Genomic DNA, 72,089 nt, shown 5'->3' with positions numbered 1-72,089 from the left:
CTTCGGAAAGTCTCTAAATGTAGAAAGGCCAGTTTGGGAAGAGAAGAGGTTTTTCAGCATGCTCCCGCTCAGCTCTCCTTTGCCATAAAGTCCCGTGGGAGAGGATCTTAGATCTTGTGATATTTAAGACTTACAAACATACAGTTCACAAAATTCAATCCATATGGGTGATCTTGGGTTTTGGGGTTGAGTAATGTTGAAGACAGATCTGGGGATGCAGCTGTGATTGGTGCATCTCTGGCAAAAGAGGCTGCAGAAGCCAAGCCCTCACCTACAAATTCCAGGCCCTACAACATTACAATGAGTGACACACTACATACCATCTCTCCCCTTCACTCTCTTCTTCTCTTTTTCCCTTTCTTCTTCTCCTTCCCCACCTCCTGTTTCTCCTCTTCTCTTTCTTCTATCCTCTTCCCACAAAATATTAAGGGCAATTTAACATCATTTTAAAATGATGGTGAAAAAGCATAAGCGACAAATTAAATATAGAACCCAGAGGTCTTGACCAAGTTTCAGACCCAGGAACTCTTTTTCATACTGACGGTTGTGGGTTGAATTGTGTCCTCCCCAAAACTCACATGCTGAAGTCCAAAACCCTAGCACCTCAGAATGTGACCTTATTGGGAAATAGGGTCATTGCTGATATAATTAGTTAGGATCAGGTCATACTGGAGTAGGGTAGCCCCTAATGCAATGTGACTGGTGTCCTTATAAAAAGGGGGATTTTGGACCCACACACACACAGAGAACACCCTGTGAACGTGTGAAGGCAGAGATTGGAGCCATGTGTCCACAAACCAAGGAATGCAAAAGGTTGCCAGCAAACCCCCAGAAGCTAGGAGAGCGGCCTGGAATGGATCCTCCCCTGGAGCCCTCAGGCCCTGCTAACACCTTTGGACTTCTGGCCCCCAGGACAGTGAAATAGTAAATGTATGTTATTTTAAACTGTTAAGTTTGCCCTAATTTGTTATGCAGCAATGGAGTATTAATTCCTGCCGCAAATCCCTGCTCCAGATGACCAGTCATATTCCAGCAGGCACGTGGGAGCAGGGCTGTGCAGGGGGATGAGGGGCTGGGGCCGGAGGTGGCCTACACCACTGATAATTGGGAGCATCACCATGTGAAAAAGGGGGCTACCTCCTTTGATGATCTCGTCTGGATTATCATAATTTGCTTTCGTATGGCTCCTTTTACAGCTGTTCATCGTAGTCTTAACCATCCTGATAACGTATTACCTTAAAAAAAGTTGTTGGAAAGATGTGCTCAGAAATAGCAACTATGGGCTTCCCTGGTGGCACAGTGGTTGAGAATCTGCCTGCCAATGCAGGGACACGGGTTCGAGCCCTGGTCTGGGAAGATCCCACATGCCACGGAGCAACTGGGCCCGTGAGCCACAATTACTGAGCCTGCGCGTCTGGAGCCTGTGCTCCGCAACAAGAGAGGCCGCGATGGTGAGAGGCCCGCGCACTGCGATGAAGAGTGGTCCCCACTTGCCGCAACTAGAGAAAGCCCTCGCACAGAAACGAAGACTCAACACAGTCATAAATAAATAAATAAATAAATAAATAAATAATAAAAGAACGAAAAGAAATAGCAACTATTTCCCAGCTTTCTCCCGACCTTCAGCCTGCACACCATGTTCATACACGGTCCCCGCGCCCAACCCAGGCTGAAGTTCGCTGTGCTCTTCTCTTTTGGGGGGAAGGCTCACACCATGGCTCTGTCTCCCACGTCTTGCAGCTCACATCGTAGATATTTACAGAGAATAGAGCCTCTTAATTTTCTATTTCTGATCTTCGAGAGTCCTATCCAGCTGTTTGGGGGAAGAGGGTAGAAACCGAGTCTTACTATGTCACAATATCTCAGTCTCTTGCTGTTGAAACAATCTGTTTTAGGAAAGAGCTGAATCTTGTAGACTTCCTCCCCTTTCCTTCCTCCTCCTCCAAGTGAGCGTCTAGCATTTTCATGGGAGGGGAGAGTGAAGGGGAAGAAGGCCTATAAGTGGGTGTCGTAGGTTAGGTTCCCTGGGAGGCAGATCCCAAGATCCACACACAGGAGGTTTATTGGGAAGTGCTCTTGGGAGCAACCCCTGTGAGGGGGGAGGAGAGCAGGACTGAACAGAGGGAAACGTTGGCCTGCAGTCTCGGGGGTAAGTTCAACTCAGGAGGATTATATTAGGAAGCGCCTTTGGTCACAAATCCAATCCAACTTCTCCAATTCAGCTCTACCAATAAAACAGATTAAAAAATTTTAATGTGTAATTATTGTGTCTTATTTCTTAGTTAGTTCTGAACTCAAAGGGGAAGACAGGAGAGTTATTTATTGGTCTCCTGAAAATCCAGCCAGAGTGCTGAAGGTGAAGGTAATAATGACAATAACATGATAATGATGATATCAAGGACCACATAAAGCTCAAATGAGGTTACTCAAAAATAATCCTGTTAGGAGATGTATTTGTAGCCACTGGTTCATACCAACACCAGCTACTTTCTTTGTGGTTTCAATTTTGCAGCTCTTAGTATCCTTTAAAAATTCATTTTTGTGGGCACTTTGAGTACCCACAGCCAACAGTGAGATCTTACCTGCACTTCTATATACTTCTCTGTGGTCTGGGAAGTCCCAAATCATTGCTTGTCAGCTCCATGGAGTTCCATGCACATGTCCTGGATGGAGTTCCCCAAGGGCGAAAGGAAGACTTGGAGCCGTGAGCAAATTCTGAGCCATAACCTACAGCGTCCCAGCTGCGAACACATCTGGTGGAGATGCTGGAGGGACATTTGAACGGTTTGTCTTCGCTTCCACCCACCTGTACTGCTTAGTGATCAGGACTTCCTGTTGGAAGAACCCAGGAGTAGGAGTCCCAGCTGTGACCACTAGTCTAAGCTCTGCCATCAACCCAAGGAAACTCTACACAAATAAGAGCTTAGCCCTGGAGTCAGGCTGCCTCGTGCGTGACCTGCAGCAAGTTACACAATCTCTCAACACCTGTTTTCATCTGTAATGTGGAGATAATTCTAGTACCTGCCTCATACAGTAGTTGGTAGAACAAGATGAGATAAACCACACACATGGTAAATATCCATCCATGTGAGCTGTTATTATTAGGTGACTATGAAACCCTTCACACTTAATTATTCCATGGGAATAATAATACCTGCACTCCTGGTTGCAGGAAAAATGAGATGAATAAATAAAGGAATAGAAAAGTAGTTTTTAAATGCCAGTGTAAAGTGGCATTATTTATATTGAAATTAACACATGCTCTCTGATCATTTCTAACGTAGGATGTGGATAAAGCCTGAACTGCTGTTGTAATGACCGTGACTTACTGTAACAGGCCAGAGCACGGAGAGTGTGGCGGAATGTGTGTGCCGGTTTGTTCAAGCTTCGATCTGGGGGAAGTAAGTTGTCCTCATCAAGGGTGTGCAGCCCTGGGTGGTCAGGGAACATCGTTTCTGAAGGGTCTCACTCCGGGGCAGACACCGCTCACACCAGTGCTTCAGCCATCTACGTCTCAGTCAACGCCAGGCTCTGCTAATTAGCACACTGACTACCAGAAGTGGCATCTTAATGGTGAAAATAGTAGCCTATCAATTATCATGAGAAATGTGACCAATGGACTTTGGTGACGGTAAGACGAAAGGTGTTAAGATAGGTGGGTTGGAGAGAGAATACCTCCTGCACTCCCTTGTCTGCGCAGAATGTAAGAATCTCTGAAACCTTTTGCCAGAACCCCTGGGGAATGCAAGGAAGGTCTGATCCCTAAAGGATCCTGTGTTCCATCTTTGGTTTAGGAGGTTGCCTGTTGTCTGATGCTCATACGGAATCTGTATAGGGATAAGGTTAGGATGGGTTATATCTCTAAAGTTTTAATGGTTTAGGAATAAGGTAATCTTTACAGGGGCATCCCTAAGCTTTTGTAACCGATGGCATGGATGACAGATAAGGTGATGATACAATGTGCCTTGCATCCTGTCAGAGGTAAGAAGTTGCAGTCTTACCAAGCAGAGCAACTTTACTGTTCTTTATGAAACCACAATGGGATGCAGTAGGGAGAAGGATGCTTAATCCTTTCCATGGAAAGAGAAAGAAGCCAGCTGAGACATGGTCAATGAATGAAAGCAGTTTATTTGACATTAATTGCAGAATTTACAGCACTACCATTTAATGAGAGGAATAAAAATAGAAAGAATCCAGTGTAAGCAATGTTGCAGACAAAACATCAGGGTGGGAAATGAGCGAAATTGAAAATGCAATTAACATTGAAAGAAATCTTCCAAAGCACTGGGAGCCTGTCAAGGGGTGAGCAGCCCCCTGCGAATGGTGTGCGATCCTCCTCCTCACCAGGGTTTCAGGGCAGCCACTGAGCACTTACCCTGTTGACCATCCCTGGAAAATCTTTCAGCACAGTCTGACTTCACATGTCTGAGATGGGGTAAAATCTGGGTTATATGTTTGGAAATATAGCTTAGGGTGAAAAGAAAATAAGAATGTGAATTAACTAGTGTGTGGGTTTTTTCTTTTTCAAAACAGACGGGAGTACAAATTTTAGGGGTGTGTTTTCCTGATTTTAAGTAGGAGAGGTGATGTCAAAGGGATTGACTAAAAATAAAAGTTTAAAGTTTTCCCCTGTGATTTTCTTGGAGATAATATCTGCAAAAGCAAGGAAATAGAACAAGAGCTATGCATGTGACTCTTTGGTGTCTTATCTTGGAATCTGGATAGAGACCTATGAAAGGTACCTGGACTTCTACTAAAGGGCTGGGTTTCTGGAAAAGCTTACTGAGAAGCCCCATGGTTGAGCACGGGCTCCGACAGGGATGGTTAACCATGGTATGGCCATTTCCCCGTGGCTTATTCTTTTCTTTCCCTTTTAAAGCTTTAAATAGAGCTGGGGCAAATTCTTCTCACTTTCCATCTTCTTCCTTCCCTCATTTTAGCCACTTTCAAAACCATAAAGCAACCAACAGGTTGGAAAGGATTCAAGCCCCACAGGCCAGCATGTGAAATTAAAAGGTGTTTTTAATACCCCAAATTAATACATCTGAGGTCATCAGGGTCTAAAGTGAGAAAATAGCCCAAACTGACTCAATCCTGAGAACAAAAACCAATGAAAGAAAAGATATTGGAACTTGTTCTCACTCACTTTTGGTGGGAAGATGATAGTTTCTCTAGTAAGAATTCATTGACCAAGAAAGAATCTACAGCACCTGTACCAGTAAAATATTAATTTGGGTAGAAGTATTAGAATAGGAAGGATGCAAAAATTGGCCAGGCTCTTTCCCTGCAGTCCAGGAAAACACCTTCTTGGAGAAAAGCAAAGGGTGAAGAAGAGAACTAATGGGAATGCTGGTCAATCCCGAATCATCTTTGCCCATGAAATTCTTTGGCATCTGAGACCAGGAGAGGAGAGATTGAATGGTTCTAGGATTGAGGGGGAAAAAATAAGAGTTGGTGATTGGAAATATGGATTAAAAGAGAAACCAGCACCAAGATTATGTCTGTATCACCTCAGCCCCTGCCTGCCAAACTCAGATGTCCTTTATCATTCTGTCAGTGTGAAGGTCGTCTTCTTGCTTCCGGAATTCCAACTTGCCAGGTGTCTTATAACCTTTCGTGGTAAGAAGTTTGCTGGCCCCGTTTAGACTTGTGTAAACACAAAATGACGTAGTAAAGAAAGGAAGTAATATTCTAGCTTCAAGGAAGTATCTGTTAATGGTATGACCAGGTAGTCATTGAAGAGTTAACCCTGCTTCCCAGGTAGCAGGTTTCCTGTCATAATTTGAAAATAACTTTCCTAGACAGCAACCAGACTCTGAAGCTAAATGCCAAACTGGGTCAAAGTAAGGGAGACAGGGGAAACCCCCAAGTTGTATAGCTTTTAGACTAGGACTTCCAAGCAGAGATGAAGGAGGCATTGATGGGCCATGTTCTTGATTGGCTCAATAGCTACGGTTCAGCCTGTCCTCTAAGAAAGACCAGTAACATGGGCAGTGTGCACGGCCCCCTGAGAGAGGAGCCAGGCACAGAGAGGCACTGGGGTCTCCTTTTCTCTTGTCTATTTTCCAGATCAGAGAACTAGGAATAGCCAAAATATAAACTAGAAACAAAAGGACAGAAAAACCCATTCACACCTTTCTTGGTTTTCCAAATACTTATTTGCCAAAGCTGTAGATGGACTCACTAAACCAGGGTGCAGAGGAAGAGTGATGAGGGGGATTCTGATTTAGAAGAGCCCCACTGCATTGTGGGGACCTGGAGCCTTTGCAGTAAAGTGATGGCGCAGGTAAAGCCAACCAGATGGACCGCCCGCAACTTTGACTGGTGGAGCCCAGCTTGAGGATAGGTGAGTGCCTGGTGGGCGACAGAAGATTCAGGATGGCTATTTTCTCTTCCTTGTCTTTCCTGTAAGAATCGGGGTCTGCCTTCATGCTGGCATGTGCTTAAGGCCAAGGTATCTCAGAGAAGTGCTGGGGTCAAGAAAGTGAGGTTAGAAAGTTTGGACTCAGCTGTCTTCAAAGCTGATAGTTATGGAGATCTCCTCCTACAGCCAAACTCTACCTTCTAGCCCATGACCTTTCATTTCCCAGGCCAGGCCCATGTGTCCCCATGAGAGCTGGAGTGAAATCCAGGCCAAGCTGAGGTAATTCCATAGTTCTGTGTCTCCAAGGAAAAGGACATCCACCGGCACAAAGCATTGAGTAAAAACCCTTTAATAACAAAATAACATTCACGATGTAGCTACTTCAGTTGTCTGGAAAACTCAGCTTACACTTGATTCAACATCACTTTCCACAAAGTTTGAAAAAAAAAAGGACATAAAATGGCATAACAAAATATACCTCGAGTTTCATAAGACAAGTCTTCTTGGCAAACCTAGTGAGCCAGACTCATGCATCTCTCGTAATAAAAATTGTTGGGCACACTCACGTCTCAGACACTCCTCTGTTTACTTTGGATCGAAAATACATTTGAACTTCATAGATTCTACAACATCTGCATTGTGTGTAGGTTTGTGAGTGTGAGGAGAACTTGACTGAAACAAACATCGATTTGGTTTATTGCAGAAGAACACGTAAAGCTTTCTGGAAGATTAAGCACTACTACAATCATTAACTGTCTTACAAAAGCCAACTTAAAATTCTTGTATCCATTCCCATCTTTGGCAGATTAATAAGGGGAGAAACAAAAAAGACTGTATCTTACAAAGCTTTCATTATCACAATCTACTTTATAAGTCCAAATAAAATGTTTCTTTGTATTATTAATGAAAGCGCATTCTCAATATATTCTCATTGACAGGTCATATGAACGCTCTACCGTTGGTGATTTCCAATATTTTGCAGAGCAGTCTGCTGCTTTCCCACCACTCTTTCCTAAGCTGCACTCCTATGCAAAATAAAGTGTGCTTGGCAATTGATTTGGCTTTATGTCAAGCATATTGATTTGGGGAATAGGTATGAAACTTGAGAATGGGTCTCAGAACCCAAATATAAGAAAGAATGAGTTTGCCCAATCCACTGCAAGTGAAAGATACTTTTTGAGATATAGGGGCCTCAGATAATTAGGGAGTTGAAACAAAGACGGTTTTCCTAAACTAGATTTCAAACCTTCTTATACCCCCTTTAGGATAGATGTAACATTGTTGGGCAGAAAAGAGTAAATTAGAATCATCTCTCACTCTAGGGCGGAAAAATCACGATACGGCTGCACAGGTTATGTTTTGGGGAATGGCCATCTATTTTTGCCCAAAAGACTGGAACAGCTTGTGGAGTTGTCCAGGAGAATGCACAAAAAGCCAGAGAATCATCATTGATATTGATGCCATTTGAATTGACCTGACAGCAAAATACTCTTGTATTCTTCCAAGAAACCAAGCACAAAGTGGCCATTCCCAAGCAAAGATCCAGGAGAGGCTACAGCCGGATGAATTTGCATCTCCATACACATAGCCAGTTACGTCTGAGGTCATGAACATAAAGCCAAAATGACTCCTTTTCGTGGAAACTTAAAATGCAGGGTTGTTTTTCAATGCTTGTTTCCAAACCCCTCTCGCATGGAAGTGAGACGGCTGGGTTCTGAGGATCTAACTGCAGAATGTGAGTCGGCGAACTCAAACTTGGAATGACCCTTCTCATAGCATTTGAACTCGATTTAATCTGACTCATTTTGAAATCCCAACAGAGGTCAAGGTATTTTCGAGGTGAGACATCTCCCAATAAAACCAATATTACCACTGTCTGAGGCTGAACTGTGTACATTTTCACAGTTTAATGTATACACAACTGTTCCACAACCGCTAACGAACAATTGGCGCCCATGCATAAATAAAGTCCATTGAACCAAAGGGGAAGATCTAGTTCAAAATGAAATATGTTGCTATTAAGACCACAATGCATCACACTGCTAAATTTTTAGCCTCATGCATAAAATTATAGCACTGATTGGCAGTTGCTAATTATAATACTACACTGTTAACACAGGACAATTAATTGTTCAGACCAAGTAGCACAAATGTAGAAAATAATAATTTTCTTTTTCAACAGAGCAAATGAACACAGATTGTTTCTTCAGCAAAATATGAAACTGTAAACTTTGGGCTCATTCTGCAACTTTCCCCAATCCAGAATAAATAAAATCCAAAGGGGAAAAAAAAAGAACATACATATTTTTTTAAGCGCACCTTTTCGTCTATTACAAAAGCACAACCTAAAACGTATAAAGCTTTTTTTTCTTTTTTCATTTTTTAAATCACAGTTACCAAAAGAAACAGTGAATAATTTATTACATACGCTATAATAACATTACTCTAAACACTATTATCTATGAGGTATATCTGAGAAAATTCGGTAAGGAATTGCGCGGTCTGCATTGCCAACATGCCCAGGTTCATATTAAAGCTTTGGAACCGTGAAGAACTAGAAAAGGGAGAAGAACAGGGAAGGCAGAGGAGGAGAGATAGATAGAGAAAAAACCTTTGGTATTAGTACAAATCTCGTTCTTTGCAGGGTTGCATTGCAAAGCACCACAGTACAATAAGCCCACCAATGTACTGCATGGCGGCCCAGTGGAAGCTGAGGTATTCACAGGAAGGATTAAAAAAAGCACAGAGAAGTCCAGACTGGCTAAATCGTTGCTTTGGTTCAAGCAAGGCACTCGTCCCGTGGTTATGTCACACTTTGCAAGTGAAGCATGAGGCTGAGGGGGGATTGCTGAGGAGAGGTCTGCCAATCGGGGATGTTTTCTGTGTTCAGGCTGCCATCGGTCTCCCTAGGTTCCCTCTTCTAGGGGCTCGGTGGTTGGAAGGCTGGTGAGGGTGGTGTTGGCTTATAGAGGAGCACTTCGCTGCTCAATGACAAGATCTTTGTTGTGTCTCCCAGGTATTTGGAGAATTCTACTTCCAATAGGAATTTGGGAAGAAAACCAAAGCAATTTGCTGTTTGGAAGGCAGGCCTTACATCTCTGCCTGGTATGGAGGGGAGATGGAGCTTTGAGCCTGTTTGGACAGGAGAGAACTCTCACATGTGTCAGTACGGTGCTTGCAAACTACAATAAGGGGGTAAGTGAGGGTTTCTTAACATCTGTCAACCTAGCCTCTGATTTCCTCCACTGGCTGCACTCTGGATGCAGGGATCGGATGAGTTGACTGGTCTTTTCCCTTCTTAGCTTCTTTGTCTAAATTGTCTCTTAAAAAACTAAAAGAGAACTATGTTATGTGAAGTGCAAAATACTAGTACTCAATAAGGAACCATACGGACTAGAGGCTGGTCTTTGCATATGTCTGAAACCCATTTGGTCAAAAGCTGAGAATAATTCATCGGCTAACATACAAATCGCAGGGATGACTGAATCTTAGTAGTGACTTAATCATTTAATGGAATCGGAAGAAACTTAAACAAGACCAATTCATTTCATGAGTAAGAAGGGAAAAGAGAATCAATTTTAAGTAATCATGTCTTAAACTGGCATATCGATTTCTCTGAAATTTTGAGGTCATCTTTTGTCTCCAATGAGTAATTTTTCAGCATCCAATGAGATAAGGCTTAAAGAAGTTCTCTCATAAATACAAAAAGTTGCCCTAGAAATGATGTATCAAGTCAAGGGGAAAGGGAAAAAGCTGAACAGCTTAAATGTCACGTGTGCAAACAGTGATCAAATTCCCTTTCTCTGATAAATACTGACCTAAAAATATGCGTAATAATTCAACTCAACAGACCAAGAATGAACTTTCTCTTCTCACTGAATTAGAAGTTTATATATACAACACTCTGGAATGGGGAGGTTTTACAGTGATCTCACTGGATCAGTGTGTACTTCCAGGCTGAAAACCCCTCTATGAGCTCTAATAAATCAAGGCTGGCCACCTTTACAAGCAATTGATCATATGTGACTTTATGTTGAGATTCTAACTAGACAGATACTGAAATGCCTGTGACTATTTTTACAGAGTAAAAATGTTCAGTGACAAGCCCCAGGCCCCCTTCCTCTTTGCCAGCGTGTGGCCCATCTCAGGCAGAGGCAGCGCTGAGCAACGGGCACAGACTGGAGGAGAAGGCAGGAGGCTTGTCTGGGCTTTGCCTCTAGATAGATACTTGTGTTGGATAACTATTTCACTCCCCCGGGCCTCCAGGGGCTGGACTAAAAGATTCCTAAGGTCCCTTCCAGCTCTACTATTCAATGATTAGAATTTCTATGGTCCAATCATTGGAAATCTCGACTGCGATAGCTCCAAAGCAGGGAACAGAGCTGGGACTGAAGGCCACTTCCAACCAGTCTTCTTCACCAATTTGGAGTTGGAATTTCAGGAATCCAATTACAGCAGCATCTGAACTTGCATCCTGAACACGTGGAGGGGACAGCGAACAAATGAGAGAAACACAGAAAATATCCCTTTCCAAATTAGCAGCCACTGTCGCATACATAACTATTTCTTTGGGGTATCTGAGCTGTGGCTGTACATACCATATGTCAGAGAGAACAGTTAAAATTATAAAAGAGCACAAGCAAAATGCAGACCGCACAGAGAAAGAAATCTTTGGTATCTTTGGTGTCAACACGATTAAAATTACAAATGGAAAAAGTCAGTGAGGTAGCCTTCTTTGGTTCTCACTAGAAATAGAAAGTTTTTTTCTTTTTTTTTTTTTTTTTTTCTGCTTTTTTTTTTTTTTTCCTTTTTTGTTTTGTTGTTTTACACGCACACAGAGTTCATTCTTGGAAGCAGCTAGTTTAAGGGTTTCTCTCTTTTTGCTGTTCTGATTTTTTTTTTAATTTATTTTTTTCCAGTTTCTGTACAGAAGCCCCAAAATCCAGGCTGGTGAAGCAGGGTCTCGGCTTAACGTTTTCTGAATGCACAGGTTCGGGTTGAATAGTCATTGCTTGTCCACAAACTTTGCTCTGTTGTTCTGACAGCAAACAAACTGCAGTGCTATTGTTTTAAATAAAAAATATAAACTATATCGTGCACCTTTTGCAGATGCTGAATAAGTTAAATAAATAAGTTACAATATGAAGGCTCTGAGGGCCCCAATAATTAAAAGGTGAAGTTCGCCTGGTACCAGGTGGGGCTGTGAACTTAAATTAAATAATTTAATCACTGTTACTTAAACTATTTTCGAAGTTAATTCAAGAAGGAAAAATACCTCGATATTTTTTTTTGTAACCTGTATTTCTTCCCTGTCTGTAACAGAACTTCTCTGCTTTATAAAGCAAAACTTCAAGGGAATTCTAAAAGGGATTGTGCATCTCTGATGCACCACTGGTCTAGGTTTTCATAAATAAGCACAAAGAGTAAAACCAAAGTAAAGAAAGATGATTAAATAATTACTAAAATCCTATACATTGTGTGCTAAAAACTAATTTAAATAAATTAATTACATTAATGGTACTTAGCTTGTTGGGTCATAACCCAAAGAGATGAAGGGAAAAAAAAAAGGTTTCTTTTGACTGTCTTCATTTTTCGATGGACAAAATGTATAGCTTCTTTCCATAGTCTAAATGAAAATAAAGCAGGAAATTCTAACGTCTAAATTTTCTCATGTTCAAAAAGACCATTTAAGTGTGACAAGCATGAAAAAAAAATCACCACGTTCCCCGCTCTAGCTAGTGCAGCACCCCCAAGACCATGTCACCATTTTCTCCACCCTGGAAACCAGAACTCACTTTTTCCTTATTAGTTCACGCTTTACTTTGCTATTTTTTCCTTCTTTTTCTTTTTTTTTTTTCTCTTTTTTTTTTGGTGTGTGTCCTTTTTCAGGTCTTTGGATTTAGCTTTAGTTATGAGAGATCCAGAATAAAGCTATTCAACCGAAGTCATCAAGCACATGTGTCATTCTTACACAGATGATTAAATAATATCCAAGTTTTCTTGAAAGTTGAGTTTATCTTGGATGTGCCCAAATGAAGGTAATTCCAAGTGTACAGAATGAAGATGCTGGGATACTTTTTTTTTTTCCTGCACTTTAGTTTTCAATGTTACAATAAATAATAAAAAACAATGTACATTGTAGAAGTACCACATACATGTTAAATGATCATTTAAAATGTATTTATTGTAACAGATGACTATTTATGTACGTATGAAGCTGTCTGTGCACACGTGTCTGTGCAGTCTGAACACTCAGAGGCAATGTGTGTCGCTGTGAGGATGTCTATGAGAATACATGTTGAAAGGTACATCTGAATCTGTATACACCCAAGCTGACAGACTGTATAAGGTTTAGGCAAACTTATCTACCAAGGTTTACGCTGGGAGAAATGCCTCTGCTAAAGATGGAACAGAGTGGAAGACTTCCATGGAATGAACAGACCTGTAGCAATGTGTCTTTTTTTTTTCCTATACACATTTTCTCCACTAAAAGGGAATTAGCGGGTTAATTCCAGGCAACCAAACTCAAAACTGGTAAGGAAAGCTTAGGCTCAAGCTTCAGCTTGCCTCAGACTGTCAGAACCTTTTTGGTATCTGAGAACAATGAACACTTCCGGTCCCCATGGGATTCATGGAATAGCCCATCAGCTTCAACTGTAAGTTCTGTGTCTACCTATGTGAAGCCCTATGTTATTTTAATATATATATATGTATATGTATATATATATACACACACACACACACACACACATATATATATATAATTTTATAACCCATTCTGAGACTTTCTAAAACAAACAAACCTTCCCTTCCCCCTGCCCTTGGAAAGAAACAAATCAAAGGTAGAAAATAGGCACTGGGACATCCATATTTAAAGCCAATGTCATTAACTTATGAGATTTATACAGCAAACTTGGGTGCACCTTCTTCCTTTAGTATGGATTTTGTGGCCTTATTTGAAAACTAGAATCTCCTGTTGTTTTAGAGGTGACTTGGTGTTAACTAAATGTACAAAAGTATTAAGTTCTCCAGTCTTACAGGTAAACGTCCGAACGTTATAGACATAACAGCTCTATCCCTCTTCTGTCTACCATCTTTCACCCTCTCTTCCTGGTTAGGCTAACAAGTCTGACTCACAAGGCATCAGCAGCAACAGCATCAAAAAATCAGCTCTGATCTGTTAGGAATCGTGACAATTATCATCACAGTACTTGTGTCTGGGCTTTGGGGTCAACCTTGACCACACGTATCACCTCTTTTTCTCTACTTTTTCATATACTCCATTATTCTTCAACAATACTGGAACTCAGCCTGTTCTTCTTCTATGTTTAAAAATTCCTACTATACAACCTCCTGAAAAACAGAGTTCACCACAAAGGTACACTGTCATGACATTTTGGTAACGGTAATCAAACAGACGCTTCTATAATTCTACCAGTATTTTTAGAAGTGGGAAAGTGTCCCCCCTGCACCCAGTAATGATATTTAAAAAAAATCTGTTCAACTTTAATTTATTGGCATGACTAGGTGGGCACCCAGCACAGATAAAGTAAAATGGTTGATCATCTAAAAGGTATTTATGACAACATTGTAAAGCAGTTATACTCCAATAAAGATGTAAAAAAATAAATAAATAAAAAATAAAAGGTATTTATATTTGGCTTTGAAATACATTGTTTGATTTACAAAAATGTATGTATGTGTGTGTATCAGATTTATTCCTAATTTTGATTTTATTTTAGCTAGTAATAAAAATTAGCTTGAATTTCCAAAGCCCATAATTGCCAAGAGCCTGCAGGAAAAGAGACACTGCAGAGGTGATGCTTTGATTTCTTCAAAGTGTCACGTTGGTTCCTTCATGCCTCATTCCCGCCTGTACTGTTAAGTGGTACAACCTACACACTACTTTACATTTTAGAAAAGCCTTTAAATATTGTGGATGAGTTTTTACTGTCGTTGCTGTTTTCTTTTAAAAAAGAAATACATTGGCTCTTTTTTTTAATAAAAATTTCTTGGAATGAAAGAATTATATCCCCAGGACCAAAATCACATTGAAAACAAAAGTAAGCAAGCCTATTTCCCTAAAGAAATAAAGAATTTTCCACTCGATAGCCTTTGGATTTCTGTTGCTTCCAGAATGTGAATTTTGGTTCAGAACTGTCCCTTCACACTGCCCCTCTCATTGCTGATGGCTGAGGCATGCCTGGAATTTTTCTTGGATTGAGGAAATGGATCCTCAACCCAACAGGTTAAACGTTGAAGTCCAAAGAGTTATTTTTTTCTGAAATTATTAACTTAAAATAAGTTTTAAAAATGTTTGAGGAAACTTACTGGGTCAAATTCCATTACCTTCCAGTTTGCAGGGTTTTTTTTTTTTTTTCTTTCAGCTTTTTAACAAATTGAAATTCTGTAGGGCTTAATTTTTCAATACACAAATATATAGATACACACATGTATTTATATATGTACGTAAATAATTTTTTAGAAGCAAGCACTTCTCTCTGGTATGGCATTATCTGGTATGAGCCATTTATCAAAAGTCCCTAGAGGGAAGTTCTTGCCTTTTTTTACATTATGACATCTTTCTCTGGTCACCAGGAGCACTGAGGGTGTATGTGACTACACCTGGTTTGACCAGGGTTGAAATCTCAGGCCACAAAGGCAGCCTTTTTCAGTTTAGACAGCTTCATAGGATGCCAGAGACCCAAATGCTGACATTAGCATGCCGAAGGATCACTAACCAAAGCAAGCAGGCTTGGTTGCTCAATCCAATCTCTAGAAGACCAAGCATTTCCATTGGCCATGAGTCACAAGGATTCATTTAGAGATACCCAAGTTGAAATTCATTTTGATCAACCCATAGGAGAGTTCCCCTGCTGAAATATGCTCTTTTCTTGGTCATTTGACAAAGGAGACATGGAGAATGAGCAAGAGACAAAGTGACACAGGGCAAAGTCAAGGAACATCCTCAGGTAGGATGAATTACAGAAGCCATGGAAAGTCGCCTTCTCTCGTGGCTACGTGGCTGCTGCCCTGCAGAGGGAGACCCACACGGTGGGAGGAAGGAGGTGGCACAATGGACAGTGGGGTTCCCAAGGGCAGGACTCTGGGGTTCTCCCCAAACCCTGCCTTGTGTTTTCTCTCTAGGACTGAGACACCCGCACCCCCCAACACTGCTGCCTCACCCCAGTGCCAGCCGTGGCTGCACACGGGCTTGTCTAAACAAATAGGTCATTACCACCCTGAGGAAACCTGGTCAACCCATTGCAGCAGGAGTTGGACTCCCCCTGTGAGAAGTCCCTTTGGTGGATCTACTTACTGAGGGGCATCTGGAACACCCTGATGGGACAGGGCCGTTCCTGGAGAACAGACCTCTGGGCTGGCCTCATCTCTGTAACTGGTGGGAATGGACCACTGAGCTTTCCCAGCAGTTAGAGAAGATGAACGCTCCCTGGTCACGGCCCAGAACTGGCGGATGGACCTCACTCACCACCCTGATCATGGTTGAGACATAGAATAGAGAAGACTCAAAATACAAATAAAACTCATTCGTCCCATGGATCCACTTAGCAACAGGTTAACTGTTGAAATGTTTGAACTTGACTTTCAAACTTTCCCAGGAATTTTCACAGAAATCTGAATACTCTAAATCATCCACAGCAGCAAATATACTCCGGGATGGCATGAGAAATGAGCAAAGTTCTGAACTGAATACTTAAGAAATGAAGCACTTGACAAAAACAAGACGTGAATTTGAACAGCAATAACTTTGGGTTATCACCAGTGTCAAGTTGAATCTATATATGTATTCATATATTATATATATCTCTTTCTTTAGAAATGCAACCTTTACAGCTGATTTTTAAAAAGCTAATAGAAAAGTAGAAACTGACAATTATTTTCACACGTTTTCCCCCACCCCCAATGAAGCCCTGTTAGGATGTAGCAATCACATGAAGATGAGGCTTGTCAATTCCTCTATAAATTCTTTGGTTCTGTGGCTTGGGAGAGGATGTGTCACCAAGACCTCTACCCCTGACCCTCACTCCCCTTCCCTCCCCTGATGATGAGACTCTGAACATAGAAGGAACCAAGACTAAGGATTAAGCATAGAATGTTCAAGTGACAATATTATTCCCCATGCTCTGCCGAGCAGAGAGGAGAACTGTTCAGTATCCCAACATCTTAAACTTGGATTCCATGGAACCTTTTGAGAGATTCCATGTTGGGTAGAAAGCCATAAAACAAAATGATAGGGAAACAATAAAATCAAACAAATGACCTTTTCCTTTCGTTGCTCAGAAACAAAATTGATTACCTTTACACAGATCAATGGCGCTATTAGTATTTAAGCCAGGCAAGAGGAGATAATGAACTGAAACAAAGGTGTGAGAAATCCTCATCTTTGGTATTGTAGCTGTTGAGGTTTCTGTTGCTCTGTTCCGTGTTCTTTTGAAAAACTGCATAGGCACAAATTAAAGACAATCTTCAACTTTAAGATTACCGCATGAGTTGTCAAATGAAGCAGCAGCCACGAAGGCTTTTCCTTATTTCTCTTCCTGTGTCAACCCTTTCTTTAAAATCTGCTTCCAAAAAATGTCCCAAGAGGTCTGTTTGAACACAGTGTGTCTCGCTGTTTTTCTGTTTCTGGTTTTTTTTTTTTTTTCATTTCTGGCGTGCTTCCTTCTCGTTGGTGGTGATTTTCAGTGATTTACGTTTTTATTTATTTATTCATTTTAATGGGACAGTTTTGTTTGTTGCAGAAGTAGGTGCAGAAAAAGTTTCTTTGGTTTCGATTAAGCAATTCATAAAAAAGTCAGTCTCAAGTGTCTGTAAAGAATCATTGCAGTGTTTGGCTTGCTTTGAACACCCCCGTGGTGCCCACCTAGGGCCATTCACTGGTAAATATGCACATGGTGACCTTTGCAATCTCCCAGGGTTCTGTGGGCACTCTTCCATTTGCCGTGGGAAGGTGACAGCCAGGAACCAGAGAGCCACTCGCTGGGTGGCTTGGCTAACATCCTTGGTGTAGCCGGTCCACTCAGCCCGATGATGAACCAAATGCAAGAGCTGAATGCCATTCGGAGTTGCAGAGGTTTTCTGACTTCTAAGAAGTAATCACAGTATTTTTCAGGCTAGAAAATGGCAAGTAATAAATGTCTTTGGTTTGCAGTATTCTGCTTCTTTGGTGTGCTGTGTTTTCTCCAGATTTATTCAGCTGTTTTGCTAGATTATTCAACAATGGAAGAGATTCAGGACTAGATGACGGTTATGAGTAACACGTATGGTGGTTTGAATTATTTATTTTTTCCTTGCTATGAAACACTGAAAACGTCCCTACCAATGGGATGGACAAGGGAACAACCCAAATCTGAAAGAGCAAGAATGTATTATGTGGTGGTCATAATGCACAATAGGAGGAACCAGGTGACAGATAACCAAGAAGGATACATTTATGATCTAAAAAAATCTAGATCTTTTAAAATGCTGCATTTGCTCCGTGTACTGTAACAGTTAAATTGGCCTCCTGAGTGTGCGTCTGCATTATGTACAAACAGAATTTGTAACAAACTGCAAAATGTGCTTGAAGCCATATTCCCAATGATTCCCTCATGACTTCCTAATTGATGTCTTGAAAATCGAGATGCGGTGAATCCAGAACCTTCCTTACTTCTCTGTTTATCTTCGTTGTGCTTGATACTTTGAGCTCAAGTGAACTGATCTGGTTTTTTTTGATGGATCCAAGACCACGTGAGATTTCCAGGAGGTAAGGAAAAGAAAATTGTAAACTGGATCAACTTAAAGCTTTCTAAACCATTCAATGAAAAAGATGCCTGAGTTGGAAAAACAGGTCCTCGGATTCTTTTTTTTTAACTTCCATATTTAAAACTTGTGCTCAGTAATTGTCATTCTGATTTTTTTTATGTTATGGCTGTGAACGTTGGTGAACTATGGTATGATGAGGCTAAGCACTTGGAAAGCAAATGAGGTCATTCAAAGTCCCACTATTACTCATGGGAACTTTGACTGCAAGAGGTTGACAGGACTCAAAGTGGGACCGTTGACATTCTAAGCAATCCTGAGCTTGACTGACACCACACTGAAACTGACTTGCTGCAGAAAGGCCCCATTTGGGTTTCTGAGGTGCTTAGCACACTCGCTCAGAGGACAATGTCCGGTTCAAAGAGATTAGTTTTCAGCTTGCACTTGGACTCCATAGCCATTAAAAACCAACGAACAAAAAGAACACCTGGCCTATGATTACAGCTAGAATAGAATTTTCTTTTCAAGAGAATTGTGCTTTCAAATCACCAGTGAAGGGCCCCAGCTAAGAATCCAGCGTCGTTTTCCTTTGCATTCTCTTTTGGTGTCTGTTGTCCTCATTTGGAGGTGACTTGTGCCCAACTGAGAGTCCTTCCATCACGCTTTGGTACAGGTGCCGGAGGTGGACGAGGAGCCCCCTGTGCTCAGATCGTCCTGCCACTTCTCCAGGCTGCGGCGCCGGGCATTCATGAAGAAGTTGCTGACGGTCGTGAGCTCCAGGCCCAGCTGCTGGGAAATGGTGATCTGCATCTCCTTGGATGGGCGTTTGTTCTCCTTGAAGATGGCGAAGAGCGTTCGGCGTTGGAGGTCGGTGAACACCAGGCGGGATTTCTTCTGGGAATTGTTCCTGTCTTTGTTTGGTTCTTGCTCTTTGCGTTTGCACGCTTGAAGGGGAAGAGAAGAAGGAGAGAGTCAGTGCGAGCGTGAGAACCGGCACCCGAGAACGTGATCCATTGAGAACATTGACAAAGTCAATGGGGATGTAAAGTCAAAGGGGATGTAAACCGTTAAACTTTATTGTGCAAATTGCCCAGCTGTCAATAACCAGCCTTCCCAGTTCATCTACAGGTGATGGAAAGCATCGGTTAGTGGGGGAAGGGAGAAAGGAGGAAAGAGCAGGGCTGTTTACACAGTCTGGTTTTGAACCAAACGCCCTTGCTTTCTCTTTCACTCCCTAGCCCCCACTCCCACCCCCACCTCCTTTATCTGTGAAATCAGGTGCTCTGAAGGGATCAATGACTTCCCCAGGGGGAAGCCTTGTTACTAAGTTCCTCTTTTATAGTCACCCGCTAGAATTGTTTACAGATTAGCCACAATGACTTTCTGGAGTCAAAACTTAAAAGTGCGTAATTTCTCAGAATCAAAGCTTCCACCCTCGCGACTCAAAAAATCGTTAACAGAATGAAATTAGAAGTGACAGAGTGATGGTATCATCCCGACCCCAAATCCCCTTCTTCTAGACTTTAGAGAAAAAAAAAAAATCAAACAGGGAGGGAAAGACTGTGAAAAAATTGGTTTAACCAGTTTTAATTTGGCTGGTCTGAAGTGAAGCCAATATAAGAAGACCAGGGCTGAGGTTGGCAAAAGAACTCAAATTTACAGTGGATTATTTTATGGCCCTAGATGTGTCAATCAGTAGATGCAGAGTCTCTGATTCAGTAGATGGGTATCCACATCTGGGGTGCCATATGCAGCCAGGACATTAATTTATGTGTCACTACCTCTGCCTTACCCTACAAGTTTCTAGAAGGCAGGGATCAGGTCTGTGTGATATTTCCGACTGGCTCTTTTTGGAGCCACGGACATAAATGAATGCTTGGGATGTTGATGACAAGTGGTGTCTTGACTCTTTCAGAAATTTGCACACTTCACAGACAGATTGGGTCTCAGAAAAGTCACTTTTAAGGGCTAAATAATATTGTGCATACAAATCACAAATTTAAACATGGGAACATGTGCTAAAATCACTGGACAGAAACCACAGCTCATCCAGGGGTTTTGTGCCGCCTCAACAGAGCTAATCCAGGAAAGGCGAGGAGGGAGCAGAGGGCCGGCTTTGAGCATCCTTCCCTGGATCAAATCCTACTGGACATTCCGGCCCCAGGTTGAGAATTTCTTTGTACTCAACTGACATTCCCCTAAGGCTAGCAGTCTGGAGTGCTGTCTGGAAGCCTTTTCATACTTCTCAAAGCCCTGATTTGTGAGTTTTGCTTCTGAGCTTTGGGTCAGGCCATTTTCTACTCTTTGCATTCTGCAGGGACCATTCGGTATAGTGGGGCCGCTGGCTGCAGTTTGAGTATCAGGGGAACATCCTTCAAACTGATGGGTCTTTGGATTTAACCTAAGGACCCACACTCATAGAAAAGATATTCTGGAAGCTGAACTTCCCCCTACCCAACTGGCCATCCTCCCTGGTGGATGCTATCTGCCATAAAGGATCACTCCTGAAATAAGTGAAAAGCTATGATAAAAAGGGCAGGAGCCGGAGAACCCTCAAAAAGGAACACTGTTGGGCTATGTCAGCTTTGCTAAACCCTCTCTTCCTGATTTTTCCTTCTCTCATTTCTAAAAGTAAACATATTACCTTTGACAATTAAACACAACACACACATACACACCTATAAAAACAATATGTTTCCATCCAAAACCCCATTCTCTTGGGAGGTTTGGATGTTTTCAGATAAGGGGCGCTTCCCCCGAAATGGGAACTCAGAGAGAAAGGGCTGAAACGGCTTACAGTCACCCTTCTCCCACAGGAATTTCCCGGTAATGATTTCTTCTTTGATTATCCCTGGGAGGATCTTACACTTTTGTTGGAGTTTTGGATATTTACCATAACCTCATCTGTTGACTTCCTCTCTCTAGTGCAATCCTCTACAACAGCGCTTCTAGAGTTCAAGGTGCACAGGGATCATCTGGAGAGCTTGCTCAAATGCAGATTCTGAGGCAGTCAACCCAGGCGGGGCCCGAGAACCTGCATTTCTAACGAGCCCCCAGGTGATGCAGCTGCTGCTGGCCCATATGCTTTGGTTTGACTCGCAAGCATCTACCTGATTTCTAAAATCTCAGAGGAGCACCCTGATGGAATGGAATGTTCTGGAACCAGACGCCTGGATTCTCTCACCTGCGTTCCTTCACCTACAAGACTTGGGACCTCGGTAAATGACTTAACCTTTCAGTGCCCCGTCTTCCTCATCTGCATAATGGAAATAAGGTGCTCACCTCTGTAGAGGCTTACGTGAAGCGAAGTGTGTGAACGCTCCCTCCCCACCGTCCCTCTGGCTGCATAACCCCAGGAATCCTGAGGAAGATAAGCAGCACAATTATTCTCATTTTAAAATGAAATAAATGGAGACCTGAGGGTGTAAGCGATTGACCTGAGGTCACATTCCAAGTTGGCTGCAGACCCAAGGCAAGAATCCAGCCCTTGGGTCTGTCCATCTTTCTCCCCTACAGAAATGGCACCCACGCCATTGGCACCTTAGAGGGACTCTATCTGCACAGTAGCCTCGGAGGTTCTACCCCCCCAGAGATTCTGACTTTCACCTGGAGGGGCAGTGTTCTGGAATCTGGGGAGATATTGAATATAGTTCCCTGTGCTGTACAGTAGGTCCTTGTTCTTTATTTTATATACAGTAGTGTGCATATGTTAATCCCAAACTCCTAATTTATCTCTCCCTCCCCATCCCCTGCTATCCCCTTTGGTAACCGTAAGTTTGTTTTCTACGTCTGTGAGTCCATTTTTTGTTTGTAAATAAGTTCATCTGTATCATTTTTTAGATTCCACATATAAGTGATATCATATATTTGTCTTTCTCTGTCTGACTTACTTCACTTAATATGATAATCTCTAGGTCCATCCATGTTGCTACAGATGGCATTATTTCATTCTTTTTATGGCTGAGTAGTATTCCATTGTGTGTGTGTGTGTGTCTGTGCGTGTGTCTGTGTATGTACCACATCTTCTTTATCCATTAATCTGTCAATGGATATTTATGTTGCTTCCACGTCTTGGCTATGGTAAATAGTGTTGCTATGAACATTGGGGTGCATGTATCTTTTCAAATTAAGAGTTTTCTCTGGATATATGCCCAGGAGTGGGGTTTCAGGGTCATATGGTAGCTCTGTTTTTAGTTGTTGTTTTTTTTTTTTAATTTTTGGCATGGGGGATCCTAGGTCCCCGACCAGAGATCGAACCCACACCCCCTGCATTGGAAGCGTGGAGTCTTAACCACTGGATTGCCAGGAAGTCCTATTTTTAGTTTTTTAAGGAACCTCCATACTGTTCTCCATAGTGGCTCCACCACTTTACATTCCCGGCAAAAGAGTAGGAGGGTTCCCTTTTCTCCACACCCTCTCCAGCATTTATTATTTGTAGACTCTTTAATGATGGTCCTTCTGACTGGTGTGGTGGTGTATTTGCACTTTTAATAGGGAGTTTAGACAGTATTGATGCAGGTCCATGTTGGCCTGTCAGGTTATATTTGAAGATATATCTACATATGATTTAAGAAACAAATGTTAAAAGTTTAACGTTCAGCAACCTGCAAAGAGAGAACAGATCATCAGATCCTGTGTATGCCTTCCCAACAGCGCTCCAAAGCCAACAGACTCTACGCCAACAAATGCAAAGCTGTAGCCTGTGGTCTGCCAATGTATGGCAAGTCCAAAAGCCCAAAATAATGAGGCTGCAGGTACATAACCTGCCCCAAGTCCTCACTTGAGCTGGCAGTTGCCACCTCATGATTCTTACAAAAGCAGTTAGTCAGGAGCTGAAGGAAAATACAAACAAGAGGGCAAACACCTGCTTTGAAAGTCTAAGAAAAAGTAGACAGATTGAATGATGTCTGGAAGCTGGCAGGAAGGTGGGAACCTCAGAATTTCTCAGACAAAGTGTGAAGCTAGCTTTGCCCAGAGGCACAGTCAGAGTGTAAATGGTTTTGGTGTTAGAACATTACACGCTACAAATGCCCATTTCAAAACAGCTAGGGAAATGCCAAGTAGCTCCCTACAGCCCAGGAATGTGTGTTAGAAACCCAACAGACGGTGTTCATCAGTGGTGTGGATGGAGTGAGTTCCTGCCACTCACGATAAACTCTGCTCCAGGAGGGTGAGAGGTTAGCCCAGACTCCTGCAGGCACTGGGATCTGCTTCTCTTCCCTCTTCTAGAAAGGAAGCAGGGAGGGTGTACCACGGGGAGATGTGTGTGTGCTGCCTGACGGGAAGAGAGAGAAATCCCTCATTCTCCATCTTCCTTCCTCTCCTGGGGAAGTGGTCCCTGTGTGGGTCATGGAGGTTTGAGGGCTCATTTCTATTTCAAAGACAGGGAGAAATCATTTGCTTTTGCCCACAATGAGGCTACCTACTGGGGCTACAGTGCCTTTTCCCTCTTTTTGGGGGCAAGAACAATATCAGCTCAGATGGAGGAGGGTGCCTGTCCCGCGTGGACCAGGACCTGGGACTGGCAGGTATATACAGATAGAGGCATCTGTGATTAGTAACAGAGGTGACAGCTACTGCCTAAGTAGGGTCCTGGGTAGACAAATTTTTCAAACCACTGGGTTCCCAGGGTGAAATAATAAGAAGGGAAGCCCTGGTTCAAGGCACAAGCCTTCCCCGAGATCGTGAGATGCCAATTCACCTTTTCCCAGGTGGCCACCCTCAGAGGGTCAGAGATGAAAGTGCATCTCCAAGCATGCGCCACTTCCCTGGAGCTGATCTTCCTAAACCAGGAGAGAAGGAAGAACTTCTCTCTACCACTGGCCCGTTCTCTCTGCTCTGCACACGGTCAGGCTGCTCCTGGGTATTCTCAGGAGCCCAGCTGTCCTCGGGCGCCCAGGGGAACTGGCCACAGCGCTGTCCAGCGCCCGCACATGGGCAGCACGAAGGCGCGCTCCGTCAGGCACGTGGCAAGGTTGTAAAGCCAGAAGTCATTCCCATCAGGAGGGGTCTCAAAGGGAGGTGAGGCAGGGTGAGGGGCGGTACCAGAGACTCAAAAAATAATATTAAGGAGGCCACGAAAAGCAATGCGCCACCCCGGGGAGGGCCCTGGCGCCGACCACAGAGGGCAGTGGCTGTGTCGTTTCTCTGATGGAAAAGCCTCATTTTCACCCACCCCTAATTTTCCTTCTTGGGACGAAGGTCTTTGGTATTTGCCTGCTAGGGGTGGAGAGCTTTGGGAAGCCAGGGCCTGAGCCGTGGGGAGGGGAAGGGAGGCAGGCTGGGAGGGAGGAGCAAAGCTGGGGAGGGCCGCCACCTCGCCGCCGCCTGCCTGGTTTTCGCCTCAGTCTCCTCTGGGAGGGCCCATGCCTAGACCCGGCCGGGCGGAGCGACCTCGGCTGTGAGTGTCTGCAGGGTCAGGGTGGGTGGGAACGAGCTGGCTCTGCGAGGCAGATCCAGGCCGGGGGTCATCCTGGACCCACGCTTCGCCTTAACGCCTGGTTCCACAGCTGCAGGGGCTTCAGCTCTTCAAGGCCCCTGCGCGTCTTCTTCCGCCCATAACTCCATCCTCACGCCTGAGTCACGGAACGTCGGCGCTCCTGTCGGGTCTGGGGTTGTCGGTTTCACGTGGGGAGCTAGAGGTCAGCGAGGTGGGCCTGAGAGGCAGGCAAGGTCTGGACCCCCATGAGCACTTTCTCTCTTTATTTTTATTTTATTTTTTTATTTTTGGCTGTACCCCGTGGCATGCGGGATCTTAGTTCCCCGACCAGGGATCGAACCCGTGCCCCCTGCATCGGCGCGTCTTAACTACTGGACCGCCGCGGAAGTCCCAGCACTTTCCACAAGCTCTTTGAGGGGAACGTGGGGCAGAGGTGTGGATTCCCATTTTGCAGTTGGTGAAGGTTCAGTGACTTGTTTAGGGTGACACGACTAGCGCCGGGGCTGAGACGTTGGCCTGGAAACCCCTTCCCAGCCTCCCTCGGTCCTGAGGGGCCGGAGAAGCAAGAGGCACCCAACACCGGCCCGACTCCCGGGTCCTCCCTGCTCTGGAGCTGAAACTACCCACGCTACTGGGATTTTGCCCCAAGAATTCAGGTCCCTGTTGAACAACTTTTGCTGTATTGGGATGAAACGCTCCCATTTGTTTTTGGAGAATGCGGCCCCATCTCATGATTTGCTACAGAGTTACAAGTACCGGAAGGGTCCCTCGGGCTCCTGTCAACAAACTGACAGGAAAGGAAAATGTCTCATGGAAATGAATTACAGACTTGAAACAAAAGCCTTTGTAGTTTTATTTTTCTTGAGGTAACTGACGCGGGGAGAAGACTAAAATGGATGAGGGCAGGGCAGTTTCCATCCAACCTAAGTTCAAATTCAGCTCTGCCATTCACTAGCCGTGTGACCCGGGTATGATCACTGGGCCTCCCTCTCCCTTGTGGTGACTGGACCAGAAATGATTGCCAGGTCCATTCCATCCTTCGGATGGATTTGCCCTCCATGGTCCTCTCCCTCTGCCTGGTACCGTACAAATGCTGTCTTCCTCAGTGACATCTCCTCCAGGGGTCAGAAGAATTAAGGACATCGTTGGCTGTGAACCTGCAAGCCGTTATACACAATCCACTCTGCCTCTCAAGTCCCATGTTGGGCAGGTGCCTCTTTGGGGGATACTTACCCCACCTGCCTTAGTGGGAAATGGAATCAGGGCTTTTCTTTCCTTCCGGACTTGAAGCTTCTGTATCTTTAACCTCCAGGACCGCCTCGCAGGGGTCATGAATGATCTGCTGGTGAAGGTGGCCTGAGTAGGTGCCGAGTGTGAGTTAGCGGCAGGTCAGTCGTGGTACAATGTGGTGTCGAGCTCTGGAAACGTCGGCCCCCTTTGGCTTGTCCTCTCATCTCTGATCTTGCCGATTTGTTTGCTCTCCACTGGTTGTCTCTTTCTCATGAGCTTTCTGGCCTGTCCCCGTCCTCCAGGAATCCAGCGGCCCTTCCCTCTTCTGCCCCCGTGCTCCCCTTCCTCCCCGCTCCTGCCCCCCAGCTCCACGCTCCTCCTCCCCCACAGCCCAGCATCACCTCCCGTGTCGACCAGTTAGCCCTGGTGTCCTGCGGAAATGGACTTCCTTCCAACCCTCCTCCCTGGAAACCACAAACACACAGGACGAAGAGAGGTGCTTGCAGAGACCCGTGGGGAGGTGAGGGGCCGAGCCCCCGCAGAGGAGGGGAACTCCGGCTCCACGAACATGATACCATGTCCGGGGACGCTCGCGGATGGGCAACGGAAAGCCACCCTCCAAGAGGTATCTGCAAGAAGCGCCCAAGTCTCAGGTGTAGGCCTAGAAGAATCTTTCTCAGTGTGGTTTCTGCCCCCAGGCTGGCTGCCCCGCCCCCAGTCTCCCCTCCTGTGCTGGCTGATGCTCAAAGCCTCCTGCTTCAGCTTCATCCGGTCAGTGGAAGGCTTAACCCCTGCCAGACTGACTGCACCCCTTCCCCTTTGGAAGGGGGCCCCTCCGCAGTCATTCTGTACAACGTCCTCAGTACACATGAGAAACGGCTCTGAGCGCAGGCTTGGAGATGGGGGAGCTGAGGCTTCCAGGAAGCAGGTGCCCCCAAGGAAGCCAGGCAGCCCCACAGTGGGAACTGAGGCTGACTAAGTGCAAAATTGGCCCCAATTCTTCTCCTCCCACCATCCCTATCTCCTGCAATGTCACTCTGCAGCTCCCCCCACCCCAGCACGGGATGGAGTTTGTCTGTCTTTCCTGGATCTGGGCTGGTCTGGCGATTTGCTTTGGCCAACTGAATGTGGCAGAAGGGACAGCCCAGGCCTCGAGAAGCCGAGTGCTTTGTTCACGCTCTTGGAGCTCTGGCCACCACACGACTAGCCCAGGCCAGCCTGGGTCAGCCCACCCCAGCTGCCCCAGCAGCTGACTGCAGCGAGCCCAGCTGAGACCCCTCAAGCGTGGCCTGGACCAGCAGAACTGCCCAGCTGACCCGTAGACTCCTGAGCAAAAATAAACATTCATGGCTTTATGCCACCGGTTTTGTGGTTCTGTGTTATGTGGCATTCCTGTGGTGATATCCAGCTGACAAAGAAGCAAAGAACAGCTGTTGCCTTCCTGCCCAGGCAGGGAGTCAAATGTAGGGTAAGAAATCTCAGCATATGAAGTCATGACCTGGTTTCAAATTCCACGTTGGCTACTTATCAGCTGCATGACCTTGAGCCTCAGTTTCCTCATCTATAAAGTAGGGATACTAATGCAAACCCCTCTGGATATCAAGGGGCTAGCTGTAATGTTAGCGTGCACAGTAGGTGCTCAGTAAATGTAAATATCCTTCCTTCCATCATAGAGAAAGAAGAAAGAGGAAGGGGGGTGAGAAAGTGAGGTTAAGAATTCATAGTCTGAAATGATTTGCCAAGACTTACTCAACGGTAGATGAACTGTCCAGAGGGCTTATAGCAAACAAAAGGTTAAAGATTTTTGTTTTCCTTGTGAAGCTGTCTCAGAGCCAATTCCCAGCCTCGTAGAAAAGGTAAGACTATGATGTGTTTTTACATACGTGTCAGAGATCCTAATAGGTTTTGGACCCCTGGTGTTTCCTAACATCACTAATTTATGTCCAAATACATTCTACATACGATGGGTATTGTTAGCCCCTAATAAATAATGCAGACATGCTCTACTCTCCTTGCATTCAGTGAATACTTTCCCTGAATTGTTCAATGTGATCTTGCCAGGGCACCGGGTGGGGTGGGGAAGGAAGTCATCGGGGTGTGCATTTTTCAGCGTGGTCACTTAACCTCCGAGTATATGGGTTTGAAAACGATGCCGAAGGAGAATCGTTTCCAGCTTTCAGCTGGAAAGCCTAAAGCTGCCAGTCTTCCAAGGGCTGTGCAGAGCGGGAGAGTAACCCGCTCCAGCAACAAGGGCACACCCACAGGGGCTGGAGTCGGGTTGGAAAGGTCAACTGAGGCAACCAACTGGGTTATGCTGGAAAAATCAATTACAAAAGTAAGGTCGTATTTGTACCTCCAGCCTTGTTCAGAGAATCCTGTGGGGTTTTGAGGTAAGAAGAGGGAAATCAACTCCTTTTACTTCCCTTTGTTACTGTCAGGATGGGAGGAGTGATGGCATCCAGGAAGCTCCCTTCCTCTGGAACTAATTTGCATATTCAAGAGCTTTTAAAATAATAACAGCATCCCTTGCATTCAAATAGGGAAGCAAGAATAGAAGAGTTGCATACTCTGATAGTACATATTTAATGTTCGGAAAGCCATCAGTGCTGAACAATGCCATCAATGCAGGCTTCTCGGGCCAGCAAAGGGAGAGGTGCTGGCACACTGCTACAGGGACCTGGAGAGGAGGGGTGTGACACACAGGACTTGGGGCTCAGGCTCTGAGCACTGGCCACTAAGGCCAGAGGGTGGCACACCCATCACTCACCGGGGAGGCGGGAGGGCTTGATGAAGGGAGAGGGGCTGCAAAGGACAAGATCTTTTCATCGTCATTTGATTATCTTGTGCTCTTTAAAATTTGGAAACTATAAGTAGTTTGCAGTTAGATGCTTTACAGTTTTCCCTGCTTCTCTTTGATTCCTGACCTTATTATTGAACGCCACCTTGGTCCAGATGGTCACAGAGCCGGTAGGGTGAACTTGGCCCCTGAGAGCTAAACTCCAACTTCCCTCTTGTTTCTCCAAACATCCCTGGCCTGAGTCAAACGGGAAACTTAATGGCTTTGTCTCCAGGTTGGAGCTGGCTTTTCTCACAGACCAGATGCCCATCGCTCAGGCAGCAGAGCCAGTGACATCCAGACCAGCGTCCATTTGGGTGGCCAAGAGCAGAAACAGGCAAGTTGCACTGCGTGAATGGATTTGGAGTCATTCCCGGTCCCTGGGGTTTTATCCCTCCTTTCACTCCCATCTAACTGGCCTTCCCTGGCGAGAAAAACCTCTAAACCATTTAGTAAATTATCCTGGACAGCCAAGGCACTCTGGGCTGAACAACCCATGTGCCAGTGAGGTAGCTGCTGCCTGGCTTATGAGAACAAATATTACGGTCGGGAGACGCCAGAGCAGGAGGGAAAGAGGAGAGAGGGAAAGGAGAGAGGAGGGAGAAAAAACAGGAGCGCAGGGGACCACGCATGCGTGAGCACACACCCCTCACTCTGGAGGCCCTGGAAGGGGTCGCATCCAAAGTGCAGAAAAGACAGCAACCGCAGGAAGCCTGGCATTGCCCGGAACGCTTGAGCCCCACCTTGGGCTTCACTTCTGACCTGGGGCACGTCTCTGCCCATCTGGGTATCCCTGTGGTGCCCTCTTCCTCCCATTTGGAAATCATGGGTGATAAGTGCTAACTCTCTGCGCTCCCTCAAAACCCCGCCGCCCGTGACTTCACTTGGGTTGGGTTATAAACAGGTTGGTTGTGACAAACCAGCACCTCCCAGGTCTATTTATTGTCACATGAGAGGCAGCCATCCGGTCCCCATTCGCAGTTCCCTTGCCTCAGAGACATCCTCTGAAGAAAACAAGTTTAATTTCCTATCCCTATTTTCCTTCAATACAAAGTCACCGAAGGGGACTCAGCAAATGGGGTCCTTTGATGCCTGAGACTTGCTTATATAGAGGCCCAGTGTGGCCCCAGAGGGCGGATCTCCAGAGGAGGGTCGCCAGGCCTCTGCACCCGAGTTGCCCGCTCCTCCTACTGTCCCTCCCAGCAGGTTCTGCCTGTAGCTGGGGCTCGCTCACCCAGCGTGGATGTGCCTTCTCCTCCTCGGCTTCCCTTTCAGCAGAAACTCTGCGAGTAAAAGGGGAGCCCCAAGGAACAGGTTTCTAACAGCAGATGTTCCAGGCCAGCTGGTAAAACCACCGAGTCCTAGAATGGCAGGACGTTAGAGACCATTTGGTCCTATCCTTTATTTTATTTTATTTTATTTTATTTTATTTTTTAATTTTATTTATTTATTTATTTATGGCTGTGTTGGGTCTTCGTTTCTGTGTGAGGGCTTTCTCTAGTTGCGGCAAGTGGGGGCCACTCTTCATCGCGGTGCGCGGGCCTCTCACTATCGTGGCCTCTCCCGTTGCGGAGCACAGGCTCCAGACGCGCAGGCTCAGCAATTGTGGCTCACGGGCTTAGTCGCTCCGCGGCATGTGGGATCCTCCCAGACCAGGGCTCGAACCCGTGTCCCCTGCATTGGCAGGCAGATTCTCAACCACTGCGCCACCAGGGAAGCCCCCTATCCTTTATTTTAGATATAAGGAGTCTGGGGCTCTTAGAGGTGTCATGATTTGCCCAACGCTGACCACAGGGAGTCAGTGACCGAGCCCTGAGAACCCAGATTCCCTTATTACCAGTTCAGTGGCGTTTTTATTTCCCCCTTGGCTATTAGAATAAATCTTTAGGGGGCACTCAGCCTTTGAAATCACGATTCCTGGTCATCTATTCTGCCTACGAAGAAGCCTGGCAAAGACAGACCTTTAGATCTGCTGCATATCTGTACTGGGCAAGCTATCCAGGAAGCTGTGAGTTGCTAAAACAAATATTTAATTCTGGATAGAACATCTCACTAAAAGTGGTTAGGAGAACCCAGTACAGCCTCTCCTAACTTCCCACTAAAATGATCTCGAAGACCTAGAATAAAAGGTAAAACTCACCGAACTGAACACTAGGACTGCCGTCAACCTGCACGGGGGGCATTTCTGAGGAATTCACACCTAAACACAAGGCCAATGGAATTGAATTGAAAAAATAACACCTGAGTCCTCCAGCTGTTCAGAAATTCAGATTAAGCAGCCATCACTCAACTTGATAGGTGATGCCTTTAAAAACAGCCAGAGTGCTGTCCACTCCCTTCTACCTACTAATTGAGAACTGCAACTCTCAATAAACAATTGGACAAAAAAATTGAGGGTGGGGTGGGTAGAAGAGGGACTCCAGTGGTAGATCGAACCCTGGGAGGTATAGTTTCCAAAGAGTGCTCCAGGTGAGCGTAAGGACAAGAGGAAGCTGGGTTAGGTATATCAATTGGCAATTCAGTGTCGGTCTACAAGGGTGAGTGCACCAACATCCAGAAAGGAGGCTGTGAGGACAACACACACCCTTCCTATTAACTATATCAGGCCTGACTGGGTTTTTCTCATTTGAGTATGAATACATAGGACAGAAGGAAAGAGATGGAAAATACTGGAAAACAGACCACCATCTGAAATCAGAGAAAATTCATCTGAAAATATCTTATAGAAACTTAAAGAACATTTTAGAGAATCATTTGGTCTCTCAAGATAATGCAAAAAGAGATGGCTTCTATGAAACAGGAACAGAAAATGATTAAGAAGAAAACAAGACAGAACTCTATAAATAATAGTAGGTAATAAAAAAAACACAATTAAGATAAGAGATGGGAAAGACAAAAAAAATTCCTGCAGGAAAATGAGAAATACATAGCATTGGAGGAAATTAAGAGCAAAATTGATACCACAGTTGTAACGTTAGTATTTATGCAGTTCAGGTGGTCTTTCCTGCAGGGAAGAACTCTTAGTTATATAATGACTCAAAAAGTGTATCTGTATACTCTTTATGAAAAGAAAACTGAAGACATACTCCAGCTTCCTTGGAATATAGCAAAATTAAAAGCTCAAGAATGTGATACTGTCCTAAAAAAGGACTGGCCAACAGTTCCATGTGGCTATGAATACCCCTGAACATATCCCAAACATCCAAAGGGGTATCATTACATTAACAATCAGCACCTTTTTGGAAAGGCTACACCAAAGAATCTTCAGGAAGGTAGAAGGGTCGGTGCCTCCTTTTGCAACAGGATTTCAATGATGTTTAAAAAGAAATAATTCCATTATTAATGATTTCCATCATTATGTAAACAGCATAGTTTGAAAAAAGGAATTTCTACTGGAAAATTATCTCCCCCTTGTAGAATTTAATACCAGATTCATAAGTGCAGTTAAAGATGATTACATATATGTCAAATTATGAAAAACAAAACAACTAAAAATAAAAACTAGAAGGAACATTTCAATGTGTTAAGTTCCAGGTGAGGCCTGAAAGCACCAGTACCATTCAGTATTATGCTGGAAAAGTATACAATGCAATAAAATAAGAAAAAACAATAAGAAGTGGGAATTTTAAAAGGAATGAAACTAATTGATAAAATGACAAAATTCAACATAAACTGAGTGCTCATGATTTGATGGGCATTTTTGAAGTTGTACTAACTCATTTAATTTTTAAAATCAACCTATGAGGTGGTTTACAATTAATTATCCTGAGTCACAGAGGATTAAGCAAATTACTTAAGATTACATAGAAAGTAATAGAGTTGGGTTTCAAACTCAGGTAGTCAGATTCCAAACTCCTTGTACCTAACAGCTACCCTATCTTGCTTCTCTAGGCAGAAACAGAACCCTCATAAAAATAAGTTAATATGATTTTTTAACCTAGAAAACCCAAAAGCTTCAATACTCAAATTATTAGAATAAGAAAGCTCAATAAGGTGGTCAGTTTTAAGATGAACATACAAACATCAATACTGATTAATATCCATAGAAAATCCAAGATTATACACAGATAAACTATTAGAATGAATATGAGAATTTAGCAAGGTTCCTAGACTCAAGATCCATAGACAAAAATCAACTGTATTTCTACATAACACAACAAACAGAAAACGAAGACGATACCATTTATAATAGGATTAAAACATCAAGCACATAGAAATAAATCTAACAATAGGTATGTAAAACTTTGACAAAGAAAACTATAAACTTTGTTAGAGAAATTAAAAAGTACTAAATAAATGGATTGGAAGATTCAATATTGTAAAAAGTTTAATTCTCTCCATGTTGATCTACAGACCCAACCAAATCTTTAATAAAAATCTCAGCAGATTTCTCTCCTTCCCTTTCTTTCTTCTTTCTTTCCTTTCAGTTTTTGGGATTTGACAAGCTGATTCTAAAATCTATGTGAGGACTTCCCTGGTGGCACAGTGGTTAAGAATCTGCCTGCCAATGCAGGGGACACAGGTTCGAGCCCTGGTCCGGGAAGACTCCACATGCCACAGAGCAACTAAGCCCGTGCGCCACAACTACCGAGCCTGCGCTCTAGAGCCCGCAAGCCACAACTACTGAGCCCGTGTGCCACAACTACTGAAACCTGTGCGCCAAGAGCCCGTGCTCCACAACAAGAGAAGCCACTGCAGTGAGAAGCCCACGCACCGCAATGAAGAGTAACCCCCGCTCGCCACAACTAGAGAAAGCCCGCGTGCAGCAACAGAGACCCAAAGCAGCCATAAGTAAATTAAAAAAAAAAAAAATACAATCAATGTGAGGATGCAAAAAATCAAAGAACAGTCAAGCTATTCTTTTTGGGGTTTTGTTTGTTTGTTTTGGCCACACCACATGGCTTGTGGGATCCTAGTTCCCCAACCAGGGATGGAACCTGGGTTTCCTGCAGTGGAAGTGCAGAGTCCTGACCCCTGGACCGCCAGGGAATTCCCTAGTCAAGCTGTTCTTGATGAAGAAGAGCAAATGGAAGGACTTGCTGTATTAACTATCAAGACCTCTAATAAGACTCTAATTGTGTAGTACTGGGACAAGGATATACAACTAGACCAGTGTAACAGAACAGAAAGCCCACAAACAGATCCATACACCTATGGATATGGGATTTAATGAGAAGATTCGCACGTCCGAACATGAGGAAAGGTATTCTTTCTAATAATGGAGCTAGGGTAATTAGATAGGCATTGGGGCAGGGCTTAATTCTTGGCCCATTACTTCATGTCATACACAAAAAGTAAGTTTTTTATGGATCACAGACCTTAGTGTAAATGGCAAAACAATTAAGCTTTTAGAAAATAATATAGGGTAATATCTTCATAATCTCAAGAAAGATTTTTTAAACAAGAATAAAAAAAATACTAACTCAAAGGAAAAAGACTGAAATATTAGAGCACATTACAATTAAGAATTTCTGTATATCAAAGGACACAAATAAGAGAGTGGAGAGAGGGAGAGAGAGAGAGAGAGAGGAGAGCCATGGATATTTGCAGCACATATGTTTGATAAAGGGCCTGAACTCAGAATATATAAAATCTTGTGGAAATCAACAAGAAGTCAAGACATCCCAATAGGAAAACAGGCAAAGACTTGAACAGGCACTTTACAGGAGAAGAAATCCAAATTTCCAACAATTATATAAAAAGACCCTCAAAGTTACTAGTAATCCAGGAATTATAAACTTAAAACAACAACATTATACATCCACCTAAGTGGCTTAAATGTAAAAATTTCTCAATACCAACTGCTGGCAAAGATATGGGAACTCTCCCAGGCTGCCAGTGGTAGTGTAAATTCGCATAACAGGTTAGAAAACGGTTTGGCAGTATCTGATATAGTTGAATATATGCATGCGCTATGACCCAGAAATTCTGCTCCTAGATAGACTGCCTCGCTGCAGATGCTATCATAGGCTGGCACACTCCCTGGGCTTTTTGATAGCTGCCATCCCAATGGATGTGAGGACAAATAAACGTTTTAAGAAGAGAACTGGCTGGCAGAGGTCTGAGAGAGAACCAGACTTCCAGAGTCTAGCCCGTGCCTAGCCACACGTCTGCTAAAACCGAAGAAAATTTGTTTTCCTTATTCCTTCCCAAGTACAAGTTCTCAGGGCAGATTTCTCTGAGCACTATCCTGTCGTGACCTCACGGTCCAGAAGAGGCTAAAGTGGTGCTCACCTCCCACAGGGAACTCGGCCCCCTCTGCTGCCCTGGACCCCCTCCAGAGGACCAGACCTGAGTGCAGGCTCCCCTCTCTCCCTGCATCCACAGGGCAGGGGCGAGGGTGCAGCTGTAACCAGACCCCATCAGAGCCGCTGAAGATGTGCCTGTGGATCAGAACTAATGGCATTAGGCGATCACTCAGGGAATAGAGCTGCAATTACTCCTTGGATGCCTTCTCCAAGATGACCACATGCAGAACACCAAGAGGGGAGAGAGTAACGAATCACCAAGTGAATTAACCGGTAGCCGCTCTAATTAGCGTTATCATTTTTCATGAAAACACTAATGAATATGAAATAATGTGGCCATGAAACCACTAAGACAATTAATGCTTCGGAGTAATTTGGGGTCAGAAAAGGATTCTAGAGACTGTTTAAATAGTCTCAACAATCGTGTGTTGAGAATTCAGAGGAAGCCCATGGCTTCAAAATCTTCTCTTAGCAGGTAAGTTGCTACTTCAGGAAAAGCAACAGTGAGGTGTCCGTGGGTTTTCTTTCCTCCCTCCCTCCCTCCCTTCTTTCCTTCCTTCCTTTCCATGTTAAGCCTCCTGGTTTTGGGAATAAAGATGATAGCATGAACCAAGACAGGAGCCTTCAGGGAGTGAGATGAGAAGCAAGTGAATGCACAGTGAGCGGTGGATCTGGGGAACAGGAGAAAGAGGCACGGTCCAGCCATACTGAAGCCAGAAAAGAGGGAACAGTACTCAGCACTTTTCGCCTCATCGCTACCTGGACGTGGGAGAAAACAGCTCTCTGATATGACTCCCAAACCCGCGATCATGATGCAGATATAAGATAAGCTGAGCCTTGCTGGCGGAGCTCTAATTTTTCTATGTACAGCTGTACAATTCTAGCAAATGTAGAGTTTGTGCTCAACACATACCACACTCTCCAAATGGACCTTATCCCAACATAAGTCAGTAAGGATGCAGTCAGAACCTACCGTGAGCACAGCAGACTTCCGCGTTCTAAGCATGAGCTTAGCAAAATGCCTGTAACTGTTAAGAGTCTTAAAAGGACACGGGGAGATCAGCTCGGTGCTTTGTGACCACCTAGAGGGGTGGGATGGGGAGGGTGGGAGGGAGGGAGATGCAAGAGGGAAGAGATATGGGAACATATTGTATATGTATAACTGATTAACTTTGTTATAAAGCAGAAGCTAACACACCATTGTAAGGCAATTATACTTCAATAAAGATGTTTAAAAAAAAAAAAAAGGAAACATTATCAATCAAAAAAAAAAAAAAAAAAAGGACACGGGGGTGGGGGAGAGAGGGAGTGGTGGCAGGAGTGAATAACGCTGCTGCATGTTTGACCAGTTTGCAAGGAGAGCATCCAAAGACCAATGTTGTGTCTGGCAATCTCTCTCGTCACAAATGCCACTGGTGAAAGTGACAAAAATTATGCTGAAGGATAGACCTGTCCACGTGAAATAGGGGATTATCCTGGGTATGAAGGAAGTAAGATGTAAAAGTGCCAGGTGCAGTGCTAAACACTATGGTATCTCATGTAACCCGCACACCAACTATCTAGTCGGCACCAACCTTATCCCCATTCTACAGAGGAAGCAACTGAGGCTCTCTGAGGTTAATGACTTGCATGAGGGCACATAGCTAGTAAGTGGTGTAGCTGGGACCTAAACTGGATCTGTCTAACCCCGAAGCTCACGCTCTTGATGACAACGCCAAGCAATACTCTTTTTTTTTAAAAAAATATTTTTTTAATTTATGTATTTGGTTGTGCCGGGTCTTAGTTGCAGCATGTTAACTTAGTCGCGGCATGCATGTGGGATCTAGTTCCCCGACCAGGGATTGAACCCGGGCCCCCTGCATTGGGAGCTTGGAGTCTTAACCACTGTGCCACCAGGGAAGTCCCAAGCAATACTCTTGATATGCAAAAAATATGGAAGAGTTGGTGACCCAGGCCAAGTCTCCTGCTTATGTACAGAGAAATTACAAAGGTAATATTAATCAATTAATAGTAATAATAATGATTCGACTAAATTAGCAAGCATTCACAATCGACCAGTTGTTCTGAGCATCTATATGCATTAGCTTATCTAAGGCTCACAATAACCTTATGATATACCCACTATTATCTGAGGCACAGAGATTGCTATAGACTGAATATCTGTGCCACGCCCAAATTCATATGTTGAAATTCTAACTTCCAAAGATGATGACAGTAGTAGGTGGGGCCTTTGGGAGGTGCTTAAGTCATGAGGGTAGAAAACCCTTTTGAATATGATTAGTGCCCTTATAAAAGAGGTTCCAAAGAGCTCCCTAACCCCTTCCACCATGTGAAGATACAATGAGAAGTATGCAGCCTTGAAGAGGGCCTTCACCCAACCAGGCTGGCGTCCTGATCTTGCTCTTCCAGCCTCCAGAACCATGAGCAATAAATTTCTGTTGTTGATAAGCTGTCTGTGGTATTTTGGTACAGTAGACTAAGACAGAGATAAACAAGATAAACCTTGAAGACTTTGAAGATTCTAATTAATTCTGAAATGTTTAAAGGCTAATTAACAATGCAACAAAAAGTGCATCTTTGGAACTTTTTTTTTTTTTTTTTTTTAAATATTAAAGAAGTGCTTATGGAATGCCAACTCTCCAATTACAGGTCTGTTACCGCAGGGTCCTTTGCCACAGAACTGAATGGGATGGCTAGCCAGGATAAAAGACGAGGAGGGTCTGTTTTTCTTGTCTTCAGTGGCAGGGTGGGTGGAACTGAGAGATAAGGCCTTTCTCCTGGGTTTTGCTTCCAAAGATACAAAACATCAGGAATCACACCTCTTCCACTGGGGATGGCTCCTCAGACCGATTACCTTATTTGCTTTCAAACTCAATCTGGAATTCTACCCGCCTCCGCTATGCAAATAAGACTTCTGTGTGCCCTAAAGGGGGCAAGTGGCCCTGAGCTGGACTCTGAACTTGTAAACAGGAATTCCGGGACTCCAGCTAATCCATGAAAGAAGTTACAGATTTCGTTCACAATGCTCAGAATTCGAACAAATCAGCCTGCCAAAACCACAGGCACAGAAACACAAGGACTTTTTGGAATTACAGGGTGAACAAGTTCAGTAACCAGGGACAGCTTGTTATGAATAACAGGAGACTACATTTGCCTACAAGGGTGTCATTTCTTCACATCCATGGGAAGTATAAGCACTGGGTATTGGTTCATAGGATGCCATTTCATATGCATGCAGAACAAATCCAGCTAAACAAAGTTATCTGCCCAATGGAACTCGAAAATATTTCTCAATTGAATTTTAAACAGACCTCGATGTGAAGGAAATTTAATTAGGTAAGTAATATAGAACACAATGAAATGTCCATCAAAATTGCTTCCAAAGGTTTAAAATGTTTTCCTTTTCAGACAATGTAGTTAGAGCTGCTAAGATATCTGTGTTAGTACAATGTCTTGAAAAGTGGGCCTGGGAAATCAATATGATCACCTCTCTGAATTAAGTATGCGCAAATGAGAGCAACTGAGATCTATATAAATCAGCTCAAGTAGCCCTCTGTGTACCAGACCATTAGGGGACAGGCAGAGAAGGAGGAAGACGCAAATAAACACATTATCTGAGGCATACTCACTAATGGAAGGCATCTCTTAACACCCACATGAAGAACCAAGACAAAACCCGTCAAGTATTTTTAACACTGCTTATGATTTAAAAAAATAAAAGCATGCCAGAAATAGAACCTAAGGTTAAAAAAACAAAAAACCAAAAACAACCCTCAACAAGCCTTAGACATTGTTAGAGTCACAAATGAGTAAATCTCTTGATCTTTTTTGATATCACCTCCAAATTGCTTCTGTATTCACTGGTAAAATGAATAAAGTGCTGGCATCGTTTGGATTTTGTCTAAACAGAATAATGGAGATCTGGATTGGATGGCTTAACTTCTATAGGCAACAGATTTGGACTTTTGTTCCTCAGATGGTTGGTGGTTATTTCAGTGAAAAAAAAAACAGAAAAGTTTAAAATGAAGTCTTATTTTAAAATACATGTAGAGGTACATGTGGTCATCTGGTGGGGCTAGAAGGGACCTCCTGTTAGGACACCAAAGCTGTGTGACCCTGGGGATCACCTGCACTTACTGAGTGCCAACTATGGCCAGCATTAGAGGGAAGATGAAGGAGAGCAAAGCCGGGTTCCCTGCCTGCTACCATCTAGAGGGCAGGTCAGGCATGGCCACAGATCAGCCTAGTACAAAGAAACATGGCTTCTAACAAGCTGGGCATAGTTTGTTACTTGTATAAAGTATAAAGTAATAAAGGGTTTTGAAATACTTCCACACTTATTTCCTATTTGTTGCCAAATCTGCTGTCCTTATCCTATCCCAACCATAGGAATGGCTTCCTGCAAGAATGGAAGTGAGCTAAAATATGTGGTAAGAGGTAGGTGGCAAAAAAACCAAACAAAAAAACAAAACCCCTCAACTCCAATTCACCCTTTCCTGTACGAGGCTCCTTGCCATGGAATCTGGAAGTGCCCCCCACTCTGTCTCTAGGCTCAGCTATATGACTTGCTTTCACCAATGGAATGTTACGGAGTATGTTATTGCTTGTGCTTTCCCCTTTGCCATCGTCGTGAGGACATACCCAGGCTACTCCAGTGGTCCCAGGATAGGAAACATGGAACAAAGCCACCCACAGACACATGATCAAGCCAGCCAAACCACAAAGGGAAACCCAGCTGGGATCAGCCTAGATCAGCTGAATCCTGCAGATATGTGAGAAAAAAATGTTTATTTTTTAATTAATTTTTATTGGAGTATAGTTGATTTACAATGTTGTGGTAGTTTCTGCTGTATAGCAAAGTGAATCAGTTATACATATACAAATAGCCACTCTTTTTTAGATTCTTTTCCCATATAGGTCATTACACAGTATTGAGTAGAGTTCCCTGTGCTATACAGTAGGTTCTTGTTAGTTATCTGTTTTATATATAGTGGTGTGTATATGTCAATCCCAATCTCCCAATTTATTCCTCTCCCCCCAAATATCATATGATATCGCTTATATAAGGAATCTTAAAAAATGGTACAAATGAACTTATTTACAAAACAGAAATAGAGTCACAGATGTTGAAAACAAACTTATGGTTACCAAGGGGGGAGGGGGGTAGGGAAAATGTTTATTGTTAAACGCCATGAGTTTTGGGGTGGTTTGCTACTTAGTATTATTATGGCAATAGGTAACTGATACATAGCACGTAATAGATGTTCAATAAAATCTGTACCTTATTTCCTTTCTCTCCTCCTCCCCAACATCCAAGGCCGTCTTATCCCTCAGGTCATCACTCTAGGCAAGGAATTCTGTGGGAAAGTCCTGAAGAGAGCTGATCAGCCTGTTACCTAACAATGACTTTATACAGATCATCTCTCATACCTACATCGTTCTCCGAGATGGACATAATATTCCCACTTTACAAAGGAGGAAACTGAGACTCAGAGAGGTTAAATCAGAGCTAGTAAATGGAAGAGTTATAATTAATACCCAAGCCTGTCTGACTCCAAAGCCAAAGATCATTTGTTCTGCTGTGCTACCCTGCTGCTACTTCTATAAGATCAAGCTCTGAAAGAGGCAGGGAGAAAGGAATGCTTGGTGCCTCCAATCCCTTCCCAACAGCCTAGGATAGAAGGATCTGGGTCCTACAGACACTATTCCCAGGACCTGTCATAGACTCCCTCTCTTCTTAGCTTGGGGCTCCTTCCCCATCTCAGATAGGGATGTTCATACCCTAGGGACTTCTGGAGCTCTAAGGAGGCAGAATACTTGGGCTCCTGAGATGGTGTGGCTTCCAGTAGAAAAGCCCACCTATCTCTACTGTAGATTTTCCTCCCTCTCCCCTCCAATCCAATCCCTACCTACCCCCAACTCTGCCCTTTCAACTGACTTTCCAAAATCTGTCTATGGAAGCCCAAGTCCGAGGCTCTAGGTGGAGAACTGGTCAGGGAGGGTGAACTCAGCAGTTCTCTTCCAGGTCCCAACTAATTCCTTTGGAGGATGGCAGAGGAGGAAGATGAGGCACCAGGAAGAAGGGAAAAAAGGAGTGTGTGGTCTTTCTTTGGTGCCAGGCATGTCCAGGCCATGGTACCCTAGCCAGAGAAGAGGGCAGCCTCTGAATAAGGGCTCAAGGCTCTTCAGAGAGGCCTCAGAGCTGCCTCCTGCTCTGCCCACCCCTGCCTGTCTCTGCCTCTGTGTCAGTGGAAACTTGGTTTGGCTACGCAAGGCACACAGATGACAGTCACTGAAGCCAACTGCTTACCAAGCATACCTAATTATCATGCAGCACAGCAAAGCACTCAATTAAAGGCATTAAAAAAAAAAAGGTCTGGAATATTTTAATTTAAACATTCTGTTCATATATGCCTGGTCTTCATAGTTTGTTACTCATGTAATAGGAATGTCAAAACGTAACTGTAAAAAAAAAAAATCTCCAGGAAATGTATAATTTCCACCTAAGAGGTACAGCAAATTATCTTAGTTTCAGTTTCTCACTAAAGTTGAGATAATGCTAAAACCTCTTTTCACTCAATCCTGTATGGATATTATAAAGATAAGTGAGATTTAGCCACTCAAATCTTAAAATTCCAATAAAATCAAAGATGAAAAAAGCTAGTTAATTTTTGTCCATGTGTAATTACTTAGTTCAGTACTATGTAGGCAGAACTGTGTATATCCCAGAAAACCTTTGAACTACTGGGTTTCAAAGACCTGAAATAACTTTACGTACTCATTTGCCAAAATAAAAGGAAATAGGAAAGAAAAAGGGTAAACTTACAAAAATGTTGACCTCTGGCTTTTTTCCTTACAGGTAAATTTAAGTCAATAAAAATCTAGGAATTTGTAGCGTATCAAGTTACTGCCATTTCAATACAAATTTGGTTTACTGATAATTAAAATGACTTAAAAGAGGAAAATAGTCCCTCTGATTTGCTGATGTGTTTGCAGCCTCAGATATTCTAAAATGGGTAACATTTTCAGCTGTGTGTGGAAGCAGAACCACCTTTGGTATTTACCAAGCCATCATGAGCACTGTTTTCCCCATATTAAGCTTAGGTGTCATTTCAGGTTAACTCAGGAATCTATTTTTGACTGTGTAAGCAAGTATTTCTGTCAACGATCAAAATATTTACAAAAAGGAATACTCCTATTTGAAGAGCAGAGGCTAAAGATGTAAAAAAAAAAAAAAAAAAAAGAGTAGAGGCTAGAAAAGAATGCCAGCTATAAGGAGACATACAAAACCTAACTCCCCCACCTCCCCAACCGAGTGACTGAAATTAGGGGAGTCCATAAAAATAGGCAGGAATGCACCAAATGACTCAGTTGAAAAAAAATGCCTATTCTGTGCTCAGCCATGGACAGCAGCTGTGGGAGGCACAGGGCTATGGCATCTCCCCTCCAGAGCCACAGGGAAGGGATACAGGAGAGATCTGGAGAGGGGTGTAAGACCCCAGCTAAGAAGCTGCTATGCAGTTTGGAACAGATGACTGCAACCAGAGTTGAGCAAAGGGAGGAAAAAGAATGGGCTAGAGTTTGCTGGGAACGTTCAGAGATGGAGGACCTGAGGTGGTGGCCGGGGAGGATCTGGAGAGGGACAGACGAGATAAGGCACTTCGGGCAGCAGGAAGAGAGCGTGCAGGGACGTCGATGTGGTGAAGAGGGCAGTGTATGAGCAGGATAGCAAGAACCACCTGTTCGAGCAGGTTACCTTGGCAGACTGGAGTCAACTGGTAACACCCTAGTCTAGTGTTTAGTGATCGTTTCACATCCCTCACCTTACTGGAGATACCAGTCTGAAACTTTGGATAGGAGGTTTAACCCCACTTCAAGATTCCCTTTAAAACTCATACGTACCTGTAGTATCTTAGCTTAGAAGGAAAATGACATCAATGAGAACTCGATATCATCAAATATGAAATACTATCTCCAAATGATGCACCAACACTGATGATTCTTTTTCGAATGCCATCCACTAACTTGGGGGAGTAAAATGGGCAGAAACAATGTCATATGAAGGTCTTCATTAATTTATTCATGGATATTTACTGGCTGCCTATCACATGCTCTATCCAATCTTTGGTCTCATAGAACCTACAATCTGGGGCGGGGAGAGGACACTGACAAGTAAGCAGGTGATACCTATCTGTGTTCTATGTGAAATGGGATAGGTAGTCCTATCTGTGTTCTATGTGAAATGGGATAGGTAGTCCAGGGAGATCCCAATTTAGGAGACCAGAGAAAACTTCCTAGACTTTTAAGCCAAGATTTCGCTTAAAGACAAGGAACTTTAAGCCAAGATTTTGAGGTGAGGTTAGCTGAGTGAGGGGAAAAGTGTTCTAGGCTAAAGGAATGGCCTGGTGTGTTTGAGGAGCTAGGAGGGCAGCATGTCTTGCGCGCAGAGTAAATGGGTGGAGTGATGGGAGATGAGGCTGGAGGTGAGCAGGGCTTAGTCTATCCTGCTCAGGGATCTGTACCTTCACCAATGGTCAAAGGGAGCTAACAAAGAGTTTTAAACAACAGTGTACTGTGGTCAGATTTGGATTCCAGAAAAATCGCTGTGGCTTAAGGCTGGAAAATGGATGGGAAAAGGCAAGACTGGAGATAGGGAGACCAGTCAGGAGGCTGTTGGAATTGGTAATGCCTCCAGTGAGGGCAGCAGTGGAGGGGATGGAGACAGATATTTAGGAGGTATAATCCACATGGCTAGGGTGGCTGACTTGGGGGAAAAGGAAAGAGTTTGAGTTGACCTCCTGGTTTTTGGCTTGAGATTCTGTGTACAAGATGATATTACTGAAAGAGAGAGAGAATAAAAGAAGAGACTCATATTTGGTGGTGGTGGTGATGGGGGCTGGGGGTTAAGAAAAATGAGTTCACTTTGAGATGGACTGAGTTTGAGGACACCCAGGCAAAGATGTCCAGATGCAGAAGGAAATAGGGACCTGGAACTCAGGAGAGATATCAGGGCTGGAGAGAGACCTAGAAGTCCTCAGCATAGCAAGATGACAACCAAACAGAGGCAATCTTCCGGGGTGAGTATGATGAACGAATAAATAGAATAGCCTAGGCCTGAATGCTGAGCTAGATGGAGAGAGCCCAGAAGGGAGACCGAGAAGCAATAGCCAGAATTCCAAAAAGGAAAATAAGACAGTACAGTATTTCAGTAAGCGTGGTCAGGAGTGTGTCACATGCCATGGAGAGGCCAAGGTAAGGTAAGAACTGAGAAGCATCCATTGGATTTAGCTATAAAGACCTCAACAGTGACATTGGTAAGAGCAGATTTAGCAAACAGGAGTGGCCAGAACGAGACAGCAAAGGGCTGGGACTGAAAGGGGAGGTGAAAAACAGATACTGAGTTATAGCAACTCTTTCTAGAAGTGAAGGGAGGGAAAAGCTAAAGTTGGAACAGGTGTTGGGGGGAGCATTAAAAAAATATAGGAGAGTCTGGAGCACAAAAATTCGGATGGGAAAATGCTAAGAAGAGGTTATAAACACAGGAAGGGATTGGGTCCTGAGAAGGTAGGAGAGGCAGGGGCCCAGAATGCCGTCAAAGAATTGGTTTTCAACAGGAAGGGTGTCTCTTTCTTTTCAGAACACTAATAAAAAAAAAAAGGATGAGAAGGGTTAAACATCGAGAGTGACTAAAGAATTCACTCTCATGCCTTGAACATGAACTGATATAAACTCTGGTATATGTTAGGAGGCATCTGAATCCAAGACTTAAAAAAAAAAACAAAACCTTTAGATTTGGAAATCTGTCGCTCTGTTTCAGAAACAGAAAAAGTTCTTTTAATCCACACTTTTTTTTTTTTAGTATTTGGAGTCAAAGAAGACTATTGGGGAGGTACGGTTTACATTGCAGTCTTGTCAAAATATCTTTTAAAAACCACATTGAGTTCACTAGAAAGGAAATGCATTTAGTATAAGGCCTGGCAGAGTGCACGGCCTTATTTTAATAAGATGCAGTGATGCATATAAAATAGACTTAAAATAAAAAGGCTTTGCTTACTGTCAAATCCATGTTTTACCAGAAAAGGTTTTGATAGTGTAACCCAACAACTACTAGGAAATGCATGCCTGCAAATTCAAAGATCATATGACTTGAAGAAACTGCTTTAATCAGTGTTTATCAAATAGATTTAAAACCAGTTCTTAGATCTAATTCAAATATGTTCCTGCTCATTTATAGAGCAAGAGTTTAGGTATTTAGACACAGAAAATGATTTTTTTCAACATTGAGAGTGAATGCTCTACCAGATTTGTTTTGTTTGGGGTTGGATTTTCTTCCTTTCATCCAAGAGTCACTTGGAATTTAAAGATGAATTGTCACAGGGAAGAAAATCTCATTTATCATGCCCTTGACTTTCTGTTTAAAGGGGATACACTTGTCTGTTCCTATGCTCCACCTCCCCGAGAACCACTTTAACAATAAATTAGGCTTGAACTAAAGTTTCTTGATATCAAGCAAAAGTTTTACATTTTAATTAGCTTTGGGAAGTCAAGGGCCATTTTACTAGAAACCTAAAGAGATGGGAGTTGTGCTTAATCACAGACCAAAAGGACCCACCTGCCTCCTTTCTCTGTAATAAAAACACAAATAAAGCAGAGCTACTGATTGAAAACAGCCAGAGTCAGGGGTCAGTGCCTAATGTCAGCTCTCACCGTGGCCAGGGCCATGTGACTCCGTTGTGTGGCCTCGAGGAAGTCACACAACCCTTGGCCCACAGAAGCGGTGGAGAGGTTCCTCTTAAAGAGAGCCCCATCAAGGAAAACTCTCAAGAAATCACACCCACTTTCTAGATTTATTGGAGGTAGCCTGGCAACATTACTGCTGATATTATGTGAGAATCTTGCTTCATATAATGAAAACCACGTTTGCAAAACTCACGCGGAGGCAGGGGTGGGGAGGGAGGGGAAATCCGTTTTTGTATATTTGTGTGTAGGGCAGCCAGACCGTAAACCTTGAAAGGAAACCCTCAGTCTGAAATACCGTGCTGAGAGTAGCAGTCAGCGCCTGCAGAAGCCAGGACCATGGAGAAAAACAGTTCAATCCCTCCGCCCCCGACAGAGGTAATGTTCTTCCTCTTGGAAAGGAAAGGGTCCTTTAGCATCTTTTGTCCTCTCACCGCCATCGCCTCCTCTCCCTTTATTATCGCTGACCTCCCACAGAGAAACGAAGCCACGGGCCGAGGGAGGAAAATCTGAGGCCCTCCTGTACTGTCTGGGGCTCCGAGATCTAGAGAGCTGGAGCTACTGATCGGGGTCCTGCCCGGATTTAACCCGGTAGAGGACCCATCTCCCTTCTCTGGGGTGAGATGCAAACTTGCTCAGACCCCGGCCTGGGCGCGCTCGCTGCCAGGACTCTCCGTGGCGCTGTTCGTGGTGCTGAATCCTGCATCAAGGCGTGGAGGCAGCAACCCACGCACAGGCGACCGGCTGTCAGGGGCTCCGGGCCCAGATCCACGTGAGGCAAGTCTGGAAACAGCTGCCGCCCACAGAGCTACAGCCAGCGCCACAGTTTGGCTCCAAGTGTAGCTCACTGGCTTACTTCTTTGCAACTGCAGAATGGCTGGTTCACTTTTTTCTCTTCCCAGGGGGTTTCACAGAGCCCACCTCTGGCTCACCGATCTGGCATATCTCTTTCCTGATGTCCTCCCTGCCCATACTAATTCTCTCACCCCCTCTCCTTCGTACAATACTTGGCCTTTGCAGAGCACCTTACAGTTGGTACAGCCCTCACTGGCACCATCAACTGAGCCGTTTCTCTTACACACATAACCATTCCTCTTCTCTCCCACAGATATTTTTTGCCTTTTCTGCCCCTCATCTCTCAAGCAGGAGACTATTACCTCAGTATGCAGGGTGGGCGAAACACCTTTACCCATCACAGCAAAACCTCTGATTTCTCCTTGGCAACGAATTCGGAGAGGCAGAGGTTAGAGTTCCAAAGGACCAGGAGAAAGTCCCCTAAGAAATTTCTAGGAAAATACGGGTAGTGGTCAGTAGGGTGGGGAATGGAGAGACAGACACTAGGAACAAAGTGAAGAAAAGAGCCTGGGCCTTAGAGGTGCAAGGCTTGTTGCAGTTAGAAGACTTCCGGCAGGTGGCACTCTAGCTCAAGGTGCTTTTGGTAGAAGCCTTGACTGTGCTCCTGGTTCCACCTCAAACTTCCTTTCTGCTAAACAACCCGCTGGCCAGGTTTGGAGGTCTGTCTTCCTCTTGATCCAAGCACTTTGCTAAAAAGCACCGTTCGCACAATTCTATTTACCGTAATACACAATGATGAAGGGAACATAAATAAGAAAGAGAGGGTCAGTGGGAGGATTTTTTTCTCATGTATGATTGATGGTGCTCAGATCTAAACTGTGTAATCATCAATAACATGATTCAGCAATTGGGAAATGTAAACAAGTTGTGCAAGTGCTTGCTTTGGTCAAAGCCCTGGAGGGGCCCATGGGGCTGGGCCAAGCTTGAAGAGGGCAATGCCAACAGGATGCCCTCCCTCCCACCAGGGCAGAGCTGGCTGTGCCTACAGCCTGACTGGCGTGACCTTTGCCTTTTGCAACACACATGCGGTCGGGCCGGCGTTAATGGCACTTTGCAGGGAGCTCCAATTGAGTAAACAAAAAATGCCTTGCCCTGTTCTAATGGAGCACATTATTCTGAGGCCTAAGCCTTCATCCAGGCCCCTGCAGCTGCTCTGCAGGTCAGTGCTACCAATAAAGCAATTAGCCAATGAGAAAACTCTTCTTCCCTGAGGGGGACTCCGGGGCTTTGTTGTAGTTGCTGTGCTTTGCTTTGGGTTTTTAAACAAGCAATCCAAGTTGATCTGAGCCTCTTACATCAGACTCCAGGATGAAGGCACTGAAATTGTGTGTTTGCTGAGTGTGATATTTTAAGGAACTGGTCCCTTGTTCAACACAGACTGGAAAGCTCACTGCTTCCTGTTCAATTAACCTGAACCATAGCTGAACTCTGCCCTTTGAACTCACTCAGCAGATAAATACATTAGCTCACCTAAGGAATCATTAATATTTTTCAATCACATAAAACAAACATGAATGTCTGAACACAACCCAAGAGATAGCCGATTAGGAATCGCACATGGAACATGTTGAAAAAAAAAATCACAAATGGATGTTATTTACAGAACAAAAAGGGTCAAGGAAGAAATAAAAACGGATCATGCCAACAGTTCTGGAAACAAAGGGGACTTTCATTTTCATTTCCGCAAACACAAAGGGTACTGAGCAATATTTAGCAATTCCTGTTCCATCTACGCTGCTCAATAAGAAAAAGTTGTACCCTACTCCTGGTCTGATTTCTACTTACTTCCATCAGAACACACGACTCCAAGCCCTTCTCTTCGAAAGTGACTTCAGTGTTCATGCTCATATACAGAGTCCAAAATATTGCATTTCTGGGGACAATTTTATTCCCAATTTGCTACAAATGAACCAAAATAATTTTTGTGGAAGTATCACTGCCATTAAGTGAACCAGTGTAAACGAACCAAGCTAGTGGCTTGACTGAAATAATTTTACAGTAGAAAATGATGTTCCTGTGATGTTGTTACTCTAGCATCTAAACAGATTTTGTTTTGGGGGGAGGGAAAGAGAGAGAAGAGAAGAGAAAAGAGGAGATCGCTAAATGCCATCTATTTTGTCCTTATCCCTGCATGTCATCTTAGAAGAATGAGAAAACATTCCCCAATCAGGTCATTACGCATTTCAGTTTGATTCAGTTTCACTTCCCACAATTCTGCCTCTTGACTCCTCCCCTCCTACCCCCTTTTCATTTTTGTTTGGTTTGGAGTGTGGGCTTAATGCCCAGCTATCCTAGATGAGAACACTTAAAGGAATATCACAAGCACAAAGGGTAAATCTATTGAATGAGGGTCTTTAACTATGTGGTTTCCTTAAAGGGAAAGGTTGGATCAATAGGATCAATATGAAAGGTTTCCCTGGCCCTGCATAAAAGGGTAAGGGCTTCTCTTTTCACTGGTTTAACTTTACTCTCTGACAAATGCAAATCAATGGATCTGTGTTTACAACAGATTCCCTAACAGACCCAACCTGGGTAAAGCCCAGAGCCTCGCCCTGGGGGTGGGGAGTCCAAGCTTGCTCTAGGGGGATGCTCTAGGGCAGAGCTTAAGGCTCAAGGCCCTGGGGGTGGAGTGGGCTTGCTGCCCACTGGGATCCTGCTGCTGCCGCCTGTGGTCTCTCCAAAGAGGACAGAAAAAAATGGAGCAACGGAGCTCCAGACTCTTCCGAAGATGCCTCAACCCAACATAAACATAAAGCCCAAATTCCTAGGATCTGGTGAGCCAGTCAACCTTGTTTCCTACCAGTATAGATCTGGGAGGTTGACTACACAGAGGAAGCTGGAGCGGGATACCTACAATTGGAGCAGCCCATGCATTTCAGCTCTAGAATTCTCCTTCTGTCCTTTCTTAGGTGGTAACTGGCTCCCTTAGCTATTACAAGGCAAACCACTGAAACTGTGGGTTCTTTCCCCCTTAATTTTACCTTGCCCTTTAAAAACGTGATGCTTTCCAGAGATTACATGACTTCAAGTCAATACCAGTTACAGAGAAATTATTTTTCTTCCTGCAGGAGAAAGTATATGTATATTTGATTACATGAGCCAAAGTCCAATGCTGATTAAATTACGTTGGAGGTGTGCTTCCAACCCAAACAAAGTCTGCTTTCTACAGGAGAGTAATGGATCTTCAAATGGCGAGAGAGGCGCCAAGGTGGAACGCAGAGCCTCCCTTCCCTCTGGGACAATTTGTGTAGGACGGTTTTTCACAACAATGTCCACAATGTCCACTTCTCCCCCAGTGAGACAAGCTCTGTCTGCACAACCCACAGCCCGCCTCCACGCCTTGCCCATCTGTACCCTGCCACGCATCAGAGGGGCTGAGTTACCCAGTCAACCTCCCCAGCTCCTCCTCCCTGCCCCTACAAGAACCTGTGTACATTTCTCAGAGTCTTCACCTGGAGTGAGACTTGGAAATCAAAAATCAAGCTTTTCCCAAAGGCACTGAAATGCATTAGGGGGACAGACTGGGTGATGAAAGGGGGTGCTGATGGGCCCCCAGCCCACCCTGAGCAGGCTCTGTACCTGACAGTATAAATATCCCTGTTGGGTTCCCTCATAATGGTCTCCCCCCACCAAGAAGAGTATCCCCTCAGAGGAAGCAATTTTCCCCAGGTCAGGAAAAACAAGGGTCTCTGAGAGGGCTGGGGACGAGGATAACGCAGAAGCTGTAGATGAAGTTTAAGGCCCAGGGTTCCTCAATATTCACCCTTTTCCCCAGGGCCCTTTATCCAGACAATTATTTCTATTTATTCCCTCCTCATTTTCCTTCCTTTGGCAAGAGCCCAGAAACTAAATCCCTCTGCTTCTCCTCTGAGGTTTCCGTTCCTCCAGGGATACCCCGACACGATACCACTTTCCCTCAAGACAGTTTCTACCAACACCAGTCACCAGCAATAGTGTGGTGGTGTCCAGTGCTTTCTTCCTGAGAACTCTTCAACCCCCTTCCTCCGATCTTCCTTTAGAAACAGGTTCTAAAGCCCAGAAAACCAAGAGGCGACCCTGAAGTGAAATTTTGGATTGAAGAAAGCTGGAGAGGCAGCCTCTTTCCCCCTCAGGGGTCAGGCCTGGAGCTCAAGAGGGTAAACCCTGCCCAGGGTCCCCTATTACCTCTGGGGAGACACGTGTCTCTAGAGAGAAGTGGGGTTGCTCTCAGAGACACAGAGAATCTGGGGGGCTCAGTTTCCCCTCTGCCCCACCCTCACCATTCACCAGGAATCCAGCCCTGTTTTGGGGTTCTAAGATGGGGTTGGGGGAGAGTCTAAGATTCCACCCTCCAAAAGCCCACTCGCCCCTCCCAGAACCTAAGAGCCCTTCACCGGGAGCTTGAGGGGAGGGGCCCGCTGTCTTCCGCACCAAAAGGAAACCGCGCATCCTTTTTGGTTTCTGTATCTGATCACCTGACCTAGTTCACTGTAGGTTTTCAGAAGAGGGGTAGGGCTCATTCTGACTAGGAATCAAGGAGCTGTATCAAAGCTCCCTTCTCTAAGGAAACCCACTGGAAGGAAGATGCCCCCTATCTCTGGGGAGGACAGAAAGAAATGACTGCTTCCCCTTTGCCACACGGCAAAGCAGAATAACGCAAGATTTGGTTTTTTTTCTCTCTCCTTTCCTTCCTCCTTTTTCTCATTTCGTTCTTGGAGAAGGAAGGAAAACACTCCTTTTCGTCCAGGTTGAAACCTTCTCTTGAAGGAAAAGCTTAGTATTTCTAAAACTGGAGAATTTATAATTTCAAAAAACCCGAACAATTTAGTTCTTATCTCACCCCCACTACCGTCCCAAGCTCTTTCTTTCCTTCATTCACCTTAGTGTTCCTTCTGGAAGAATAAGCCATTTGGCAAAGGGAGTGGTTGGCAGGATGTGGAGGTCTTCCTGCCAGAGGGAAGGGACAGCTTTGAAGTTCTTTCTTTTCCCGTCAAGGCAGGTGTCTCAGAAAAAACCTCTCTACCAGGGCCAGGCCTGAGTCCCGCGCCTCAGAGGGGAAGATCTCTCCAGCTGGTGGGAAGGGGAGCTGGGGCGGTGCGGTTTCCCAGTCTGGTGTTTCTTACCAGCCGGGGCAAGAAACAAGATTCCTCTCTGGTTGACCCAATTAGCCCAGAGCAGACCACTCTGAGGGATGAAGCCCAGGCCATTGTCACTGGGGCCTCGTTTAACTGTCCAACTAATGCACCAGTGTAGAAAGTCTGCGAATGGGAACCTTTAATGAGAATGTTCCTTCTTAATGAAAACAAGGATGGAGAGGATCCGCCGATCAGGAAGCTGCGAGGTTAGCAGGCAGCTTTAGAGACGTCGTTTCTATACGTCTGTGTCTCTTATCTCTGCTTTGCAAGTTAAGTTCATCTGTACCATTTTTTCTAGGTTCCTACATATGTGCGTTAATATATGGTATTTGTTTTTCTCTTTAGAGACGTCGTTTCTAAAGTTCGGCTTGGACCTTCCCGCATATGGAGAGGAGACCAAATTTCCCGGATGCTTTCCATGGAGGAAAGAAGTTGCCCCCGGCCCTGCTGCACCAGATGAGGGCCGCGCGGGGCAGAGGCGAAGGCACCCCGCTTACGCGGGAGGACTGGGAGGACTCGGGCGCCGTCCCGTGCGACGCCTTCGGTATACCAACCACCCGCAGAGCCCGCGGCAGGGAGCGCAGAAAGCGGCGTTGCGCGCGCGCGCGGGGACTGGGGGAGAGGGCAGGCAGCCCGGCGACAGCAGGAAACCTTGAGTAGGAAGCGGCGGGCTGGGGCCGCGCGGGTTGAGGCAGCGGGCAGACCCGAGAACCCGCCTGGAGCTGGGGAAGCAGCGCGGCGGGAGCGCCGGGGAGCCAGGCCGCTGGCGAGCGCTCTGCTGGGAAGAGGGCGCCGTCGGGCTTACTGGAAACGCGCCGGATCAAGTTCCAGATCAATGAAATCTGGGTCCACACGTCTACGTTATTGTTGCCAGCATTAATGCTCTTTTAATCTTCTAAACATTATCAGCATCGATCTCCCTCCATATACACATTTGTTTGAGAAAGTGACATAACCACATGGTGGAAAGCCTGGAATAAAAATAAATGCGCAGCCTCTCGCATCGAGGGTGCCCGGCGACCCGGGCTACTTCTCGCCCGCGGGTTCACTACCCTCCCTCGCGTCCCGCTGGCTCGGCCCAGCTCCCGCCCACCCTAATGCGAGTTGGGAAGGTGTTCTCGAGGCACCGGGGACTTGACCAAGCAAGGATGGTAGCGAGCTTTTCAATTATTAATCCGACCAGCCAGCAGGAGAAAACATCTTGTGTTCCGTACCGACGTGGGCTACATTCGGCCTCTCCGGCTCGGACCCCGAACTAAACCTTCGGGAGAGACCGGCTGAGCCCGGCCGAGAGGCTGACCAAAGGGAGGGGTGGGAGTCGGGATGCGGGTCTCTGCGGATGAGGTCCCCGCCCCCGTCCCTAGGCTTAGGGTGGCCTGAGGACGTCCCCTGGCGCCAAAAGGAGCTGCGCACGCACGTGGTACCCCTGGCAGGCGCCGCAGCGTTCTGCCCTGGCCACGCTCCGCTGCCGCGGGCGTCAGGTGGCCCAGGCGACATCCCGTTGGGTTGGTTAAGGGCCCTCCTCTGCCTCAACAGAGTTGGCTCCAGAGTGGCCGCTGGGAGCTGCTGCCTGGAGAGGGCCGGGCGTCTGCTCGCCGCGGGGACGCGAGGCAGGCTCGGGGCGGGCCGCCCCGGGAGCCCGGCTCACAGAAGGCGGAAACCTCGGCAGGGTGTGTCGTCGGAGGGTCTCTGCTCTGTCTTCCAGTTGTTGGAGGAAACCACTCCCGCCACCGGGGCCTCGATCGTCCTCCGCGAGGCGCCCATCCACTTTCTTGCCTGGGTTCTCTCCGTCCCTCCTGGTTCGTGTGTGCTTAGTTCAGAGGCCTCCTGGGCTCAAAGCCAGTGAGGGTTTGTGCTTGAACACGCTGGAGTTTGTCCTCGCCGCCTCTTGCCGGGTTAATAAAAACTGCTCTGCGGGAGCCAGCCCCGGGGACCGCGGAAGAGACCCAAGGCCGCATGGTTGCAGTTTCGGCCCTCGCCACCCTTTATGAACGAAGTCGTGCACTTGGAGCCCATTTCTCTGAAATCTACTGTTGAGGCAATCTGAGTTCCCCCATCTTCTCCCTTCCCTTTTGAAATGCTATCCCGGGCTGTGGATACACCGAGGCGGCCGGCGCTTCTGTTGTGACGGGGGTGTTCTTCATCTAAGGGTGAGGTTGCCGACACTGGCCGAAATCAGACATCTTAACTCTGTGGTCCCTCAAACCCCTACCTGCTTACCTCTGGCAAGACCCAAAATGAGAAAGAGAAAGGGAAATTAAAAGGAGGGAGAGAGAGAGAGAGAGAGAGAGAGATTGAGAGAACTGGTCTCGATGAGATGGGGGGCTGGTCGGTCTCGGCGAGGTTCGGGCCTGGGAGTCAGGCAGAGCTGCCCTGTAGAGTCACTGGGATTGTTTAACCCCCAGAGCTCAATGGTGTGGGCCCTCGGCAGCGTCCTGGCGAGATCGATCCATACTCCTGGAGGAGAAGGCCTCAGCTTTTCTTCTCCATTTGCTCCCGTCCCCTAGCACTCCAAGCACATAATACCAGTCCCAGCTTCTGCATCAGTGTCTGAAGAGACTGATCTACTGACCCCAAACTGAAAAGCCTCCTATGTAATAATAACCACTCAACACACTTGTAGTTGCTGATCAAATGGCCAGATAAAAAGGCTAAAGCTCTTGTCCCTTTTCAACTCTGGGTAATAAAACACACACACATTTGAATGCTTGAGCAAAGCGGGGTCCCTCGCAGGAAATTCCCAGTCGCTGAAGGAGGCTTTCAGACTCCCACTGAAGGGGCTTTCTTGCTCCTACTCTGAAAATCCCCGATGCTGCCCGAGGCCAGCCCCTGAGGAGTGGCCCCGGGACTCTCCCGTGGTGGGTGGTGGGACTGGGGTCCCCCAGGGATGCCACACTCTCCCTCATCCCAGCAATACTGTTGCAAAAATGCTTGAGACCGGCTAACCAGCAAAGCATTACTTTCCAAATCACTTTCAGACATACATTGGCAGAAGGCACGTGTTTTTAAAATCTCTGTCTTTTTCGGGACAGGCGTGAGGGGGCGGCAGCGCTCTGAGATCAGCCGGAGTAGAATAGCTGTCATCCTGCCTTTACCTTACCCTGGTCCCCCCTCTCCAAGACCAGCTGCCAAGTTTCTTCTGGCTGCCTGTGCCCAAGAAGCCAGCCCTTGCTAAAACTCACCCGTGAGGGACTAAAGGTATTTTCAGGGGCCTAAGACAAAGGGGTACCACACTGTTTGGAATTGTCAGTAAGCTTCCAGTTCTTCACTGATATTCTCTATTCACTGCTTACTCTTTGCGAGAAACCAAGAGCAATCAGAAAATTGTAGGAGAGGATGAAGAGTAAGCTAAATGAGGAGAAAGATAAAGTAGGTTTCTAAATCCATGCAGAACTATTTGGAGTCCACCGATGTGGGGAAGCCCTTGGGGGGGGGGGCTAGTTTCTTTACCTTTTCAGATCAACACGGCGGGGAGATTACTGACTGGAGATCCGAATCCTCCAACAGCGGGCAAAGGCGGAGGCTGTCAGAGTGGAAACGCCCCCTCCCCAAGCCTGGGCGAACACGCTGCCTGTCACATCCCCCAGCCCTGTCCGGCGTAGGTAGAGTGCACCCTATAAACCAGGCTCAGCGGTGCGAGGAAAGCCCCGGGGAGCCGGAGAGGAAGCCTGAGCTCACAGCTCCGGAAGCGCGTTGTGTGCGGCTCGGAACCGCGCGCTACCCACTACCCGCACCTATGTAAATCACTGCCACCACGAATTGTCCCCCAGATAATCCGACGATCGGGAGGGACAGCCTCAGTCCAAAAGAAGCTGCCCATCTCGGCCTGCAGTCGGGTACCGTGCGTCCTCCCCAGTGGGGCGCCTGGACACTTTGCCCCTCTTGGCCCGTGGCAGGGTCCTGGGGGCAGCGCAATTGCCACGCGCACCGCGCTGGGTCTGTGCGCACTAAAGCGCGCAACTGTGCGCGCAACTGTGTGCCAGTCGCAGCCACGGCTGCGCCTTTCTCTCTGGTTCCCGCCGCCCACACAGGAGGTTTCTGCGCTCCTAGAACAATAGAGGGCTGTACCTCGCGGCTCTGCCGCTAGAGGAGGCACAAAGAGCTAAGCCGGCTACAGAACAATGTAACCAATGCGTCGACCCGTCCTCTCCCGCCGGCCGACAGCCCTCCCCGTCGCCGAGCTACGCGCACAATCAGCGTCCGCTTAATGCAAAAGGTGGAAGCCTGTAGCCCGCGGCCAAGATGCATTAACTAACTGCATCTTAATTTTTCTGCACCTCTTCCCGCGAGCTCCCAGCCTCTCCCGGAGGCCCCAAACCTCGGCAAATCCTGGCAGACGCTGGGAGCCGGGCAAGGACGGCCGGCGAGTGAGGCAGGACGCTCTCTACTCTTACTTGCTCCTCTCCCGTCCTCCCAGAGAGGTAGATGTGGCAGTCCCAACCTTCGTCCTTGCACCCTCCCCTCACTGTGGGCAGAGACAAGGGAGCTGGCCCCAGCCCGCTCTTTCGATCATAAAGTCCCCGTGCCAATGTCAAGGCCGGAAACGGGCTTGGGAAACGCTGTTGTATCCTGGTCACCCGTTCTCCGCGTGGGCAAGGCTGTGACTCTTGTCAGTGACCAAACAAATTTGCCTCCAGTTCCCCCCCTCCCTCCCCCGCCCACCAATTGCCTCCATATAGGGAGACCAGGCAGCTTGGAAAACTGAAATGTATTGCCTAAGCAAGCTCGGAAATGTATTGTCTAAGCAAGAGTTCAAGTGCACAGGGTTTCCAATAAAGGCAATCCCCCTTCCCTGTGAGTCCTGGAAAGAGAGGGCTCCTAGCGGACACGGCGCACCCCCATCGCGACTCCCACAGCTGGGTAAGGTCGGAAGAAGAGGGCAGAGTTGGCACGTTGAGCAAAGTGCGAATAAAATGCGGGTGGGGGTCGGTCAGGAAGCCCGGGAGACAAGGAGGGAGGAAGGAAGAGAAGTAAGAGAAAGGGAGAACAGAAGAAGAGGAGAGAGAAAGAGAAACAGAAGAAGACATAGAGAAGAAAATAGGAAGTGTGGAGAGGAGAGGAGCCGAGAACCCAGAGATGTGGCTAAGCGCCCTCACCCGGGGCCACAGGCACCCCGTGCCCTCTCCAGCACCCTGGCTCCAGGAGACCCTCTGGGCTTACCTGCCCGGCGTAAGGCAGACATGCGCTGGAACTCGGGCTCCTGCAGCCACTTCCACATCCTGCGGAAGGTCTCCCTGCCAGATTTGAGTTTACTCCACGGTTTGGGGTTCCGGAGCAGGGTCGGAGAGAGTCCCCTGAGACCGGCACAACACCCTCCTGCGCGAAGATCGCCTGTGGGATGCTGTAGCGCTTCAGCTCGGCGGTGATGCGCTGGGCCACCTCTTTGGTGTTGATCTCCTCCAGCTGCCCTGATGTGGCCACCTGCGATCCCGAAGAGGACGAGGGTGGCCTCTCACGGCTAGGCGCCAGCACCGGCCCATGGGACTGAGCGTGGCCCGGGTGGTGTAGGCCGTTGAGGTGCGACATCATGGCCGCGGGCGGGGTGCCCAGACCGCGGGTTAGGTGGTTGCTCACCGCGGGTCAGCATGGCAGTGTGGTGCGCGTCGAAGTTGGGGCTGAGCATTTTGTCGTGGCCCGGGGGCCCGTAGCTGGGCAGGCTCTGCTGCGCGTTGTGGAGGCCGCCCAGCCCGTTGCCCAGCGGTGTGGCCGCCAGCGGGGACAGGCTCTGGCTCATGCCGGGCATCTCCTTGTAGGGGCTGTAGAGGTTGTTCATGGTCGGGAGCCCGCGCTCGTCGCGCATGAGGGTGAAGCTGCCGCTGACGTTGCCCGACAGGCGCTGGTGGTGCGGGTGGTGGTGGTGGTGGTGGTGGGGGTGCGGGTGCGGGTGGTGGAACTTGTCCGACACGGTGGAGATGGGCGGCAGCGGCTGGAGCGGCGTCAGCGTGGTGTAGGTGTTGCTCATGCCCATGCCGGGCGGGGACGAGTCGCAGGACATGCTCATGGCATGATGGAGCGGGATGGAGAGCTCGGGCCGGTAGTCGCCGCCGTCCAGGATCGAGGCCATGCTAGTGACCATGGCCGAGCGCGACGCCGCCGCTGCAGCCGCTGCCGCCGTGCCCAGCTCCTGGTGCGCCGTTGGCGGCGGCGGCGGCGGCGGGCCCCGCAGCGAGCCAGCGGCGCCGCGGCCCGCGTGGTGAGGGCTGGTGCTGGCCAGCAGCTCCTGCTCATGGCCCGGGCCCCCGCCGCCGCCCCCGCCGCCCCCGCCGCCGCCCCCGCCGCTGCCGCCGCCGGCCGGCCCGTGCAAAGTGCCCAGACTTTCCATTGTCAGCTCCGGGTTCATGGCGCAGCCTTCTAGGTCTTTGGTGAGGCATCGATAGGCGGTGTAGGCAGCCTTCATTCAGTCCATCGGGGCCCGGGGGCGGCGGGGGCGGCGGGGGCGGCCGGCGGGCTGGCAAGGCGCGCGTGGCGGAGCTCTGCCGCGGGAGCAAGGGAGGGCGCGGGAGTGCGTGAGCGTGTGGAGGGGGAGCGTGCGTGCGGGTGTGCGCCCCGGGCTGCGGGCGGGCGGGCGCGTCCGGGGTGGGGGTGGGGTGGGGGCGGACGGGGCGTGTGTGCGGGAGACGGGAGGGGGCGGGGAAGGAGGGAGGGATCACCGAGTCCCGCCGCTCGGGGCGGCGCGCTGCCTCGCCATGTCCGAGCCCGCTCCGGCGCCGACGTCTTCTGTTTGGGTGAGCGGGAGCTGTCCAGAAGGGCTCTGCCGCTCGCCGGGGCAGCCAACCTACCTTCCCGGACCCGGGGCGGGGCAGTGCCCGATGGGCGCCGCGAGCAGCCACTGCGTGGCCGCGACTGCCCCGGGGGGCGGGCCTTCTGCGCACAGCTGCCAATGGCTGAGGAGGGGGCGGGGCCGCGCGTTTCATGTTTGGCTGACGGCTCTGTGCCTTTTTTTTTTTTTTTCCTCCTTTGCCACTGGAATCAAACGTCAAGGAGAGGGAGAGAGGGAGGGGAAGAGAGGGTAGTGGGGAGAGAGAGGTGAGAGAGCGAGTGAGGGAGAGAAATTACGTTAAAGATGCCGCTCTGTGTCTCTCCGGAGCTGCTGCGACCTGGGCTAAAGGGCTTTGCTTCAGTTCCCCTTGCTTCACCCCAAAGCTTTTATCGAGGCAAGCCAGGAGGGAAAGACTCCAGCTACGTGCTGGTGTAAAAACAATCCCACGTCTCCTAACAAGCCACTTCCTAAGCGTCCCTAGCTGGGAGCCAGTAGTTTAGCCTTTTAAAATGCGGGCGCTAATGTATTCTAATGTAGGGTAAATTCCCGAGACTGGGGAGTGCGGAATCTGCGGGGCGAAGGAACTCCAGCGCCCTCGCTGCCTGCGAGCTGCGGCCGGCGGACGCAAGCCCACCCGCGGCGCGGGCCGCAGTAATGCCTGCAAAGTTAACACAATAACATCATTTAATTACCCGGCGAGCCCATAAATCTCTCAGTTATGAGCCTTCAGAAGGGCCCCTGCTAGATTGCAGAACAAAACTAGAACACCAGGAGCTACGGTTTCAAGGTGACCAAATGCTTGCTGCGCGAGCGAGTTGGAAAGGAGTGGTGGGAGGGGGCGGAGGCTGGAGGGGGGTAGTGTACAGCAGGGTTGTTGCCGATGCCTTAGTTAGCAAACTTCTCCTGGGGGTAGGGAGTATGTAAACGTCCGGGACGTTACTCGCGGATCTTTCCCCTAACACACACACACACACACACACACACAGACACACACACGTCTCTCGAATCCCGGGAGAGGAACGCCCTGGGTTACGGCTGTGGATAGATGACATGGAGTCCATATCTGTATATCCAAACCTTGTTTCTGAAAAGACCAGAGCCCTGGTGAGTTCTAGAACGCTCGCAAGCCGCAGCTTTGAAAAGTGTACCTTCATCTACCCAGGATTGCCGTTGTTTAGTAACCCCTGGTCGGCGACTGGGAGTGGAGCGGGGCTGTAGAGAGAAGGTGGAGATTTCTGCGGCCCGGGTTGGGGTGGAGGGGGTAGTTGAAGGCAGAGAGCCACTCGGCATTGAAAACCTTACAAGAAACAGATTCTTCCGAAGCAGGTTGCGTTCTGTTTGCCTGCGAAGATTCAAGCTAGCTGAGGTTGCGCAGATGTTGCCTTTGTTTAAAGAGACAGTAATTAAGGACAGGGTGGACATAAGTTGGAGAAGCGTGACCTATTTTCTTTTGATCAGCTGTCAAAAGAAGAGCAGGGGGTCTCCTTAAGACAGCCCCCTCCAACAACTTCCAGCTGTTAGAGAAAACTTGATAAGAAAACAAGGACACAGTCTGGAATACTCTATATGCCTCCCTGGCGCTAGAGAAAGGTTTTATTCATTTGGAAAACAGTTCTTAGCCTTGGTGACCTTTTACGGCTGCCCTCCTCTCTCTTCTAGCTACAGAGCAAAACAATCCACCCCATCCCGCATCATGCTGTCACATGAACGTACAGTGACACTATTTCTAGATCAACTTTATTGAGTTCTGGCCAATACCGTGCCAATTATTCTTTCAAATAGCCTCTTCTTGTGATATCAAAGCCTGGGTAAGAAAGTGGATGATCCCCTGCTTTGCTAGACATACTCTTCTAGATGCTCACATCTTTTAATGTCACAGTACTAGACAGGTAAAATCACTCAGTTTTCTGTTTCTCTGACTTTCCTCTCTCCCTCACCTCTCCTACCATCTCTCTTCCCCCTCCCCACCTTATATATGGCAGCTGGACATTTGGGATAATTTGAAAGTTAATGTTTGAAATACACACCGAGTTGAACAAAAGTTCATAAGAATGCAATCCCGTTGGTCCAGGAGTGCTCAGACACTGAAATAAGGCAGGAGAGGAGCAAGACAGGGGAAAAATCTGTCTGATGTGCCCCAGTGCCGAAGGCAGCCTCCTCTGCCCTGGCTTCAGGCTCAAGCAGTGGCCAGTGACCCCAGGCTGGGACATCTGGTAGGCACTGCCTCCGCTCAGAAACCAAGGCATATAAATTGCCATTTAAATAAAATTTCAAAATTATAAACTCATTTACCAGGCTACCAGGATAAATCTGCTGCTGGGTATTCCACCTCGGTGTGCCTGGGAGCAGTCACGTGCTGGGGAGTTGAAAGGTGAGTTGCATATTCTCGCCGCCTCGCTCCTTCCTCCCTCCCTCCTCCCCTCCCCTTCCCTCGATCAATATTGGCGATCTCAGGGAAATCATGAAATCGTATTGGCTTCTTTGTGTATAATTTCATTGGACTAGATTAAAGCAGACTTTTCACGTTGTTTTTCTGATAGTCGTTTGAGGTTTTATATTTCAACCCAAAACCCATTTAAAAGAAAAATTAATGTGCTTGTTTACTCAGCATCCTAATTTTTACTGAATTAAGTTTGCATGTTTTCTCCCTTTCTTTTTAAACCGGAAAAATAGTATCTACTTGAAGATAATTTTAAGAATATCAGTACTAATACAATTTTCAAATATGTTTTGAAATATCTTTGATTTTTTTCTCTATAGTTCTTCGAGCAAATAAAAAGGAAGAGTTGCTTTCTAACCACCCCTTGTTAAGCACACATGCTCTAACCTTCGGAAGTTCTACGACTCAAAATTTTTTCTTTTAATTTGAAGTTACACTCCTGTTCCCCCTGACCGTATAGAAATGTGGCAGCAGAAGTGCTACTTCACGACTGTTAGAATCTGGACAAACAGTTGCACCAGCCATTATATCAGGAGCAGGATATCCATTACTTAGAATACCCCATTCGCAGGGCCGATTTTCTTCAAGACCAAACACTTAAATGATTCAAAAGAAGCCTGTAAATAAAATGCAGCTTTGACAACAAATATAAGCTATTGTACCGTAAAAAGTAAAAATTGAATTTGAGCAAGTGCAGAAAAAGACTGGAAAATTTTACTGGACTTTTCATATGTTTTTTCACATTAAAAAATATTAAGGGTCTGAGAGGGAGAGAGACGTGAACATTCAATTAATACAGAGACCCTATAAATTATTCACGAAAAAAAAAATAAACACACCACAAGTAAACCCAATCTGGATAAGGGGTCCAACAGCTCTGTTTTTACTAAACAACTGTAACCACAGTCCAAACCCTGGGTAGAACGGGGGCTGCTTATTTCCACCCAAATGCTCAAAATCCTGAAGAAGGTTTTGTGTTGGGCGGAACGCATTTGCGCTACAACTAGGTTTATCAGAGCAATACAAAAAGACATAATGGTGGGCTGACTTGGACTATTTTATTTTTGTCCTTCCCCAAACCATCTGGCGTGTGAGTGTAGGGGTATTGATCAGGATCTGTGAGCTGCAGACCCCATGCCAATCCATAGCGTTTCTGGCAATCAGCGTCGCCCATGAATTGCAGCTGTCTGTGCAGCTCCCGAACAGAAACCTTCGAAAAAGTCCCCCACTTATCAAACACATCATCCGTTCAGGGGTAAGTCAATATCATTTCTTTGTCATTCCATGAGCAGGGATTATGCAGGAGAAAGTTTTTGTTGTCTGTTGTATCTGCTGCTGTGCCTTTTTTTTTTTTTTTTAAAGGAAGGGGAGCAATTTTCTAGCCATTGAATGGTAATGGTTTTCCAGAAAGGCCTCAAGCGTTTGTAGGAATCTAACGACAAATACTGTTTTAATATTGTGGGGGAATTTTAAGAGGAGAGGGACATTCTTATGTTACTGTACACAAACAATAATAGTGATAATAGAGGGTTCCTTTTAATGACGGAGGATTTTCTCCCCTTTTCTCGCAGCCCCTGGTGATGAAGACGCCGCAATTCTGTGATTACACTTGCAGATGGACGGTGGGTGCTAGTGGCGGAAAAGGCGTCTTCGGAATTGTGGCTCTGTTTGATATCTCCATTAGCTGCAGTTTTCTTCTGCCTGAAAGCTCGGGCTGGTTGAGCACAGGGAGAAGAAAACCAAAACCGAAGCCTAGCCCCACTAACTCCCTTCGGCCTCTGAGCTCAGAAATTCACTGATACTTCTCAGTTTCCAGGTGAATCTAGGAAAGTCTGAAAAAAAGTTTTCTAGGTGTTGAGGCCGAACCGGTCTTTTTTCGTCTGCTTCTGGCTCTGCGTGGATATTGTTAAAATCGAAAAGGCCAAGTTAGTTAGAAGAGCTGGCGGGGGACTGCCCTGGACTTTTGGGTGGACGGACAGACACTTTGCGCCAGGGTCGGGGGAGAGTTGGCGTTTGTTAGTGTTCTTCCCACCCTCAGCTAGCCTCTTAGGAAAAGAAAAACGAAGCTCCTGGAGCCCTCCCTGCCGGGGGAGCGTTCTCTCGGAGCCCTAAGCCCCGGTGCCTGGATTCGAAGGTGGGGAGTAGGGTCGCGGGGCGAACCCAGCGGGGTGTCGGGGCCTGGGCTTAACCCACCTAGCCTCAGTAGTCCAGGCGCGGGGAGTGGGCGAGCTTGGGGGAGGGGAGGGGTGGAGGAGACCCCACCCCAAGGAGCTTTGGCACCTGCTCGGGGCGGCGACTCCGGACAGGCAGCGGCAGCCGGAATCCCGACCTCCGCAGAGCAAAGCTTCTTGCGCGTCCGCCGGCCTAGTTTTAAAGAAGGCTTGGGACTAGGTCGGCCGACCTTGATCGCCACCCTCCACTCCCTCAGTGAGGGGACTGCTGGAGTTTTGTGTCCTCGAGGACACACACACACACACACACACACACGTTTCTGTCCTCCTTCCTCCCTGCCCTCTCTGGGTTCCCCGGCCCCCTCGCGGGAGGAGTTTGCGCGGGGTGGGTGCCCGGGCCTCTGATCTGGACCCGAGATGACTGTCGCCAGGGCTGGGTGCCGGGACTGCAGTCCCTGCCAGGGCACTTTCCTTCCTTCGAATTCGGGGCTCACAACAGACTCTCCTCTGGGGGCCCCCCTTCCGGTTCTGTTTTAGAGGCTGCTACCGCTCTGGAAGCTGGTGGGAGAAATAATTTGACTCTTGGGGGAAATTTAAAAAGTGAAGGGGAATTTGAGGATTCAAAGCTGCGAAGATCAAAAGGCTGATTTACTTATTTATATATTTAGTGGGAGGAGGGGGGGGGGCGGGGAGCCGGAAACCTGACTCACAACTACGTAGGCTTTTTTTCCCCCTAAAAGAACGTTGAGCTTTAAAAAAGCAACTTGTTAATCTGAAAACCATGACGAATTTTCTCCTCACCGACCTTCAGTTCCTGTCCCATGATTTTTCTCTCCCCCACAGCCCCGAAGTCTCGGTTTTAAACCGTGTGGAGCTGCGGTCGCATTTTCTTTTTACAGTGGGTTTCCAAAAGTACCATCCAAGTATACTTAAAGTTTTCCTTTCCTCCAGTTGTCACCCCACAAAAGAATAACTGGCTTGAGGTCCTTTTGTTCAGGTCAACTTGTGCGTGAAATCATTTTGTTGTCCTTTCAAAGGGAAGGCAAAAGTTGCAGTTGATTTTAAAAAGGACGAATTTAACTCTTTGAAAGTGGAGCTGTTTTCAAGTTGCTCTGAGACACTAAGCACGGGCGTTGCTTTTATTTATTACCGTCTTAAAACGATCATTTATTTGCTCTGGACATAATTTTTGATTGAGGATTCAATATTGTTTAGACATTAATACAGATACCTAGCACTTCCCCTCTCTATGAAAATGGGAGGGTTTAAAATTTTTTTCGTATAATTTCAATCGTCTAACTACAGTTGATTTTTTTTTAAAGTACAGAGTATTAAAAAAAAGAGTTAAAAAAGAGTTGGTCAGATTTTAAACTTGAAAAATATTATTTCCGATTTCAAAGATAATATTTCTGTTGGAAAACTGAAAACCAACCCAGGGGTATAAAACATTTATGCGAATCAGACCATTTCTTTTTTTTTTAAAAAAATCGCATGATATATACTTTTTAGATTCCTGGGATATCAGCTTCCAAGGATATTAAATAACCAAGGAGTCCGAGCTGATTTTTCAAGGTGATACAATTAAAAGTATAATAGAAAACACACTCGGATTATTTTAGGAGCATTTAATCTTTGGAAAATCGCTTCGATGCCACTTTTGAGAAATTCTGAATTGTTTCGCTTCCACATGTGTAAAAAAAAAAAGCAACTCTGGCCAACCGTAGGGTTCAGGGTCGGCCGTGGTCGTTCGAGGAGCGGGCCACGGTCCTCGCGGGCCACTCCATCCAGCGCCGGGCCGGGCCTGGCCGGGCACAGGTGGTTTGGCTGCTTCTAAAGATGCCGGGCTCCGAGAGCGTCCTGCCGCCGGGGTTGGGAGAGCGATGCCCGCGGCGCTCCTGACTCCGGGGAGACCTGTTGGCCTCGAGGAAGCGGTGTTTGCGCCGACCGGCCGGCTCGGCGCGGGGTGGCCGCGCGGGAGGCTGCGAGCGGCTCCCCTGTCGGACCGTGCCCTCCAGCTGCCCGGGTCCTGCCCTCCCGGCCCCGCGGAGCTCGGCGGCCCCGGGGCCCGCGCCCAGCCGCTTCTTGGGGAGGGGGCTGCGCGGCCCCGCGGCTCGGGAGGCGGAGGGAGCCGGCCAGGATTGATGTCTAAATCAATGCCGTTTCTAGGCGCTTCTCTCTACTTCTCTCCATCTTTCTCAAAGGCAGATCGCCTCCCGAGGGTGGATTTCTTCTCCCTTCGCGAAGTCTGGGAGAGGAGAGCGTCCGCACTTAACTGAAACCTCAGCGCCACGCGAGGTCCCTGAGAGGTGGGGGGGATCCGGCATAAACACCCACATGGAGGGAAACTGCGGGCCTGGGAGCCGCTCGTCCCTCATCATCCTCCTTTCTTCCTCAGGCTGCCCCCCCTCCCCCATTGTTCCCTACACCTGAGCTCCTGCTTCCCTCGCCCACCCTGAATGGCGCCCCGGCTCGGGCCGCTCTCCCAGCGGTGGCACGTGGCGAGGCCTGTCCCCGACCGCCTTTCTATCTCCCAACTGGACCCCCAATTTGACGGGATCCGGAAGGGGAGACTCCTAGTCTCCGACGCCAAACCCGACCCTGCTCAGGCCGGCCTGGCTGCTTCTGATTTAATTATTCACTGATGAATTAGACAGCTGCAATTGTGAAAAATCAGCGGCCACTATTGATTCCCGGAACGAGTAGGGGGTGGGGAGGCCGCGGGGCGCAGGGGGAGGGCGGGGAGTCGGCTCCGGCCCTCGGGTGCCCTCGACCGGGCGGCCTCACCGGGCCCCCCGGCCCCCCGCCGAGCATGTGGCTTCGCAGGGCCTCCAAGCCTCAGGCTCCCCTCCTCGCGCGAGGCCCGCCGGGGCCCGCCTGTGTGCGCGTGGGGCCGACAGGCCTGGTCCACCCTCCTCGGGCCTGCGCTGGCCTCCTGCGGAGGAGAAGGAGGAGAACTGAAGACAAAGGGCAGGACCGGGGGAGGGACGCTCCCTCAGGGCTCCCGGGGGGCGGCGGGGGCCTCAGGCTCGCCGCGGCTCCCGGGCCGGCCCCCGCGTCCTGGAGGCGGAAGGGCGCACCCGCGGCGCTTCCGGTCCCCGCACGCCCGGCTGGGGGGCCTCGTGCGGCCGCCGCCGCCGCCCGGCTCCAGGATGCCTCGGAACGCCGGTTCCCCGCAGAGGCCGCCCTCGTCGTGGGCAGGGCGGGCCACGTTCGGCGGAGAGTGGGGACTTCGCGCCGCCGCCGCCAGAGCAACAAGTCCAGGCGGGCTCGAGGCTGCGGCACCCCGAGGGCAGGCAGTGGATGCCATTTCCCTCTCCTTTGTACCAAACTGAGTCAGAAACGTGTGCCCTGAGGAGGAGTGTCTGTGTGTCCTCAGAACAAGGAGTTGACACAACTGTGTGGAGAATACATGCTAAAGAAGCCGTTCCGGTTCTCACTGACCCAAAAAGGTAGAAAGATTTGGTGTATATACATAGCGTGTGAGAATCCCCCCTCTCCCCGCCTCGCCCTTGTATCTGTACCGGAAAAGCACTGGCAACCGGAGAGTAGTAGTCCTTTGACGTATACATTTTATGCCCGCTTCGTTGGGCGTCTTAAAACCATGTGGTTTTCCATTACAATTTGAAATTATTTTCTTATACGACATTTTATAGGAATCAAATTATACAAGAAATATGTAGGCTATGTAGAGCAAAAGTATTACAGGTATAAAGCTCCTCATTCCCGATGTTTCACTTTTCTATTTCCTTCTAAAACGCTCTTAAGTATTTTACTGTCTTCCTTTGTTGGAGGAATGTGTGCTTCAGACTTTATCCTGGAAAGAGTTGAGCACTGGCTCCCTGGAGATCAGATATAGAGTCAAAAAGGGCCCTCTCACTGCATTGCCTGCTTCATAAGCCGTGGGCTGAGTATAGGTCACTGAACACAAAATGGCCTTTCCTCTCTTGCTTACTGAGATGGTTTAATGGATTTTGTAATGGTTTTCCAACTATCAGACTGGGGAAACCTGGTTTGGGGGCATTGTTTTCACATCAACCAAATGCAGTGCATTATGTCAAATTCTTTACCTTATCAATATAAATCGGTGACAAGATAATGGAATTTCCTGGGATAATTTTGAAACATCACGTTTTGAAACACCAGGTTTCAAACATGCTTTGTAATTTTAAATGTGGAAAATCCTTAAAATTTTCCATTAAGTTGATCCTGGGCTTGGTGAAAGTTCTGGGAATCCTTTCAATAATATTCTATATACATCTGCTACAAAACTATGATGTTTGATCTGGTTGCAGTTTTTCGTAGGTCTCTCCCTTCCCACTTTTTTTTTTTTTTTTTTTTTAAGTAGGAGACTTTGTCCGGGAGGGAGTGAATTAGGGTGAATTTCAACCTCCAGTAAAATAGAGGTGGGGTGAGTAGAAATATTTTTAGGAATTCACAAACCAACTAAGATTACCTAGATTCATATGATTAAGGCAAGGATTTTGTGTTTTGGGAGGACAGAGTTTTTGCCTTTGCAGATGCTGTTCCCAGTGACGAACTATGTTCATCCCCAGTGAACTTGGCTAATATCAACTCATATCTGAAGCTTCAGTTGCCATTTTTATACTTCTTTTTTGAAGCTATTTGCATATCTCATTTTCTTTGGAATTTTTTTTACTTTCTTTTTTTCTCATACTTTAGTTTTTCTCCTCTTATTCTACACTTCTCTTTTTAGAGTTATTACTTAATTAAATTACTCATTACTTGAGTGATACCACTCATAGTGGTAACTAGTGCTATGAGATATCGTGGCATACTTGGGGAAATGATGACTAACCCTAGTTTAGTTAAATTTTTTTTTTTTACTTGACTCTTTCATCAAGAAGAACTTGCCATTGTTAAATATTGTAATTTAAACATTGGGACATAAATGGGGGTAACTTTGTAATGATCAGCTTCATATTCCAAAAACTTTCAGGCTTCTCCTTTTCAAAAATGAATTTTCTTTTAGTTCTAATTCCAAGTGACGTAATTCAGTGAGTGGGTTCTGGGTTTTTTGGTTCCTATCTGTAACTAATTTACAGACCAAGAAAGACAGAAGGAACAGAAAACAGAATGAGAGAACAGAAACTGTCATGGTTTAAAATGATTCATGAGACCACAATTGCTTCAGAGTTACGTCATTTTTTGGAAAGTGTTACAAATTTTTGATTAAGGGATTTCTTCTGAAGGGAATTTTAAGTTTTATGTGGAAAAATTGCTTGTTTAAGTCCTGTTTTTTCAAAGGGGAACCATAGCAATATTTACTATATCATCAAAGTGTCCTGGCTGGAGAGATGTGGGAAGTTTCAAGGGTCATGTTTAACATCAGGTTTGTTACACAATATAAGCAAACAGTAGCAACCCTGGATATTTTGTATTCTTGATATTCTGAAAAAAAAAATGGGGTGTCAATCAAATGAACATATATTAAACCAGGGTCACTTACCTTGTAAATGAACCTCTGTATGTACCCATTTTAAAAGTGAATAATCCCTTGGAAAACCAATTAATCATATATATATATATATATATGCTTAAAATATAGATTTCTGTAAGTTGGGATTGCTTACAGTAGTGAGTAGTTAGGGTGGGGTGGGTGGGGTGAAGCAGGCAGTGGAAGAAGTTACATCTATAGTAGTTTATCCATAACGGGGTAAAATTTTTCCCCTTGGTTTATTCTCCCCTTTATGACACTTCAAATCCTACCAACCTTTAATACTGTGTTTGTAAACTTTCTGGGTGATATCCACACTAGGAAATGGATTTTACATTGCAACCCTAGTACATATATATGCACATTTCAGGAAGGAGAGACATCTTTTAAAGTGCCCTTTTGTAGCCAAACTTGTATTTGAAATTAATTACTAAATTTTAGAACCTTGTCTGATTCTTCTGAGAGGTGTCATTTTCTTCTCTGTATACCGTGTGTTTTTCTTGCTGCTCATTCAGTACATATCATCTAAAGCTTGGTATTGTTATTTGTGTATGAGGTTCATTGGCTGTTTTAGATAGTGAGCACTTGAGGATGCCTTCCTGGAGGTAAGTCTCTAGTGGTGTGCCACAGGGCTCTTGACCCTATCTTGTTCAATATTTTTTTTGAAGTCTTTACTGAAGGTTAGAAGGTCTACTCATCAAATTTGTAGGTGACACAGAGCTAGCACTCATAGCTAATATATTGAAAGACAAAATCAAGATTCAAAATGAATGTTGGAATGAAAACCAACATGATTTAATCGAACAAAGACCAGTATGAAAGCCCTTTATTGAGGCTGAAAATATAAATCAAAGGAGGTTCCTGGATTGTCACAACAATGCATGTGCAAAAATGGAGGTATTAGTTTACTCTAAATGCAAAATGATACAAAAGTATTATGCTGCATAAAAAGCTAATGTAATTTTAGGCTAAACTAATAGAAATACGGCATATAGCTTACAAAGAAGGTAACAGGTTCCCTGTATTCTGGGCTGGAGGCTTATCTAGCTCTAGCTACCTCATTTTAATATAGCTATTGATAAGTTAAAGATTACCGTGGGCTCTCAGGGTGTGAGGGAAGAGGAAACCATGCTTTACGTGGAAGAGTTAGAGCACATGTTTAGGCTGGAGAAGAGGCAAATGGTGTGGTACATGATTGCCACTTCAAATATTTGCCTAGCTGTCATGTGGCAGAGGGGGTAGAGTATTTTTTCCTGATCCTCGGGGCAGAGTTAGGACCAAAGGGTAAAAGTGACAGGGGAGTTGACTTTGATTCTAATAATTAAGGTTGTCCAAGAGTACAGCAAGTTACCACATGAAAAGTGGATTCTTCATCCACAGGAGTATTCTGCACAGGCTGAGTGAACATCTGGCTAGGATGCTGTTAATAGGGATCAGCTGAATTAGGCAGCAGGTTGAAATAAGTGATCTTTCTGGCTGAATTCCAGAATTTTCTGAATTAATTATTTAAAAATATTGTGCAACTGATTTTATATAGATGATTTTAAGAGATAGATTAATATTAATACGCTTGTAGGAACTTTAAATGTACATGGTAGAGCATTTTCTGTCTCAAAGTGCTGTAAAACCAATCCCTTATTTATGAAAAATACAACTTCATTATTTCTTGTCTGCGTTTTTAAAGTCCAAAAAAAGCCTGAAAATCAAAAGTTTTTCTAATCTCATGTTGAAATAGCCTTAACTGAACTGATGTGAGACTATTTCAGTCTTTATCCCACTTAGAATGAACATTTGTACATACCTCTGCAGAAATATTATTGTGTTTAATTACAAGGTGCTTTCCCAGACCCTGTTGGGGTTATGTAGTATGTGATTTTTTGCTGCTAACGCGTTTCAAATATCTGAAAAATTCTCAATTCTAAACCATCTATCTCCAAAGGATTTGGTTAAAGGATTGTTATTATTATCCATACTTAAATTATAATTAGATAGTTCTTGTTTTTTCAGAGTAACTTGAATCCATTGGCCAGAAGTCTAGACAATAAGCTACATTACTAACCTATGCTAGAATGATTCTCAAGAACTATTACTGAGTCCCTAAACCTTGTCACAGAAGGAATTTGCTTTATAAGCCAAATTTATACTAGATAATGAAACGATAAGTTGCTCTGCTGTTTCCATATTTATTTTATGAAGAGGTTAGTGGCAAAAATGATCAATGTCAAAGGTCTTCTCCCAAGCATATCTGATATTCCTTAAGGCTGGCTCTGGGTGACAATATCACACTTTTCTGGCCTAGGTGGAGGATTTAGTAGGATCACTTAATTAATGGCTTTCATTTTACCAATCATTGCTGTAACTATTACTCATTCTGTAGACATTTATGGAACACCTACTCCAGGCTGGCCCTCAACTAGGCAACAGACAAGATGAATGAGATGCAAATAGTATCCTTAATATGCCCACATGCTAATTTGATCCTCAAAACAACCTGTAAGGTAAGCAAGGCAGACATTATTGTTCCCATTAAAGATGATAAAATGGAGTCTCAGGGAAATTAAGTGACTTTCTTAGGGTCACACATCCAGTAAGTGGCAGAACAGGACTTGAATCCAAGGCTTTAGTTCAGAATCTACTTATTTTTCCATCATATTAACATATATTAAGGACCTGTTGTTCACCATACAAAATGTATCTTCTCCTCACCCAAAACTTATCATCAACTTTAGTTTTACTTGGCTGCTCAGAATTTGTAGCCACTTTTTATGTTTGGAGAAGGCATTGTGAAATGAGTTTTTATGGGAGATGGGCTTCCAACTTCTTACTATGAAAGCCCAAATGCCCAAACTCTCCCTTTTCCATCCCCTGGCAGTTGGGACTCAGGAACATCAACCAAGCTCAGTCAATAAGATATGCCTCCCTCAAGGTCGAACACCAAAGAACAAAGGAGTGGGAACAGCCTAGAATTCATGCTGGTGAAGCTGGTGTATTCTGTGTCCAGCAGTGTCAGCTGGTTCTTTGGCTATGATTCCTTATGCCTAAACTTCATTGGTTTCAGACCATTTGCTGTACTTGGTTCTCATCCCTTTTGGGCTATTCTGTGAGCCATCTGATTTCCTTTCACTAAATTTGTTTGCAAAAGTCAGCCTGAGTCAGTTTCTGTTGTTTTCAAGCAGGAACTTTAGAGAACCATTTTATAGACTAGGTAGTGAGAATTGGTCAGATTGTGGACATATTTTGAAGAGAGACCTGACAGCATGTGTTGAGGCATTGGATATGGAATGTGAGAGAAAGAAAGAAGTCAAGGATGTCTTCAAAATTTTTGTTCTGAATAATGAAAGAATAAAGCTACCATCAGTTCCAGTTCTCTATTACCGCAAATCGCCCCGAAAATAGTGGACTAAAACAGCAACCATTTTTATTATCTCTCCGTTGACTTGGGCCTCTCACAGCATAATGGCTGAGTTTTGAGAGGGAGCAGTCCCTGAGGATGGACATTCCAAGAGAACCTGGAAGAAGCTGCATGGTCTTTTATGACCTAGTCTCAGAACTCACATTGTGTCACTTCCCCCTGTATTCTATGGCTAGAATTATTCACAGGCTCATCCAGATTCAAAGAGGAGGGGACTCTGGAACAACAAAGAATTTGGACCTATGTTTTGCAATTTATTAGGGAA

At 46.0% G+C, this 72,089-nt stretch overlaps 1 protein-coding gene across 1 annotated transcript; it reads right to left on the bottom strand.

The window, feature by feature from the left end:
- Positions 1–16,430: 16,430 nt before the first annotated feature.
- ONECUT2 (one cut homeobox 2) lies at positions 16,431–57,983 on the bottom strand. The gene is given in 5 exon segments (XM_036823952.1): positions 16,431–19,071; positions 56,747–56,864; positions 56,866–56,901; positions 56,903–57,151; positions 57,153–57,983. Coding segments are annotated over 5 exon segments (1,521 nt in total). The 3' UTR covers positions 16,431–18,784.
- Positions 57,984–72,089: the final 14,106 nt, after the last annotated feature.

Source organism: Balaenoptera musculus, chromosome 14, assembly GCF_009873245.2.
Source record: "Balaenoptera musculus isolate JJ_BM4_2016_0621 chromosome 14, mBalMus1.pri.v3, whole genome shotgun sequence".
NCBI classification, from domain to species: Eukaryota; Metazoa; Chordata; class Mammalia; order Artiodactyla; family Balaenopteridae; genus Balaenoptera; species Balaenoptera musculus.
This window is presented reverse-complemented; position numbering and strand designations above follow the sequence as displayed.